Source organism: Nicotiana tabacum, chromosome 1 (genome assembly GCF_000715075.1).
Source record: "Nicotiana tabacum cultivar K326 chromosome 1, ASM71507v2, whole genome shotgun sequence".
Lineage (NCBI taxonomy): Eukaryota > Viridiplantae > Streptophyta > Magnoliopsida > Solanales > Solanaceae > Nicotiana > Nicotiana tabacum.
In genome coordinates, this window is record NC_134080.1 from 43,505,335 (window position 1) to 43,577,423 (window position 72,089).

Sequence of the window (72,089 nt, forward strand, 5' to 3'; positions counted from 1 at the left end):
AACCTTGTAAGAGGGAATTAACCCCATAGGTGAACTAAATCACTATGTGCTTCAAATTGTGGGGGCTATGTGCGCACGAGGTGACGAGAGTCCGTACGCAGCTACTAGTTATGCCTATGTCCGGGTAGTTTTAGGTCTACATCATGCCTTGTTGATATTGTTATTTGATTTATGGTTATTGTTTGCCTTGAGAAGAAGCATAATTGAGGTTGCGTAATTAAAATTGAGAAATTTAAGATTTTAAAAGCTTTCATTTGAACTTCGTATTTTTAAAAAGAAATTGAGGAATATTATAATAACTTAAGAAATCTATATGTAACCGCGTCGCAATTATATTCTGCGAGCAGGGCAAATTTCCACCATTCTCATGAGAGTGGGCCGTTTGCCTTAGCAGGTTAAATAGATGCATCTATGGTTCGTGCCGTTCGACCCTCAGCAGTGCACAATTTATAATTATATGTTGGTTCGTGCCGTTCGAACCTTGGCAGTGCACAATTTATATTTATGTGTCGGATTGGGCCATACGACCTCGGCATGATTTGCACATGATTGTATTGGTTCCTTTGGAATTTATAATAATTGATACTGCTTCATTGGCCTGAGATATAAATTGATAAATGATGAAAAATAAATTTGGAAAAATTCTTATTAATAAAATAATTGTTTACTGACTTCATGATATTGAGCTTACAACCATTCTATGTAATCCATGCTTAATTATATCATTGGAATTTTATTTATAGCCCATAGTAAGTGTCGGATTCGACCCCTCGTCACTACTTCTTCGAGGTTAGACTGGATACTTATCGGGTACGTGTTTTTATTATAATGACCCGACCGGTCATTTTTCTTTTCTAGAACCCCGTTCCCCTAAATAAGACTTTTTGTACTTGCTTTTACTAATTTATGACTTGCAGGGATGGTTAGTTCAGGATTTGGAAGAGTTTGGGTTGAAATCGGAACACTTGGTTCTGTAAGGTTGGCTTAAAAGGTCAAGTTTGACTTCGGTCAATATTTTGCGTAAACGACCTCGGAATCGGGATTTGACTGTTTCAATAGGTTTGTATGATAATTTCGGACTTGGGCGTATGTTCGGATCGGGTTTTGAATGACTCGAGAGCGCTTCGACGCCTAATAGTAAAATTGGTTCTTGAAGGTTTTAAAAGCTCTTTAATGTTGGTTTCGAGCGGGTTTTGGTGATATCGAGGTCCAAACGGAATCCGTAATGTCATTTAAGAGTTGCACACAAAATTTGGCATCATTCTGAATAGTTTAAGTACGTTTCGGCACATTGGAAATGAATTGAAGAACTTGAAGTTCAAAGTTTGATTCAATTTGGTTTTGGGATGCGATTCTTGGTTTCATTGTTGATTTTCGCATTTCGAGAGTTTGATCATGTCCGTATCAGGTTTACAGACTTGTTGGTGCCTTTGGACAGAGTCTCGAGTGGATCGTATGAGTTTCGGACTCCTCGGAGCAAAGTATAAGAAACCAGACAATCCCAGTTCTGCAGTCTAATTTCTATAACACATGGAGAGCATATAACTAGCAATAAGTTGTTCACCTTCACAGTTCCACGGAATGGACCAAGTCACAATTCCTACAGTGCATGCCCACATGCCAATCACCTAGCATGTGCATCACCTCTAACCATTCACAATACACATAACACGGGGTTTCATGCCCTCAAAATCATATTTAGAACTATTACTTACCTCAATCGGTGCCAATCTCTACTCCAACACACTTTTGCCTTGCGAACAGGCCTCCAAATGCCTTGAATATAACCACAAATAATATGTTACTATCAACACAAGCTAAAAGAATCAATGCCACAAGAAAATGCGAGATTATAAATAAAAAATTTGAAATCAGCTCTAAGCCGGCCCTCGGGCCCACGTCTCGAAATCCAACAAAAGTCATAAAACTTGAGAGCCCATTCAACTACGAGTCTAACTATACCAAATTCATCAAAATATGACACTAAATCGCTATTCAAAGCCCCAAAATCAACTCTCCAAATCTCTAGCCTCAAACCCCCAAATTACACCTTAAAAACACACAAACTAGGGGGAAAATAAATGGAAAAACAATATTATTGATAAAAAACGAGCACAAGGGACTTACCTCAAGAATATCCTCAAAAACCCTCTCAAAAATCGCCATAGGCCGAGCTTGGAATGTACAAAATCAAGAAAAATTGTGAACCCTTGCTTTTATACATTCTAGCCAGTCATTCCGCTTTTACGGATACTTAGTCGCTTCTGTGGCACCATTTTTGCAGTCTACCATCCGTTTCTGCAGAGTTTACACTTTCCGAACAACCGCTTTTACGTTCTCAACCCCACTTCTGCAGGTGCGCATCTGCGTATAAGCGTCCGCTTCTGGGAATCAGCCTCCCCACTCATTCCCGCTTCTGCAGCAAATACACCGCATATGCGGACACGCAAGTGTTAAAAAAAACCTTCGCACCTATGGCTAATGCTCTCACCTCTCCAAACTCCGCATCTATTGCCTTCCCCGCACCTGCGATCAAAGCTCCGCAGGTGCGGTTACACCAGTAGAACTCAAACTTCAGTAGTCTTCAACTTCAAACCTTGGTCCGAAAACCATCCGAAATCAACCCGAGACCCCCGGGACCTCAACAAAAATACCAACAACTCTTATAACCCAATACAAACTTAGTAGAGCCCTCAAATCAACTCAAACAACATCAAAAATACGAATCGCACATAGATTCAAGCCTAATGAACTAAGGAAAATCCAACTTCTTCAAATAAAACTGAAATCTATTAAATCACGTCCGAATGACCTCAAATTTTGCACACAAGTCATAAATGACATCACAAACTTACTCCAACTTCCAGAATCTCGATCTGACCCTGATATCAAAAAGTCCACACTAGGTCAAACTTTTCAAATTTCCAACTTTTCGCCATTTCAAGCCTAATTCAACTACGGACCTCTAAATCACAATCCGGACACACTCTTAAGTCCACAATCACCCAACGGAGCTAACAGAACCATCAAAACTCCATTCCAGATTCGTTTACAAATATGTCAACATCCGATCAACCTTTTCAACTTAAGCTTTCCATTATGAGACTAAGCATCTCAAATTCATTCTGAAATCCTTCCGAACCCGAACCGACTAACCTGGTAAGTCATAATACAGCTATAAAGTACAAAATGAGCAGTAAATGGAGGAACGGGTATACAACTCTCGAAATGACCGGCTGGGTTGTTACATCCTCCCCCTCTTAAACAAACGTTCATCCTCGAATGAGTCTAGAAACATACGTGGAGTATTAAATAGTTATGGATATCTGCTCCGCATCTCCCGCTCGATCTCCTAAGTAGCCTCCTCAACTGGCTGACCTCTACACTGCACCTTCACTGAAGCTATGTTCTTTGACCTCAATTCCGAACCTGTCGATCTAAAATGGCCACCGACTCCACATCATAAGTCAAATCACCATCCAACTGAATCGTGCTGAAATCCAAAACATGGGACGGATCGTCGACATACTTCCGGAGCATAGAAATAAGAAATACTGGATGCACAATTCGACAAACTAGGTGGCAAGGCAAGCTTTTAAGCAACCTCTCCAATCCTCTGAAGTACCTCAAATGGCCCAATGTACTGAGGGCTCAACTTGCCCTTCTTTCCGAAACTTATAACATATTTCATTCGTGAAACCTTGAGCAAAACCTTCTCCCCAACCATGTAAGCAACATCACAAACCTTCCTATCGGCATAACTCTTCTATCTAGACTGCGCCGTGCGAAGCCGCTCCTGAATCAATTTAACCTTGTCCAATGCATCCTGAACCAAGTTAGTACCCAATAGCCTAGCCTCACCCGACTCAAACCAACCCACCAGAGATCTAAACCGTCTCTCATACAAAGCCTCATACGGATCAATCTGAATGCTCGACTGGTAGCTATTATTATAGGCAAACTTGCGAGCAATAGCAATTGGTCCCATGAACTTCCGAAATCAATGACACAAGCGTGTAGCATATCCTCCAATATATGAATAGTGCACTCGGACTGTCCCTCCATCTGAGGGTGAAATGCGTTACTAAGCTCAACCTGGGTGCCCAACTCTTGCTGTACAACTCTCTAAAACTGCAATGTAAACTGTGTGCCCTGATATGAAATGATGGACATTGGCACACCATGAAGGCACATAATCTCTCGGATGTAAATCTCATCCAAACGCTCTAAAGAATAAGTAGTACCAATAGGAATGAAGTGCGCGGACTTGGTCAGCCGATCCACAATCACCCAAATAACATCGAACTTCCTCGAAGTCCGTGGGAGCCCAACTACAAATCCATGGTGATCCACTCTGGAATCTCTATCCTCTGAAGTAATCCACCCGGTCTCTGATGCTCATACTTCACCTGCTGATAGTTAAGGCACCAAGCTACAAACCCCACTATATCCTTCTTCATTCTCTGCCACAAATAATATTGCCTCAAGTCATGGTATATCTTCGTGGCACCTGGATGAATGAAATACCGCGAACTGTGGCCTCCTCAAGAATCAACTCACATAGCCCATCCATATGAGGCACACAAATTTGACCTTGCATCCTCAATACTCCATCACCGCTGATAGTCATATCTCTGGCATCACCCTGTTGAACACTATCCTTGAGGACAATCAAATGAGGATCATCATATTGGCGCTCTCTGATGCAATCAAATAAATAAGACTGAGAAACCATACAAGTTAAAACACGACTAGGCTCCGAAATATCCAATCTCAAGAACTGGTTGGCCAAGACCTGAACATCAATTGAAGCGGTCTTTCACCAATAGGAATGAATGTAGGGCTACCCATACTCACTACCTTCCTACTCAAGGCATCAACCACAATATTGGCCTTCCCGGTATGATACAGAATAGTAATATCATAGTCCTTTAGCAGCTCCAACCATCTCCACTACCTCAATTTAGATCCTTCTATTTGAACAAGTGTTGAAGGCTCCGATGATCCATAAACACCTCACAAGACACACAATAGAGATAATGCCTCCAAATCTTCAATGTATGAACAATGACAGCCAACTCCAAATCATGAATAAGGTAGTTTTTCTCATGAGGCCTCAACTGACGCGAAGCATAAGCAATCACTCTACCCTCCTGTATCAAGACACATCCAATATCGATCCGAGAAGCATCACAATATAATGTATAAGAGCTTGAAGTTGAAGGCAAAACTAGAACTGGAGCTATGGTCAAGGCAGTCTTGAGCTCCAGAAAGCTCTCATCATACTCATCCGACCACCTAAAAAGAGCACTCTTTTAGGTCAATTTGGTCAAGGGCGATGCAATAGACGAGAAACCCTGCACGAAATGATAGTAATAACCAGCCAAGTTGAGAAAGCTCCAAATCTTCGTAGCTGAGGACGGTCTAGGACAACTTTGAACCATATCTATCTTCTTCGAATCCACCTGAATACCCTCACTGGACACCACGTGCCCCAAGAATGACATTGAACTGAGCCAAAACTCACACTTGGAGAACTTGGATTAAAGTTTCTTCTCCCTCAATCGCTGCAACACAGTCCTCAAATGTTGGGCATGATCCTCCTGGCTACGAGAGTACACCAGGATATCATCAATGAACACTATGAAAAACGAGTCGAAATAAGGCTGAAATACACTGTTCATGTGATGCATGAATATTGTTGGGGCGTTGGTCAGCCCAAAAGATATTACAAGGAACTCATAATGACCATAACGGGTCCTGAATATTGTCTTTAAAATATTTGAGTCCTGAATCTTCAACTGGTGATACCCAGACCTCAAATCAATCTTGGAGAATACCCTTACTTCCTGAAGCTGGTCAAACAGATCATCAATACACTGTAAAGGATACTTGTTCTTGATTGCGACTTTGTTCAAATGCCTATAATCAATGCATATCCTCATAGTGCCATCCTTCTTCTTTACAAATAGAACTAGTGCACACCAAGGTGACATACTAGGCCTAATAAACCCCTTATCAAGGTGTTCCTGAAGTTGCTCCTTCAATTCCTTCAACTTAGCTGGTGCCATATGATACGGAGGAATAAAAATAGGCTGAGTGACCGACACCAAGTCAATACCAAAGTCAATATCCCTGTCGGGCGACATGCCCGGCAAGCCTACAGGAAACACATTCGGAAATTCTCACACCATCGGGATAGAATCAATAGTAGGAGATTAGCACTAACATCCGTCACAAAGGCCAAATAAGACAAACAACCCTTCCCAACCATCCGCTGGGCCTTCAATAATGAAATCACTCTGCTGGGAATATTGTCTAGAGAACCTCTCCACTCAATCCTTGGCAACCTCGGTATCGCCAACATCACGGTCTTAGAATTACAAACCAGAACAACATGACATAGAGACAACCAATCCATACCCAAAATCATGTCAAAGTCCACCATACTAAGCAACAAAAGATCAACTCTAGTCTTCAATCCCCCAATAGTCACCACACACAATCGATGTACACGGTCCACAACAATAGTATCGCCCACGGGCATAGAGACATGAACAGATAAAACTAAGGACTCACGGGGCATATCCAGATAATGAGCAAAAATATGATGATACATACGAATAAGTGGAACCAGGGTAAAATAATATAGAGGCATCCCTATGGCAAACTGAGACAATACTTGTGATCACTGCATTTGAAGCAACAATATCTGGTCTGGCAGGAATAGCATAGAATCAAGACGGACTGTCACCTGATCGGCCTCCCCCTCTAGGGTAACCTCTTGCTGATGGAGCCCCACCCCGAGCTGGCTTAGCGGGTGGTGAAGTAATTGGTGCTGAAACTGCAGCCTGATTCCTCTTTTGCACTGGACCTCCCTGGCGATGAGGACACTACCTCCATAAGTGCCCAAACTCCCCGCACTCGAAGCAACTCCCCGGGGCTGGTGGTGGGGACTAAAGGGAGCCTCGAGCACCGGTATAACTGCTAGAAAGACCCAGCAAAGATAAACCCTGAACCGATGGAGCACGGGATGAACTTTGAGTTGTAGGGGCATTGAGTGATAACTGATCCTGATGAGAACTGTACGAACCATGGCCGGATGATGCATCATAGTGAACTGGACGGTTGTCTAAGCATGCCTATAGGGACAACCCCTGCCGTGATGGAACTGACCCCCAAAAGGAACACTGCCAAAATCACCCGCTCCACGAGGCCTCTCTCTCACCCCGCTCCTGACTGCGGACCATCTTTATCTGCTGAGCAATGTTGACCACCTAATCAAAAGTAGCACCAAATACCTTATCCAGGGTCATAAGCAACCATAGCTGATATGTGAGGCAATCAATGAACCTCCTAATCCTCTCCCTATCAGTGGGAACCAACCAAACTGCGTGGCTTATAAAACCTCATCTCGTATTGCATCACAGACATGCCATCCTAACATAATTGCTCAAATTGTCTACACAGCTCCTCTTTACGGGACTGTGGCACGAATTTCTCCAAGAAGAGAACTGATAACTCCAGCCATGTAAGTGGTGCTACACCGACCGGCCTGCGCCTCTCATAAGCCTCCTACCAAGTGAAGAAAGCCCCCGTGAACTGAAAATTAGTGAACGAGACCCCAATGCTCTCCAAAATATCGGTCGTGCGAAGAACTGCTCACACATGTTCAAGAAGCCCTGGTCATCCTCCTACTCTTCCCCACTAAAAGATGGAGGCCGGAGCCTCCAAACCTCTCTAGTCTCTTCTGCTCATCATTAGTCATAATAGGAACCACATGGGCCTGAGCAGCTACAACCGACTGGACTAGTAGTGCCTCCGGTGTCTAGAGTCCCTGCATCACCTACTATGGTGTACGGGCAATAGGAGTCTGAGTACCTCCCCTGGCCTGAGAAGTGGCTGCTGCAGTAGGAACAGAGACCTCCTAAGCAAGACTAGTACACATGGTCAAAATCTGAGCAAAGACCTCCTGAGCGCCTAGAATCACAATAGGCACCGCTGGTGCCTGAGCTGTTCCCACTGGCTCATCCACAACTGGACCTTGCACCTGAATTGGGGCGACTGGCGGATCTGCATGTGCTGCCTTAGCTGTTGTACGAGTTGCACCTCTGCCCCTATCGCAACCCTTACAGTGACATCAGCCTCTCGTGGCCCTAACTGGTGGTACTGGTGGCTATCCATCCTACCCAGTAGCATGTGTCCTTCACCATCTGTGACAGAATAAATTACAGAAGTTTAGCTACCTGAATCAACAAATCCGCACGACAAAAATACAAGAATGGGAAGTTTCCTAAGGGTTTGGCAGCCTCTCAAAGATAAGTACAGACGTCTTCGTACTGATCCACAAGACTTTACTAAACCTATTCATAACTCGGGAGACCTATGTAACCTAGGCTCTAATACCAACTTGTCACGACCTAAATCATAACCTACCGTGATGGCGCCTATCGTGGTACTAGACAAGCCGACATTTACGAATAACTCTAACATTTTTAACAATAATAGATTTAAAGCAATTTAAATAGCAACCTCTTATAAACGGGATATTAAGATCTAAAACACAACACGAAAAAAAACTCCCAAATCGGGATGTCACGGAATACATGAGCATCTAATGTCACAAGTCTAGAATATACTGTCTATGATAGTCCAAAAATTAAATACAATAAAAGGAAAGATAGGGATGAAGAAATAAGGTCTATGAACGCCGGACAGCTACCTTAGAATCTCCCAGAAGGTCAACTATGCGAAGAAATCAACTCGCACTGTGTCCGAAAATACCTGGATCTGCACACGAAGTGCAGGGTGTAGCGTGAGTACAACCAACTTAGTAAGTAACAATACTAAATAAAGAGTTAAAGATAGTGACGAGCCACACAGTTTTAGTTCAATTTCAGTAATCTCAACATAGGAAAGTAGGCATGCTTTCAAGTCCAACAATTTATATCAAATCAGTCAAGCTCGAGCAAAATCGGATGCAATATCTCATGGAAATTTCAAAAACATTGATATATGGCAGCTGAGTACAAAAAATAATGAAATCAAATGCATCCTCTCAAAGTAACAACCACTCAGTCCTCCCATTTACTCCAACCTCACAATCACTCATTCCTCTCAGTCGCTCGGCACTCACACTCAGTAGGTACCTGCGTCACTGGAGGTGTGTATAGACTCTGGAGGGGCTCCTTCATCCCAAACGCTATATAAAGCCAATCATGACATAAATCAATAAAACATGTTGCGGCGTGCAACCCGATCCCATAAATATTCTCACAATCAGGCCTTCGGCCTCACTCAGTCATCAATCTTCCCAGTCTTTCAGGCTCTCATAAATCATAAAAATCAGCCCAAACAGTAATGATATGATGTATCAACAAGGAACAATAGAGACCGAGATATGGTATGCAAGCAAAACTGAGACCGAGTACAAAAAGCAATTAACAGGTAATTCAACATATAACACGGCCTCTCTGGGTCCCAGTAGTACCAACACATAGCCTACACATAATTTCTAACATGATTTGCAGTCAAATTTCAATAACACATGGAGAGCATATAACTAGCAACAAGTTGTTTAACTTTATAGTTTCACGGAATGGAACAAGTCACAATTTCTATGGTACACGTCCACATGCTCGTCACCTAGCATGTGCGTTACCTCCAAACCATTCACAATACACATAACATGGGGTTTCATATCCTCAGAACCAGAATTAGAATGTTACTTACCTCAATCCGTACCAATATCTATTCCAGCATACCTTTGCCTCGCAAATCGGCCTTCCAATGCCTCGAATCTAACCACAAACAATATAATATAATTAACACGGGCTAAAGGAATAAATTCTACAAGAAAATGCAAGATTATAAATCAAAAATCTGAAATCGGCTCCAAGCCGGCCCCTGGATCCACGTCTCGAAATCCAACAAAAGTCACAAAACTCGAAAGCCCATTCAACCACAAGTCTAATCATACCAAATTCATCAAAATCCGACACCAAATCGCCACTCAAATGCCTAAAATCAAATCTCCAAATCCCTAACCTCAAACCCCTAAATTACATCTCAAAAGCACACAAACTAGGGGGAAAATCAATGGGAAAACAAGATTATTGATAAAAAACGAGCACAAAGAACTTACCTAAAGAATCTCCTCAAAACCCTCTCAAAAATCGCCGTACACCGAGCTTGGAATGTCCAAAATGAAGAAAAATCACGAACCCATGCTTTTATATGTTCTGCCTAGTCATTCTGCTTCTGCGGATACTTACCCGCTTCTGCGGCACCATTTATGTTGAGTTCAATCTTGCCGAGCAACCGCTTTTGCGGTTTCAACCCCACTTCGGCGGGTGCGCATCTGCGCATAAGTGTCCGCTTCTGCGAACCAGCCTCCCCACTCATTCCCGCTTCTGTGCCAAATACACCACATCTACAGACACGCAGGTGCGGAAAAACCTTCGCACCTGCGGCCAATGTTCTCACCTCTCCAAACTTTGCAGCTGCACTTCCCTCTCCGCACCTGCGATCAAAGCTCCGCAGGTGCGGTTACATCAGCAGAACCCAAACTTCAGCAGTCTTCAACTTCAAACCTTGGTCCGAAAACCATCTGAAATCAACTCTAGGCCCCCAAAACCTCAACCAAACATACCAATAAGTCCTATAACCCAATACAAACTTAGTCGAGCCCTCAAATCACCTCAAACAAGATCAAAAATACGAATCACACATATATTCAAGCCTAATGAACTAAAAAAATCCCAACTTCTTCAAACAACGCCGAAACCTATCAAATCACGTCCGAATGACTTCAAATTTGACACACAAGTCACAAAAGACATCACAGACCTAATGCAACTTCAAGAATCCCAATCCGACCCCAATATAAAAAAGTCCACACCTGGTCAAACTTTCCAAATTTTCAACTTTTCACCATTTCAAGCCTAATTCAACTATGGATCTCCAAATTACAATCCGGACATGCTCCTAAGTCCAAAATCACCCAACGGAGCTAATGAAATCATTAAAACTCTATTTCGGATTCGTCTACTCATAAGTCAACATCCAGTCAACCTTTCTAATTTAAGCTTTCCATTACGAGACTAAGTGTCAATAATTCCTTCAATCTCCTACAAGAAGGAATAGAGAATGGTCTACTGGATACCACAATCTGCAAGAATGTGAATATGGAAGAACAAGACTCTACACAAGATCGCCAGGATACACAACAACAAGTAAGAACTAAAAGGTGGGACAAAGCTCAGAAAGACAAAGAAAAAGAAAAAAAGAAAAAACAACAAACAAGGCTCAACCTAAGAAGTACTAGAACAATGAATACTACCAACAACAACAAAATCGATGCTTAACTACAAGGAGAGATGATCAACTTAGTTATCAAAGACCCAAAGGAGTGCAATGTTATGCACAACAATAGAAAGAAATTTTCAAAGACAATAAGCATTCTAGAGGGCCTTACACTACAAGGAGAAACACGAGATATCAGTGGAACAGTCAAGAGAAAAGGTACTGAAGAGAATGGCACATGGACCCCTATTAGCATCCTCAAGATAGGGCAGAAGATGACTGGATCTAATAGAGTGGAAGATATAGGTGTTGGGGAGCAAAACAAGAACAAAGAACAAGAAAGTAGATACAACATTAGTCATGAACCACCTGATCTTGATCCTTCAATAGAGGAAGAAAGATATAAATATGAAGAAGTCTTTCATGAACTAGATGTTATGGACACATACTCATAATAATCAACAATGAAGAAGAAAGAAAAACTCCGTCTGATGATGAACTCACTAGAGTAAATATCAGCTCAGTCAACCAGGAATTTGGAGTATCCGAATAGTACACCAGTCCAATAAAACATCATTTTTATGACAATCTTTCACCCAAAAACTACAAAAACCAGGGTGTGGATTTCATTCAAGATTGCCAGACCACACAGAAAAAATCAAGGAACAACAAAAAGAACCTACCCCTAGAAGTTCCAAATGATAGACACACTATCATGGAATATAAGGGGAATAGGATCTGCAGGATCTCTGGAGAGACTCCAAACCAAACAACAATTTCAAATCCCTTTGATTTGCTTACAGGAACCTCTTGTAGGCCGTGGTAAAATTGATAGATATAGAAGAAAACTACATATGAACCATGGTTTCTTCAACTTGTTCAAACAAAATATGGATATTCTGGACTGCTGAAGTGGATGTTACTATAATTCAAGATAAGGAGCAACATGTCCTGATTAGTGCAAAACATCTCAACCATTCCGCTATCTTCCTAATAGTTGTCTATGCTAAATACAATGAGGAAAGTAGAAGAGAGCTATGGCAGGACCTAAAAAATACATCCAACAACATTCAAGGAGCTTGGGGTGTCATTGGAGATTTCAATGTTATCACCTTCAGTGAAGAAAAAAGGGTGGTAGAAGCTACAAAATGGAGGAAATCCTAGACTTCATAGAGTGCCTTAATGAGTGTAGTCTTCAAGATGCAGGTTTCACGAGGTCAATATATACATGGTGTGATAACAGAGATCCTCACACTACTATTTAGAAGAGACTGGATAGACTTGTCTACAATAGTGTATGGTTTGATACTATATCAAGTACTTCAGTTACTCACATGTCAAGAGCCTACTCTTATCATGCCCCACTGCTTGTCAAAATGAGTAATGAGGTTACTAACCATATCAAATACTTCAAATTCCTTAATTTTTGGACTGAACACCAAGACTGCCTCAAGACAGTGAAGGATGCCTAGGAAGAAGAAGTTTATGGGAACCCTTTGTATACACTCCATCAGAAAATCAAACAGGTGTATAAAGCCCTTAGTGTGTGGTCCAGACAGGCTTTTGGAGATATTTATGAGGTTCCCAAAAGCTTGGAAATAGAAATAAGAATTCTGGAGGATAACTGTGTTAGTGATAATTCCCCTGAAAATAGAAGTGCTCTCTCTAGATGTAGAGCTGAATCCACAAGATACTTCAAGATTCAAGAAAGTATTCTGAGACAAAAAGCTAGAGACAAGTGGTTTAAAGAAGGTGATGCCAACACAACCTATTTTCGTAGTGTTACAAAGGAAAGTAGAAGAAGATTGACCTTTACTAAGATAATGGATGACCAAAATCAATGGCTGGAAGGAAATGATGTTATTGCAGAAGAAATTGTGAGGCACTTTCAAGGGATGTTCACTCAGGAATCTCACACCACTAATTTCAATGCTATTAACTATATATAGAGGTGTATCACTGATGATGACAAAAATATGCTTAAATCTATCCCTACTATTCATGAAATTAAAGAAGTTGTGTTTAATATGGACAAGGATAGTGCCCCAGGGCCTGATGGCCTGAGTGGCTATTTTTATCAATCTGCCTGGGATATTATATGCAGTGATCTTCATAAGGCAGTGGAATCTTTCTTTCAAGGTGCTAAACTTCCTAAGCTTTTCACACATACTTCCTTGGTAATGATTCCCAAAATAGATCACCCTAAAAAATTCTCAGATCTCAGACATATAAGCCTTTGCAACACCTCTAGTAAAATCATCTCAAAAATCCTCAATAGCAGAATCTCAAGCATCCTTCCAAAGCTTATATCTAGAAATCAATAAAGTTTTATAAAAGGGAGAGCTATTACTGAAAATATTCTATTGGCCCAGAAAATTATCAATGATATTAAGAAGCCTTCTAGAGGTGGAAATGTGGTTATTGAGCTTGATATGGCTAAGGCTTACGACAGGGTCTCTTGGGAATTCTTATGCATGGCTTTTAAATAATTTGGCTTCTGTGAGTGGTGGATACATCTTATTCACAACTACATATCCAATAATTGGTACTCTGTTATTGTAAATGGAGGAAGGCATGACTTCTTTAAATCTAACAGGGGTCTAAGACAAGGCGATCATATCTCTTCATCTCTTTTTATCATCAGTGTTGAACTCCTCTCCAAGATGCTGAATAATCTTCATGTTAGACAAGGTTACAAAGGCTTTTATACGAGTGTCAATGGTCCCAAAATAAATCACCTTTCTTTTGCTGATGATACTATCCTCTTTTGCAATGGTAGTAAAAAGCCTCTTGAAATGATCTTAAAAATACTTGAAGCCTATGAGAAAATCTCGGGTCAGCTCATAAATAAGGAAAAAAGTTGCTTTGTTATAGTTGATAATAATAATGTTTCTACCATCAATAGACTAAGGACCATCACAGGTATGAACCATCAACACTTTTCCATTAAATACCTTGGGTGCCCTCTTGTAACTGGAAGGAAGAAAATATGCTACTACTCTAATATAGTTAACAAGATTATTAATAAGATTAGATGTTGGCAAACAAAGTTCCTATCTACAGAAGGAAGAGCCATTTTGATAAGATATGTTCTACTGGCCTTACCAGTGCATCTTCTTGTTGCTACAAATCCCCCCAAAGGTACCATTGATATCATAGAAAAATATATTGCAAGGTTCTTTTAGTCAGGGAATGATACAGGTGGTAAATACCATTGGACCTCTTGGAACAAATTGTGTTACCCTTATAATGAAGGAGGTGTCAACTTCATGTGTTTATCTTACATTTGCCATGCTTTCCAAAGCAAACAATGGTAGACACTGAGAACTATAAACTCTCTCTGGAAAGAATTCATGCAAGGAATTTTTTTACAACAGCCATCCTTCTAATGCTCTATGGACTTCTGGGCAATCTCAGAGCTGGAAAACTCTGTGCAGTATTAAAGAGGATGTGGATAACAACATCATATGGAGCATTGGTGTAGGAGAGGTGTCTTTCTTGTACGACAATTGGTCAAACTTAGGTCCTCTCCACCTGTTCCTTCAAGACTCGAATACTCAGAACCAGATCAGAGGTAAGGAGGTCCTCATTGATGGGAATTAGATCTGGGGCAGACTTGAAGTGCAGCCAGATGAAGAAACTAAGAGGAAGATCAAGGATCTAAACATCAAGCTATGTAGAAATAGGTTGGACAAAGCCATATGGATGCCAAGCAATACAGGGCAATTTACTGTGAGCTCTGCCTGGGAGAATTTTAGACAAAGGTTGGAATTAAATAGATTTATTAGTGGGGTTTGGCAAAAAGAAGTTCCATTCAAGATCTCCTTCCTCACATGGAGAGCTATCTAAGATAAACTGTCTACAGAGGATAAAATTGTTAGATTTGGGATTGAAATTGATCCTATATGCCACTGTTGCAACAATAATAATCAAAATGCTACTAATGAGAATATTGATCATCTCTTCTGCTTGGGAGAACATGCAAAGAAGATTTGGTGATTCTTTGCTGGACCTTTGGGCATATATTATAACAACATGAACCTCAAAATGCTCCTCCTCAAATGGTGGAATTTCAAGGCGCGCAATTGCATTGCAAAACTCATTACTAGAATACTTCCTCTTATCATTTGTTGGGAGTTAAGGAAGTTAAGATGTAGCAAAAAAATTGAAAACATTAGGCCATCCTTTTACAAAACCAAAACTAACATTTTGTTTACTCTTGTGCAGATACTAAACAACAAATTTGGTAGAGCAAGAATAGGAGAAGATTGGCAAACAATATGTATGGCTTGTAAAGTAGTGATAGAACAGAGGATATCAAAAATTATCAAATGAAACAAACCTCCACTCCAAACTGTTAAACTTAATAGTGATGGGAGTTGTATTCAAGGAATGTGTGGTGGAGAAGGCCTGGTCAGGAAAATTAGGGAATAGTTATTTTTGTCATACCTATACGTCGTACTCAACAATTAACACATAGCAAATAAGACACAACTCCTAATTCCTCAAGCTAAGGTTAGACCAAACACTTACCTCAATGTCGCGAACACAATTCAAGCCTCAACTACCACTTTACCTCTTGTTTTCACTACTAATTCGCTTGTATCTAGACCACAATTTACTTAACAATATCAATAAATGCTAAAATCAATTCTAATGCATGGAAATAGATTTTCTAAAGATTTTCCCAAAAAGTCAAAAATCGACCCCAGGCCCACATGGTCAAAACCCGAGGTTCGAACCAAAACCCGATTACCCATTCACCCACGAACCCAAATATATAATTTATTTTGAAATCGGACCTCAAATCGAGGTCCAAATCCCCAAAATTTGAAAAACCTAAGTTCTACCCAAAACACCCAATTTCCCCCGTGAAAACCCTTGATTTTGAGTTGAAATCATGTGAAAAGATGTTATAGATTAAAGAAAATGAGTTAGAAATGACTTACAATTGATTTGGAGAAGAACTTTCTTTAGAAAATCGCCCAAGAGAGCTTAGGGTTTGAGGGAGTTTGAAAAATGAAGAAAATTTCGTCTAAGTTTGATTTTGCACAGGCGTAGATATCGCATTTGCGATGTCATGTTCGCAAATGCGAACTCGCAATTGCAGCCAAAGCTTTGCAATTGCGAAGGAAGGCATGCCTCTGCTTTCTTCGCAAATGCGAACAACTGTTCGCAATTGCGGTGCCTGCTAAAGTCGCATTTGCGACATAAGCCTCGCAAATGCAAAGGTTCCCTGCCCCAGCCCATCATCGCAATTGCGATGTTTCTTCGCAAATGTGAGCTTGCATTTGCGAGCCAGGCTTCGCAACAACACTACAACAGTTTTCCTAAGTCCAATTTCACTCTGTGGCCTATCCAAAACTCACCCGAGCCCTCGGGGCTCCAAACCAAACATGCACGCAAATCTAAAAATATCATACGGACTTGCTCGTGCGATCAAATCACCGAAATAACATCAACAACTATGGATTAAACTTCAAATTCATGAAATCACTCAAGAACATCAAAATTTTCAATTTCTCAAATAAATGTCCGATTTATACTAAACGAACTCTGATTCTTACCAAACTTCACAGATTCAACTTAATTATTATATAAGACTTGTACCGGGCTCCGGAACCAAAATACGAGCCAGATACCATTAATTTCAAACCTTTTTTTATTTCCAAAAACTCTTATAATTTCACTTAAACAATTTCTTTCAAAGATTTATTTCTCGGGTTTGGGACCTCGGAATTCGATTCCGGGCATATGCCTAAGTCCCAAATTTTACTACGGACCGTGCGAGACCGTCAGATCACGGGTCCGGGTCCGTTTACCAAGAATGTTAACCAAAGTCTACTTTATTCAATTTTAAAAGCCAATTTCCTTATTTTACTTAGTTTTCACATAAAAGCTTTCCGGAAACGCGCCCGAACTGCGTACGTAAATCGAGGTGAGACAGAAAGAGATTTTTAAGGCCCCGGAACACAGAATTTTCTTTCAAAACGATAGCTACCCACTTTTACTTTTTAATCATGATTAATTAACATTTAATTTGCACGAAACATGAAATAAAGTATAGGAATAGAAAATTTAATGCATTTTCAAAGTTAGATTAAAACACTTTAAATTTCATATTAAGGATTCAAATCAATTTTATAAAAAACGTGATAACTTATTAGTTTTTCTCTAAATTTCAATCGTTTAATAAAAATAAGATCTTGACATTAGATTGTGTCTCATGTTCTTTTTGTATTTATATTTACTAAACTGATAAATGCATGGGCGCAAATTTATTTTTCATTATGTGAACAATCGGTATTGTTAACCTACATGACGCTGAAAGTGAAACTAGTGCAGTATGCTTAAAATTTTGAATTATTTGTGATTAGTGACTTTCAACTTCACCAACTAACCAATTACTTTTTACTCTCTGATATGGCTTCACTAACTAATTAGTAATTTTTGACTCTCTGATCTGGCTTCAATCACTTTTATTTTTCCTTTAGCTAGACATAAGGGCACAATGAAAATCTCTAGATGTAGTGTATATACGTGATTACTCGATCGTGATATTGTTTTCATACACTACATATGTAGTTACATGCTCCGAAAATTAGTATACTAGTCTAATTTTTTTCCCCTCAAATTGCTCTAATTCCCTTACTTTTATAGGACTACTAACATTCTTAATCAACTGTTATGAAAATAATATTGCGTGAGATTAACACGTAATTTGCACGTGATGATAAATAAAAGTATACAAAAATGAAAAAGCTAATGCATTCAAATTTGTACTTAAATACTTTAAATCATACTATAATAAGTATTTAAATTAATAAAAATTATATTTATCTGCCAGTATTTTCTAAACTTAATTTATTTAATACATATAAAATCCTCATATTAGATTGTGCTTAATATTCCTTCTACAGTCAAATTTACTAAACTGATAAATGTGGTATGCGTAGATATTTTTTTCCTGATATTATCTTCAAGCGCAATACATATTACAGTTACACATAACACAAAAAGTGAATCTAGTGTAATATACTTATAGATTTAAAATATTTATAATTTTGAATTTTTTGATCTGGTTGCACCAACTAATTCGTTATTCTTGACTCTCTTATCTTGCGTTGGCCACTTTCAATTTTGTTCTTTAATTAGATATACAGTAAAATGAGAATCACTAGACGCAGTATGTATACGTGGTTACATACTCCAAATATTATCTCCATACACTATAAATATATAGTTACATACTCCAAAAATTAGTGTTCACAAGTATGGTTCTTTTTTCCTCAAATTACTATAGTCACTTTTATATTGGATTAATAAAATCTCAATCAATCTTTCTCGAAAATAATTTCAAATTTGAACACGTTTCATATCAATTAATCCCCGGGGGGAAAAAATTAATTAATCCACTGCTAATAGTACGGAGTAATTTGCGTATTTTTGTAAAAAAAAAAAAAAAAATAGTACAAGCGTACAACAAAAACGTATATATAGTAAAGGCGGAAAGAGCTTTATCAACGCGCCCTGGTCTAACAATGGAAGACGACTTTTTTTCCTTTGTGAGGAAAATGCTTTGTAAATTTCTTGGTTTTATCGATATGTATAAAACTTTCAATAATTATCTGCAACTCAATACAGTAATCTTCCTCAAATGACAATTGTTAATAGGATTCTACAGAATATATTACTTAAGTGCGTTTGCTATTGTTCACACTTCAACTACTTACTTCTCACCATTATATTAATATAAATACCCCCATTTCTCCATAATAAACACAATAATCATCCTTTTTGTATGATTTTCTTGATTCTCTCTTGTTTCTTGATTCTTTTTGTGTGAGTTTGAATTGGCAATTTTATAGTTGAATTTTTGTTGATAATTTGTTCTCTGTACTTTTATCTGATCAAAACCCTTGAATTTCTGGGGTTTTGGGTTTGATTGAACTTTTGGGTTTTGGGGTTTTTGGATTTTTGATTTTCTGTGTTGGTTTGTGATGGAGGCATTGGGTGGGAATCAAAGAAATGGGGGAGAGGGTATGAATTTGAGTTATGGGGTTGGGATGGAGCCATTGAGTGGGAATCAAAGAAATGGGGAGGGCTTGAATTTGAGTGATGGGATAGGGATGAAGAGGGTTAGTGGTGGTGTGGAAGGGAGCCCAGTGGTTAAAAAAGTTAGGCGTGTTGAAGAAGTTGATGAAATTTTTGGTTCTCTCAAAGACATTGATGAGAATTTTACTTTAGAGCCTCTAGAGGGTAAAACCGAAAGCGCGGTTTGCGGGAAATTTGATGGAAGTATTGGGCATATAGGTAAGAATGGGGCAGTGGATGCTGGAGAATTCACTGTTGGGTGCCAAGAAAGTGGACTTTTCGGTTTAGTTGAAGAGTCTCACAATGGTATTCAAGCGTTAAATGGGAACCTAGGGAATGGTATTGGGGGAAATGAATTGGGATTTGATCTTAATATTCCAGTTTGGGAAGCGGGTGATGGGAGTACTTTAGTTGGTCTGCAAGAGTATACTCAGAGCACTGTTGAATTAAATGAGATCAGGTCTGATGAGAGTGATCATGCGGAGGAAATAGTTAATAAGGGAGACAAGGGAAATGCGAAGCAAATTGAGGAAATAACGCCTAATGATGCTGCTGGAAATTTCAAAATTGAGTTTGGAGTGATGGACAAGGACCAGGATATTGGTGGAAGTAGTTCATTGGGTGGTGAGAGGAGATACACCAGAGAAGAAAAGGGGAAGGCTAAGGCTGAAAAGCCTTGGTTGTCACTTGCAACCTCGCCAATGGAGTTGGACTTGCAACACAGGAAGCTGGAGGAGGAGCAGGCTGCTCCAGCAGTGCTACAGTTAGGATCCGTCCAGCCTAGACAAAATGTTGACGTGTTACCTCTTGAAAATTTTGACATTAGAAGAAGGTTGATGGCTGAACGTGCAGAAAGAGATGCAATTGCATTAAGGAAAAAAGCTCATCGCTTTGCACGCTATGATGCTCCGCGTGAAGGGTCTTCTAGTCAGGAAAAGAAATTACCAATTTTGGGAACTGTTAAAGATCTGGGGAACACCCCCAATCCCTTTTCTACTGCACTGAAGAATATTATGGGGCGTATACCTCGACGAAAGGATGAGAAATTGGTTAGATGGGAAGCATCTCGACATCCTGAGAATAAAAGTTATCCTCGTGTGATTCCTTCACTGATAGATCTTTCCTTGAAAGCCCTTGCAGAAAATTCTGAAGCAATAGTTTCGCTCAAAGGTGTCCCTGATATCTTGAGACGAAGATTGACTGAATTGCTCTGCCATTCCAGGAAAATGAATTCTCATATGTTGGACCTTCTTGTTCAAGGATCACCAACGCAAATTTGTATAGAGGACTCTTCGTGGTTAACAGAAGAGGATTTTTGTAAATCATTTGGAGACTTTGATAGAAGAAACTTGATGGTAATCTATACTTGTTCATTTTAAGAATTAGTTTATTTGTTCTCTGTCAATATGGCATATGTCATTCTCTGAAATATTTCTGCCAAATTATGATTAGGGTACTAGAAGGTAGAGTTAGAGTGTGATTTGTAGTATTATACAGTTGGATAATTGGAGTAATCCTATTGTTACATGCATTTACAACCTTTGTGAGGCTTCTTATAGCCACCAACAAGGCTAGGACAAACCTAAAGCAACAGTCAAGGATGCAAGGATATTTAGCAACACATTCATTCTTTCTACTCCCTGAATGGCATAAGTTTCCAACCACAGGGGACAGGATATAGTAGATAATTCTTAGTGTTAAGAGTTGCTTTTCAGTTGACATACAAACTTTTCTTCCACTATTAGACTCAGAGGTCGGTAAAGGTCTAACAGAGCATGCAAGTAGAACAACAGAATAGTGCCATCTGATGATAAATATCTGCCGAGCTCTTGCTTTGCTTTTTATTGTGTTTTCGGGTTGGTATGTACTTTTGTTTTTAATGTTTCCTACGCTTGTAAATCTCAAAAACTTTATAATTTTATAGATTCACAAAAAAATTTCTATTTGAATTGAGAGAGTTGGCTGACAATTCATCATGGGTGTATGAACTCATTTAGAGGAGGATGCATTTGGTGTCATTTGCATGATTAATAGCTGCTGAGCTTTTACTTCTGCTTTAAACTGAGTTTCCTGGTTGGGATATACTTTTGTTTTAGATGGTTCGTAAACCTGTTTTCTGAAATACTTTGTTATTGTATGAATTTGTAAAAACCCTTCTGTTTGTGCTGACGTGTGGGGATGGCAGAGGGGAGAGGGCTTCAGATCTTTAGCAAACGTGTTTACAATAGGTTATTTTTGTCTTATCTGTATAGGGTGCCCGTTTGGTGCATAAGTAATAATACCTTTGTTCATTGGGTAGTCCTGCATGTTTTCCTCATCCTCTTCATTAGCAACTGTATTGAGGTCCAGAGGGGCTGGCCCTAGTCCTTTATGTTTGATTAATAATTGAAGCAACTCTTTTGTGCCTTCCTCCTGTGATTGTTAAAGAGTTGACTAGGGCTACTGCCTCAGTCAAGTTTTATACTATCTTCGCCCAGTAATGCCTACTTCTTATTGCAACATGGAGGGCTGCAGTAAATTTCAATGAAGAAGTTAGCTTAGTTGGTGAAGTGGTTAGTTGAACCTTTATGAAGACTCTTTTCCAGTGGAGTGTGGACACTAAAAGAGTTGGCCGAGCAGTTTTTCCATATAATGACCTTGTTAAGCTCCATTATTTTTTCTTTTTGATGTAGAGAGAGTACATTATTTCTCATTATTCTTAAAAGGAGATAAATCGAGAAAAGCATGTGTGATGTAGCTCACTGTAACCCAAAAGCAATGATGTATATATATAAACACATGTAGCCCAGGATTTAGGTTTTTTTTTTCTCACTGCTGATATATATGATTTTGGTAGAAGTTTACTTTTCAAGTTGACATCCTCATGCTTACTGAAAATTTTTGAAGTGTGAACTCATGCATTTCCAAGCGAGCCTTTATTTTCACTTATGTTGTTTTATCAGTCTGCATATTTCTTTTTTCTACTTTCTTCTTTCTACCTAGTCTCTGGGAGATGATATTATATACAAAATTGTTGCTTTTATCGTCATTACTACTACTGCTATTACTAACTTTGATGATTCTGGAAGCTGATATAATTTATACCTATATGGCCTGGAAGCAGGTGCTTCAACTAGATCTATGTGGACAACCTACACTTGATCTTGTGTTGGGTAAAACCATAGCTCCGGCTTCGAATAGTTTGCCTAATTTAGCCATCTTGTCGCTGAGGGGTGCCTGTCGGATGTCTGATAAAGCGATGGAAATACTTGTCACATCAGCACCTTCTCTACAATCCATTGATTTGGGTCAGTGCTCTCTTTTGACCCACACTAGTATTGATATTGCAGCCAACTCGTTGGGATCAATGCTCAAGGAGCTCTATATAGATGACTGTGAGAGCATAGATACGATGCTTATATTACGTGCACTGGAGAAGTTGGAGCACTTGGAAGTGTTGTCAGTAGCTGGAAATCATAGCGTATGTGATCAGTTTGTAAGTGAGTTACTTACAGCACGTGCTCAAAATTTCAAAGAGCTTGATTTTGCTGACTGCCAGTAAGTACATATTACTTCCACATCTTGAATTACAATGGCACAGTTGGTTAATATTTAAATGTTTAAAGGCTCATAGGATTTGGATTTTAATTTAGTCTTTTGCCTCATTTATTCTGGATGCAGGAATCTGACAGATCAATCTCTGAAGTTCATTGGAGATACATGTGCTAATTTGCATTCATTAAACATTTCAAACTTGAAGAAATTGACAGATGTGGGACTACAATTTCTTGCAAATGGTTGTCGATCAATTCGAAGACTCAAACTTTGCCGTAATAGTTTCAGGTTTGGTCCTGATATCTAGTTTGCTTCTTGAAAGTTCAGTTATGCTGCTATATTTGATGAAATAGTGATGGCTCTTTCACTAAGCTTTTGTCAGCAGCATTTTACTCAGTCACCACAAATCAAGTTCTCTCTGTCCCCACACTCCTAAAAGTAATAAAAATAAATATGAGTAGCAACTTTTAGATGTTACTTCTATATCAGATAAGCTTAGAACAAAACAAGAAATAGTACTTTGGTATTGTGGCCATCAATTTACTTCTTTAATACATATTTGTGGATCATGTTGTTTTTTCTTTCTTTTTTCGATATCAGAAGCATCTTTAAAAGCTCTTCAGAGAAATTGGAATTTACCTTAAAGGAAGGAAACCAGGAAGAAATCAGTGTCCTGAAATTTACCATACTTTGACTTGCTGCAGTCATGTGTTGTGTGGGACATACGTAGATTGTCCTGCAGACAAGTAGTCGACATGATATATTGAACATGTCTACCCAGCGCGTTTGACTTGCATCATGATTGTCAGAAACCTCTTAAGCCTTTAAAGTAGTGAAACTCAGATAGAGAGCTGACTGCTGAGAAGAAAGAGATTGGTTTCAGCACAGAGGTAGTGCTATCTTGGGGGGTATTTTACACATGCTCCTTCGGACATCTGGAATCCTTGCCAGTGTTACATGCTGTCATTGCTATTGAAATTAACCTAGTTAGTTCTTTGTTCTGACACTCCTTTGGGAAGTTGGGGTTGCTGTTAAGCAATTAAGGTTGAGCACAACTCATTATTATCCTATGTTTAACTTTGATGAATTCCTTTTGGACTTTCTTGTGATCAATGTAATGGTGAAAAGTGAGAGACACATAGCTTTTTTCAGTGGCCAAGAGAATGATTGTATGACAGAGGTCCAAGTGAAAGGTCCCTGGACTTAGTTATTAAGTTGACCATATTATGTGTCCTTATTAATTACCACTTAATAGATAAGTGTGAAGAGCTTACTTCAAGCGGCAAAAGTTGAGTGATTGTAAGTGGAGAAGGGTAGATGGGCGGCCCATTATCTGCGAGTTTTGGGGGCTGCGGTTGGTCCTAAATATTTGCCCCAGGCGGATTCCTCAGTCATCAATATAAGATAAAAGGTTTATCTGTTCCCATTTTGATTCTATATGGAACTTTGTGGTTTATTTGCTCCCCCTTTTGCAGTAACATCAACTATGAGTGAACTAGTAATTCACTCCGTTATCATGGTTATACCCGGTGAATTGACTCCATGACACATGACTGTATATCTTAAAAAGTTAGTATTATGATGACTATTCTAAGTGATATATTGTGTCATCATGATAATGTTATATCTGATATTTGATCCAATGGATTACTTGAAGAGTTGCTGGCTATATTTTCTTGAAGTACCAGCAGAAGCTGTACTGTTTGTTTCCGACATATGAGAGCATTTAATGTAATTTTGGTGCATTGTGGCAGTTCTTGTACGCATTGTTGTCAAAGGCGCGCTTAAAGCGCGTTTAAGCACGGAAGCGAGGCTCAAAACACGTTGAACCCTTCGCGTCGCTTTGTGGGCGCTTTAGTGTCACATCAAAACTTTAAGGCATACTTTTCCTTGCCAATGAGTGTAATCTTGAAAAAGGCGACCTTAAACAATTGATATTTCATTTTATCGTGAATTTTTTTTTTTCAATTTCTTTGTCCATATATTTGTTGTTCATGATCATAATTATTAGTGTTGGACTACATGCATATTTTTACTTTTTCTGCCGTTGCACCTTTTTTCATTGAAGCCCACGCTTTATTTGCGCTTTGCGCTTAAAGCCCCAACGGACCTTAGAGCTTTTTTGCGCTTTTCGTCTTTAATAACACCGCTTGTACGGATGATCTAAATTCTGTTGGCAGCTTCATTTTGTGATTTTCTTTGTTATGCAAGTTTCAGTCTAATATACACTTTGCATGTTAGTGATGAAGGTATTGCTGCATTTCTGGAAGCTTCTGGAGTGTGTTTGGAAGATCTTTCGCTGAATAATTGCTCTAAGGTATACATAATCATGCAGGAGTATCTATTCTGCTCTCAAATATGCTTATTAAGCGCAGTGTTATTCCTAGTTTCTTATCAGTTGTTGAGCTACGGAGTAGATTCTAGTAATTCCTGACTTTGTACCTAAAATTTAGCCATTGGCCTGAATTTAAGAGTCCGATGATAATCTCGCTCGTAATTTGCGGTCAAATTTTTGGGACAATTGAAAGGAAGCATTTACAAGGAAATTCTAGATGAATAAACAAGTGTCATTCACAAGCTAAGTTGCTCGGACTCGGGTGCGGGTATCCGATACGGGGACGGATCCGAGTATCGGATTCGGCAAATCTAAATTTTAAGATTCGGGGGTGCGGATCCGGATATGGATATGGGTGCGGAGATTCGGCTAATAAAAAATAGAGCTATAAAAATATTGTAAATTTTGAGAGATATTCTATGAAAAACTTACATGAATATTATAGAATTCACTCTTTCATTCTTCAAGATGGATATTATTCTTTCATTCTCTTAAATGTGTTTTCTTTTATTTGAGAAATCAAAATCTCAATTTATCTCCCAAATTTGTCGATGGACTCCGGTCAAAGCGTCTGAAGTCAGTTGATCTAATCCGGAACGTATCCCGCTCCCGTCCCCGTCTCGTATCGGGACGGGGACGGCACCAAAATCGAAGAGTCCGCGCAACTTAGAGGTCAAGCATTTTGCCCATCTGTGGTCTTCTCTTACAATATGGTTGTGTTAGGTTAGCCTGGACTCTTAATCAAATAATAAATGAATAAGATAATCATAGCATCATTATCTCTGTAGAGAGGTAGAGAGAGAGAGCAGTTCCTTTTAGGAATTGGTGTTTGAGCAGGAAAAGACATATTGATTGCCTTTTGGCCTAAAAAAAAAGTGCTGGTTTCTTTTTGGTACTATTTGCTTTGTTAGTGACTGGTGGAGATCTTTGACAGGTTAGCACCAACACTGCATTCTCACTAGCCAAAATTTCAAGAAAGCTACTGCATTTGGACCTATCATGGTGTCGTAGAATAACTGACGAAGAGCTAGGACTGATTGTAGACAGCTGCTTGTCGCTCAAGCTGCTCAAACTCTTTGGCTGCACACAGGTATACCTGTGCAACTCAATATTTGTGGTATTTTTAAGTGTTTACCTATTTCATACACATTATCATTTTGTTGGCTCATATCCATGCAATATACACTACTGTACTGCTATAACAATATAACAAGAAATGGTTCAGGGATTCAATTGGTGGCACAACCTTCTCTGAGTTCATAAATTGATTTGCTCTTTCTGCCTGGGTTTCTGTTCCAACTAGTTGATTCGTAAAATCTCAGTCTTTATGCGATTTTGTTAGGATTCCTTTGTAGAGTTTTAACTCCAGCTTATGCTGCATGAGATTAGGAGCCATGAGTAGCTACATCTCAAAATAATTACTCGGGTTCATATAATGCCTCATTTTTCCTTTCTACTTTTTTGTGACCTTATAAACTGTAACAGCGAACACTTGTAAATAATGTGGTTGACAAAGTGACACGGAGATACGTTTGATCCTTGTGTCATTATTACTCAAACAACTAGGCGCAGTATCAGTTTCATGTATCAGCTTCTCGCTCATTTATCATGGTGGCAATTGTTTCACTAGTATGATATTGGGATTTAGACTAATTTTAATAACATTGGGATTTTATCTAGTTCTTTGGAGTTGCTACCTTCATGAGGTCTTATTGTTTTTTGCCGCTTAAGTGCCAAATGTTTTTTGAGCTAATCTTTTTAGAGAGAAGTAGTTGGATACTCGGTGATCTAGACTTCCATGACCACAATCGAAATGTCTTAATCAACATTTTTGTAGAAGCCAGTTAGCATCTTATCAATTTTGGCCAGTTGCCCCTTTTTGCAATCATGATACATCTGATATACCTTACACAAGTGAAAGGGATAAAGAACAGATTAAAAAAGAGGTGGTAGTTCTATGAACAAAACTTGTCATGCATTGTTTCTTACCTCATCCAGTTCCCTCGTGTGTTCTTCATTTTTATTGTCATCTCATCTTTTCTGATTTAATGTGATTGTCATATTTGACTCTTTTTTCTGAAGTTTTGCTGAGTGTAAAACTGGAATGAGATATTAAGAATCAGAGTGTTCAGTACTTTGCAAAATTTTGCTTTTTCTTGCAGATAACAGATGTGTTCATCAATGGCCACTCAAACACAGTAGTGCAGATCATTGGATTGAGTGTGAATCCGATATTAGATAAGATTAGTAAGTTTGATGGCGTGGAAGTTCTGTTGAAGTATTCACCACCACTGACGTCTAGAGATTCCTCATTCACAGAATAGCACCCGTTGGAACAAAAAGAAATTGCCTTTTTTAATCTTTTCTTTGGAACAGCCTCTTCTTCCTTATTTTTGAGATAGATTTTACTTTACAGGTCATACATGATAACTACAAATGTAAATGGTTGCCAAAATATGCTTTTATAGCAGCATCTCTCTTGTTCTCAACATTTTAGCTTCTTTCTGAACATAGAATACACCGAGTTGATTACTGTAACAACAATCTCCTTATTGATAATTAATGGATGGTCATTCTTTCATGTCATCATGATCTACTTGGTGCTCACTTTTGAATGTATTATGTGCTTGAAAAACTATCGAATCAGGTTATGAAATCTTGAATGATCTAATGGATGTTGCAACCATCAAATTCAGGATTGTTCATCTCCTTGCAGTAAAGAACTGCAATGGTGAAATCAAGTCTTTGAGTTGGTATTCACTTCAATGTTCTAATGCTTGAATCCAAACTCTCCTTTTCTTTTTCCTCCCTTTTCAAACCACACATGAACAACACTTGAACATAAGGATATAAGGTACATATCTTTAGACCCTCTGTTATTCATGCTACAGAGCTTTAAACTTCAAAACAAATGCAAGAACAAGTAGAAGAATGAGAATCCCAGTGGAAGAACCACCAACCCTATGAATCCAGTAAGGATCGAACCTGGTAAAGCTCCCGTCCAAGTAGCATGACATAGCAATGGCAATGATGAGAAACAACATTAGCAATGGCAAGCAAGAAGAGATGCTAAGTGATTGCTCTTCAAGCTCTGGATCGACTACCTTTCTCCTGTCGACGTACAAAGGTGAGACTATGGCAACAAGTGTAAGACCTATGGCCAGAAGCCTGTGATCATACGATGAGAACCGAGCCAATTGGTGAGAAATACTTATGCTCATGATAACAGTGATCAAGAAAAGAAGTGGAAGATAGGGAAGGAAGTTGATGGTTTGTTCTTCAAGGTGGGGTTCAGTAGTGTTTTTTCTACTGTCAATGTATAGAGGAGAGATGATAGCCAGAAGTCCAATGCCTACGGCCAAGAACCTCCTTTCATATGTAGGAAATCTGGCTCTCCTGCTTAAAGATTCCTGCTCCATTAAAAAATAGTTTTTCTAGTCACCAATGCTTCCTCAACCTAGGCTTTTGATAGGGGTATTGGTTATTAAATTGTCTTAATTTCCAGAATCTTCAAAGTCTCTTTTCTTCCGTTTGGTAAGAATCTTCTTTTTCTAGTGATCTAGCCAAAGGATTGGGGGACTTTATAGATTTGAATTCGCATCCCTCACTATCTTTGCATTAAACCTTTAATATGTTTAAGAAAAAAACATGGGGGGGGGGGGGGAGGAAGAGTAACCCTTTATTGAGGATATTTCCAGAAAGTGAAAAAGTTCATATTCTTTTGGAAGATAAGGTAATAAAGGCAGCTCCTTTCGGGTTCTGTTGATCAATGTTGTGTGGTGTATGGATATGAACAAAGGCATTGGAAAGGGGGAAAACGAATTAGATATGTATGCAAGTGGTGTTTGTGAATTTGGCATCTGATTCTGCCGCATAAACCTGGAATCTATCAGACTCTCGCAGTGCTCTCTATTTCTACAAAATATTAGTGAAAATTTTCTTTTATAATGGTCAGTGCAAAGGCCCACTTGCGAGCACCTTAACTATTCCACACATCCTATGTCCTACCTCCATGGGAACCGGATAACTCTGCATGCCGACCAAGACTTAGGCAGATGAGAAGAAATTGCCTAGCATTTTTTATTTTTGTTGAGATTTGAATCCCGACCTCGCAGAGTTTTCAGGCACTTCATAAGTTGTTAGGCCACACCCTTAGGTGCGCATTAGTGGAAAGTTATTGTAGTTGCACTTTATGAAACTATTTTGGTTAGCTTATGTAGGCTGCACCCAGATTCCCAGTGCATTCAGTAGACAAGTTATAACCAAAAGGAGCTGGGATGATGCTGGAACCTACAGTATTTGCCTAATAATATGGTGTTGTAGCCTTCAGAATATTAGCTACCTTCTATGGAAGCTATATTGCACCTCCGTCTACTAGGTTGACCGGAGCAAGCAAACGTTCGTATATTGCACCTCCGTCTAACATATTTTCACGTGATAATGACATAATATAATCTAGTTTCAAAAGGAAGAGAAAATAGAATGTCTATCATTGAGTATTCAGTAATATGTTGTGGACTTGTATCAAGAACAAAGATCTTTTGTGTCTCCTCTTTTTTAGATGTTGAAGCTACTGAACAGACATTTTTACCATAGAGTGATGAAAAGCTATATGATTCAAAGGAAAAAATAAATTGAATTTTATAGTACAACAGTGGATTTACATATTTAATGTCAAAGTGTAGTGTCTACAGGGAATGCTTATTACTCAAGTATTTGCTGAATACATTAATGATGAGCAGAAACCAACTTTAACTTTCACCATCAGCAGTCTTTGACTTGTTTCCAACAAGTCTCCTCATCCATTTCTTTTGTGATGTTGTAAGATTAAAAACTGGTGCATGAGGTGGAGTATCTGATGATGCTCTCCTAGTTGTCGATGGAAGTTCAGCAGGAAGTGCAGATGCAGTGCTGGTGAAGGCATTCAAAACGAGAAATGCCAATATTGGCGAAAGATCCAGGGTCCCTCCAAGTGGTGGAATAATCCCGCGGAATATATTCAAGTATGGGTCACATAGAGTGCTGAAAAGGAATACGGCATTTTTAGCGATGTATGCACTTCACACGCAATTAGGCCACAAATATATTTAAGTAATATGACTCTGGAATACTTAGCTGACAGACATCAGGTTCTCTAAGTGGTTTTAATTCAAATAATATATGAATAAAAAAAAGTAATCAAATCCTGGATCATTGGATTTTCAAACAAAATATTTTCCTTCAGAAAACTACAATAACCACAGTTTAGCACCTATATGAATGCTCAAATTTTAAAAAGAACACTTGAAAAGAATAACAGCTGAGCTTTTCTGACTACTTTCAATGATGGTGACCCATAATGTTATAACAAAAGAAGAAGCAGGACAATGAAGCTCAGCTGATGCAGTTGATTTGCTTGTATAAGTTCACATTCTTGCCAATTTTTCTGGGCAAGAAGTACACATTATCTACCCAGGTATTCCAGTGGATTACTGTTACTACTAGAATAAAGTCCTAGTGGATTATATATATAGCACTGTCAGTCTTAATCACACAATCTGATTCATTAATTCAACGCAAAGCCACAAGAAGACCAAACACACTGATACTGTCTTAAAAGTAAAATAAGATAACAGAAAAAACATTTGTGAAATGAAAATGAGGATAAACGCATTCGAGCTACTGGCAACTAATAGAAATTTATTTATTAGTGTTTTTTCTTTTCCCCTTTCCATATCTGTTTTTGAATTAAGATAAGGATGATGCGTTTTGGACACTTGAGCCTTGAGGACTAAGTTTTGAATCACTGTTTAAAAATTTATCAATTCTTTCGTTTGCATATATGGCAGTATGCGATATTGCCAATTCTTTCATTTGAATATATAGCAGGTCATTTGAAGCATAAACATTTTGAGCTTTAAAGCATACCTGAGGGGACTGACAATGGCAGGAGGAGCATTTGGGAACCAGGTTAAAACAAGCCTGGCAACCAGCAACGAGTTGTAGATGTTCAAGAAATTTATAATTCCATTTGCAACGACAATTCCTGCAACTGAGTCACCAGGCAAGACAGCCGCGAAACTGTGATGGGACAGATTACCCAAGTTCTGGTAACTCCTGCTGTGTACCTGCAAGTAAATTCAATTGAGGATACTCTGACTTCTATAGAGATAAAAGGCAACGAAACAACCCAAGAAACTTATCATTTGTCAAATAAATCAAAAGAACAAATTGTTAATTATTATGTTAAGGGACAGTAAAAATACAGTGTTGGTTACGTGATAAGTCATAAATGAAACTAGCTAGCCTAGGGTTGATCACCTGTTGCTTGGGAATCTTCATTGCTAACACCAAAACAACTAATTATGTTGGTACTTGGTACAAGGGCAAAACGCTGACATTTGAAGCAATACTCAAAGCTAACCACCTTTGGTCCACATTATAATTAGGAGGTTGAAACGCAACAAAATTTTAAGGGGTGTTTCTTTATGGGATCTAAGTTAAAGAACGTAGACTGATGCTGAGGGTGAAGGTTTACATGAGAATGCTTATACTTGAAAAAGGACACTAACATATTGAGATAATAAGAGGCCTGTGCTAAACCAACATCAGTTAGCTCTGCAGCAAGTCTACAAGCAAGGTAAGTAGGTATATTACCAGCTGGTTCCGAACCGAACAGACCTAACCAACTAATCCCTTATCTTGGGCAGCCCTCTACCATCTATCACATTCCATTCCATCTTCTCGTATTGCATTGTGCCGTATCAGACAAGATAGATGAACTTTGTGAAAGCGCGAAAGCTAAATGGTTGAGAAAGGATATTTAAAGGTGGAGGCATTGGCTCAGGACCACAGAGACAGAGAAAGGTGGAATCAAATGAGAGGTTCCAACAGAGAGACATAAGGGAGAACATAAGATCTGAACTTGACACAAGGCTTCTTATAAACAAGAACATAGAACCATACAAAGAAGAAACATATCTTATTATAAACGTTTACTAGATCATAATGAAAAAAATATGATAGCTGACACTAAGGTAACCAAACAGAAGCTTGATTCGAGTATGAGAATAGAATATATCTGCAGGGCACATGTTGAAACTGGATCAGATTCCAAAGGTGCACCTTTTCTTATAATATACATTCTCTAGAGCTTTTAATGGCAGCATAGAAGTTTGTAAACTAAAAAATTTCAATTTTTTTACCTAGTTAACAATTAATATATCAACCCAATAGCCTGTCCACTCATTACAGGGCCAGTCAAAAGCATATCTTGAAGTCATTTCGAAATCAAAGCACAACATATTGCCAGTCAACCAAAACGACACATAGCAACATAATCAATCTGATAACCTTCATTGTTTTCTTTTCAAGTCTCAAATTTAGTTCTCCGAGAAGTTCTCTCCAACTGCTAACCAATTCTCATAGAAGCAATCAACTTACACTATAAACAGGTGGTTGCATATAGCCAGTGGCCCAATAGTCTGAAGCTTTTTTAGTTCTTACAGTTGGAAACATACAGAGTCTGCTCTAGTCATTATTACCTTTTTTCACTTTGAGAAGAATTCAATAGAGAAATGCAGGAAGATGTCCAACAAAACCACTGCGAGAATCCACATTTCACAAAATTTCCTTCTCAGTTCCTATAGCCAAACTGAAGTTTTTGTGAAGAAATGTACTAACATTCACAATTAGAGAGAATATTAACCGTTCTATACAAGTAATTCCTTACAATCCCTTGAGGAACAGCACCTCTATACATCTTAACAGATATCATCTTTTGCGACAAGCACTTGGATTTGCTTTATAGTAAGTATCACAATTTCAAGTATCTAACTACCTTTAATAAAGATATCAGCAACTTAATTCAGAATCAAGCCGTCCGATATACATCCATCTTGACTTTGAGAGGAAACTGTTAACTATTTTACAAAGCTAACTCAAGGCCTCAGGTGTAAAGTCTAGATTTATGGCGTCTTACTAACAAATTTAACTTTCTTGGTCACAGCAGATAAGTTGCTCTATAAGTGTTCAAGTACACTTATGGTAAACTGATGTTGGTATTCTACTAAACAAAACCTAGTGAAACAAACTTACCAATTTCTACATTTGTCCAGCTTCAGATTTAGAGCATAAAGTATGAAGCTTTAACAAAATTCATCATTGCTTAAATTGATTCTACCCTAATTCAACAAATATCTAAGTTTAATAGCACACTTATTTCTACTGTAGCCACATTGCAACATAAAATACGAAGCAAAATCTCAAATATCATCTTTCTACACACACACACACACACCCATATATGCCCCTTCTATTCCATCTTATATAACGTTCGACATATGGAGATCAAATGTTAATTGTTTGTATTACATTAGTCGTATTGAAAAACATTAAAGTATTTGATTAAAAGTTACTTAATTGGAAGAGAAATCATCACAACAAAGTTAAAATTTTGAATTTTCTTTTAACAAGATAAATGAATTTCAATTCTTGAAAATATTGAACATTTTAGTGTCATATAAACTGAAATTGAAACGAGAGAGAGAGAGAGAGAGAGTGTGTGTACCTGGCAGAAATCTTGGAAATGGGAAGAGAAAGATAGGAATTTGCTGAAAAGGGGATGATGAGGGGAAACAACAGAATGCAGTAATTTAAGACATTTCGCAGCGGTGGAGACTATGGAGTTGTGAAAATGAAGAAAGGCATTTGATGAAGCTTCTTGTGCCATGTTTAACAGCTGAAGATTTGATTTGGGGAGTTGTTTGAGGAATGGAGGTTGAACAAATGGTGGAGTTGAGAAGGGTAGTGAAATTATACAGTTTGATACCACGCAATTTGGCTTTACGTCAGCCATTTTTGAAGAAGATTGAGCAACCATTTTTTGGAAGTCCCTCCCTTCAGTTCAGTGGTAGCCTATAGTAATGAAGATAAGAAACAGGGACAGGCTGTTTTAAATTTTTTTTTTATCTGGTCTATTATTCTTTTTTAGATTTTCGTCGGTTTCTAGTCTGTTTTTCAAAAATTCATATGTTTAATATAACGTTGTCAATTATAATATCGAAGAACCAATATATTTAAGTTAGGCTCATTCAGTTTAAGGCATAAGAAAATCAGTAGTAACAATCATTATGAAAACAATTACTAGTAAGTAAAATCATGGCTCAAAAGGAACAACCAGCCGCGAAGGAGATGTTCGCGGTTGAGGAAGTGATCCCACTGTCCACAATCACAACATTAAAAAGTGGGGGACTGATCGAAGAAAAAGGCACCAAATAACAATTACCAATCCCGATCGGCCCAGAGAACAGGAGGAACACTCAACGAACAAGGAAGATGATTTCGGAGTCCCGAAGTCCTTCGTAGTACCTGATGATACTGATGCCTCCAAGTCAACGATCGAGGAATTGGAACAGGTCATACTGATTGAGTATCTACCAGACAGAAAGGTATACTTGGGCATGGGGTTAACCCCCGAGCTCAGAAAAAAAACTTATTGATTTTCTTAAAGCTAATTATGATTGTTTTGCCTGGTCCCACTTAGATATGAGACTAATCCCGCTGGAGGTGATAACTCACAAATTAAGCTCGGATCCAAAATTCCACCTGGTCAAACATAAGAGGAGACCGCAGTCCGAAATCAAACACGCATTCATCAAAGACGAGGTATCTAAACTCTTGAAAATAGGTTCCATTCGGGAAGTTAAATACCCGGATTGGCTAGCTAACGTAGTTGTCGTGCCTAAAAAGGAAATAAGCTCAGAATGTGTGTAAATTATAAGGACTTGAACAAGACATGCCCGAAGGACTTGTTTCCTTTGCCTAACATCGATCAAATGATTTATGCAATGGCCGGGCACGAGACACTAAGTTTTCTCGATGCCTATTCCGGGTACAACCAAATACGGATGGACCCGGATGACCAAGAGAAGATTTCCTTTATAACTAAGTTCGACCCTTATTGCTATAACGTGATGTCTTTCGGATTAAAAAATGTTGGTGCCACATATCAATGCCTAGTTAACCGCATGTTCGAGGAGAAAATAGGAAAATCAATAGAGGTTTATATTGGCGATATGTTAGTTAAGTCCATGCGAGCAGAGGACCATTTAAAATATTTGCAGGAAAACCTTCAACATACTGAGGAAATACAACATAAAGTTGAACCCGGAGAAGTATGCCTTCGGAGTCGGCTCAGGCAAGTTCCTTGGTTTCATGGTGTCTATCAAGGGAATAGAGATCAACCCGGATAAGATAAAAGCCATAGAAGATATCACCGTAGTTGACAACGTCAAAGCGGTACTGAGACTGACCGGGCAGATAGCCGCATTGGGCCGATTTATTTCGAGGTCATCGGACAAAAGCCACCAATTTTTCTCATTACTAAAGAAGAAGAACGACTTCTTTTGGACCCTGGAATGTCAACAGGCTTTAGAAGAACTTGAATGATACTATCAAGCCCTCATTTGTTGCACACCCCGAAGGCGAACGAGTAGTTATACCTCAACTTGACAGTTTTCGAGGTCGCGGTAAGTGGTGTCTTGGTCCGAAAAGAAAAATGTATGCAGTTTCCTATCTATTATGTTGGTAGAACCTTAGGTGATGCTGAAATAAAGTATTCGCACTTAGAGAAATTAGCGCTCGCCTTACTAAGTTAATATAGGAAACTAAAATCGTACTTTCAATGTCAACCCATATGTGTCGTGACCTCGTTAAGGAATGTTATATATAAACCCGAGCTCTCGGGTCGACTTGCAAAATGAGCTGTAGAAATTAGGGGGTACGATATTGAGTACAAACCCTGAACTGCTATAAAGTCTTAGATTTTGACAAACTTCGTGGCCGACTTTACGTCAGCCTTGATCCCTGAGGTTGAGAAAGAATTATTACTTACCTCGGGGACTAGTTCGAGGGTTGACCCTATTCACGAACGGTGCGTCTAACGTGAAAGGGTCCGTGTTAGGAATCATATTAAAACCACACACGGGTAATGTAATAAGGCAGACTATTAGAACTATGAAATTGACTAACAACGAAGCCAAATATGAGGCTATGATTGCAGGTCTAAAACTAGCTAAGAGCTTGGGGGCTGAGGTGATCGAAGCCAAGTGCGACTCCCCACTCGTTGTTAACCTAGTCAACGGGACATTTAAAGTAAAAGAAGATCGGATGCGAAGATACTTGGATAAGTTGTTGCAAGTGACATTACATCAGTTCAAGGAATGGACACTACAATATGTACCCCGAGATCAGAATAACAAGGCATACGTTGGCTAATCTAGGATCGTCAGTCGACTTCGATGAATTCAATTCTGGAGTGGTAGTGCAATTAATGAACTCAGTGATAGAGGAAGGTTACGCTGAGGTAAACTCAACAAGCTTGACTTGGGATTGGAGAAACAAATACATAGACCTTCTTCAAAAAGGGAAATTGCCATCGGATCTCCAAAGAATCGAGGGTCGTACGAACTAAGACTGACAGGTTTAGCTTGGTTGGAGGAAAACTATATCGAAGATTGTTCTTCATACAGTTAGCGAGGTGCTTGGGTCCCAGGGAGATCGACTACGTGATGAGGTAAGTCCACGAGGGTACTTGCGAAAATCATTCAGGAGCAGAATCATTGGCTCAAAAATTTAATTAGGGTCAGTTATTATTGGAATGAGATGGAAAAGGATGCAAAATACTTTGTTCAAAAGTGTAACGAATGACATAGGCACGCCCCAATGATCTACCAACCGGGGGAGATGCTTCACCCGGTCCTTTCTCCTTGGCCATTCACGAAATGGGGAATGAACATCATGGGTCCCTACCGTGGGCACCTGGCAAAGCCTAGTACATCTTACTTATGACCGACTACTTCTCCAAGTGGGTCGAAACACATGCGTTCGAGAAAGTTAAGGAAAAAGAGGTCATCAACTTCATCTGGGATCATATTATATGCCGGTTTGGGGTACCAGTTGAGATCGTATGTGACAACGAGAGGCAGTTCATCGGACGGCAAGATTAATAAGTTTTTTGAAGATCACAAAATCAAAAAGATTTTATCAATACCTTACCACCAAAGTGCGAACGGTCAAGCGGATTTAACAAATAAAATTATACTGTAGAATCTAAAAATAGATTGACCGACTCAAAATGAAAATGGAAAGAAATTTTGCTTGAGGTCCTATGGGCATATCGAATAACTTCGAAGTCGGGTACCGGTGAAACACTATTCTCTCTGGTCTATGGCGTAGAAGCTTTGATTCAGGTAGAGGTAGGAGAAATGAGCCTAAGATTCCAATATGCTACGGAGATGTCAAACAATGAGGCCATAGCCACGAGGTTAAATTTAGTAGATGAAATGCGAGAAGCCTCCCTCGTCTGGTTAGCGACCCAAAAGCAATGAATAGGGAGAAACTACAATCGAAGGGAAAACCTTCAACACTTCCAAATCTGGGACTTGGTTCTGAGGAAAGTTACACTGCATACTAGAAACCCGAATGACGGTAAATTAGGCCCGAACTGGGAAGGACCATATAGAGTCATCGGTATAACCGAGAAAGGATCATACCAGCTCGAGTTCGAAAATAGGGTACCACTACCCAAAAATTGGAATGTGGCACACTTAAAGCGATACTACTGTTAAGGTATGAACACAATCTTCTTTATGGTTTAATACGCTTTGAACTAACCCGTGCAGGTACTCAGTCGAAGTCAAATCAAAGGATTAGTTCTAAAAGCACGTGTTTCACTCTTTTTTCCTTGGACCGATTTTTTCCGAAGTGGGTTTTATGGCAAGGTTTTAACGAGGCAACAGTAAGAGTGCTAAGACCGAGGTCTATGGATTGTTTGTATCATATCAATAGTATTCAAGCCCTAAAAATTCAGTCTCGAATACTAGGGGCCATCACACCCTAAGTCAAGAACCGAAATCCTAAGTTCGAAAATTTAGAAGGCATTCCTATTCGATATTGAAAGCCAAGGCTTGAATATTAGGGTTAATATTAAGGATCAAATGGTCAAAAGAACCGTGACTGTATAGCTCATTCTCCCCAATGCAAATAGCTTTTGTACCGTCGATTATTTACACGCCATTTAAAGTAATAAAAGAAATTTTCCTTCTATGTTTCATCGGTTCACATTTGCACAAGCAATATTATCGTTATGTTACTTATAATGAACATTATGTTCAAAACCCTTAAGCCTACGGGCCTCCCTGAATCGGGAACTGTTATCCGACAATAAGATCGAGACGTTCGGGCTACTAAATCCCGGAGGCACCGAGCCTACTAGGCAGGGCCCAAACACGAAAGGCTACGACCAAGTTAAACGTCTCAGAGGCGTCCGAGTTCATATATAAAAAGTAAGGTCCTTAGATATTTTTAATCCACAAAAAGATTACTTCAGGCCTGGTTAGGTTACTCGGCCTCGAATTACGCCATGAAAAAGCCACCTTCTGCTAAGTATAATTGTGTCTGATTAAAACGTTCAAATATTTTAACAAAGACTTCATTTTTCATGGGGTACTCCAAAGTCAAAGCAACTCGGAGATATTACTTAATCAAGGCTTCATCCGAGCTTTAGGGAAAGAACAACCTAAGCGATGTCAAATTCTATGCTAAGGCATCGATGGCATATTTTGAAGACCAAAACACAAGTTAAAAGTTTTGAACATAAGAAAATACTGAAAAGTAAAGGATATAATGTATAGTCAAAGAGAAAATTCTTATATATATATGTATACCAAAATGAATTTACAGATGTGCTATGAAATGGCCCCAAAATACAAAATATGTAGCTAATAGGTACTGACATTACAAGTGACAATAACATGGCAATAAATGCATGCTACACTAATAGTATTAGTCCTACGCTTAACAACAAAAAAATCATAAACAATTTTTAACTACCAACCAGACACACCAAGATTATCTCAATTACCCTATCAACAATGATAACACTATTACCATGGGCTTAGCCAATAACAATCAACATGCAAAACACTCTTCCCCCAACCAACCAACAATCGAACACATGTATCACGACCCAAAATCCGACTAGTCTTGATGGCACCTAACCCAACCCTCTAGGTAAGCCAGTTTGACAAAATCCAATTCAAAAGAGATTTACTAAGAGAAGCAATGATAGTACAACTGAACTTTTATACAAAAACCACAAGGACTGGTAGTACATATCAGAGCTTCTAAGATTTAGAGTTTACAAAGCTGGTATGAAATAAATACATCATCTGTTTGAAATATACATAAACAGATTAATAATTCTAAAGCTGCCAAGAACAAGAGGTAGCTATGACCGGAACACAGGTACATTTTCAACGCTAGTTCCCACCATATACAACAACATCAACATCCACAATCTGCACGCAAGGTTCATAAGTGTATCATGCGTACTACCGACCCCATGTACTCAATAAATAACAAACCTAACCTTAGGTTGAAAGCAGTGACGAGCTTGGACAACGGTCAGAGTCCAACACCAATAGCCAATAATAACTCATAACAACATAATAAAAGTAGTACAAGAAATAACTCAAGGATATGATGCTCAACTCGTTCACAATTACGGAAAATAGGTATTCTTTTCATGTATAACAGTAAAAATGCAAATCTTTCACCAAAATCACCAAAATGTGAGTATATTAGAAAATTGTGATTTTTCCCAAAAATTTTCAACAATGGATAGGATGTTTCATTATCAAATGGCATGAGGAAAGTACATCTCTATGCCTACACGTCAATGTGCATGTGAAGTCATGAATATCATAATATTGTATAGCATGAGGAAATGCATCTCTATGCCTATGTGTCAAGTATGCATGTCAAGTGCAAAGCACGATAGTGATAAACTCATGTTCTCATACTCTCGGAGCAGTAACCTCACTCAGCACGCTCAATCACTCAGTCCTCCATGTCACCTAGTCCTCCCAATCACTCGGCACTTACGCTCGCACTCAGTAGGTACATGCGCTCACTAATGGTATGTCAGACTCCGGAGGGGCGGATCCTACCCAAGCGCTAATATAAGCCAATCATGGAATGAATCAATAAAGCATGTTGCGGCGTGCAGCCCGATCCCAAAAATATCACTCACAAGCAGGCCCTCAGCATCACTCAGTCATCATCCTCTTCAATCTCTCGGCCTTATAAATCGCATGCCAATCATCCCAAACAATGATAATATGATGTGAGACAAATGATAATAGAGACTGAGATATGATATGTAGTGAATGAGTATGACTGAGTATGTAATTGCAATTTAAGCAAATAACTCAACAGTAAAAATGACCTCTGTAGGTCCCAACAAAATAAGTACATAGCCTAAACATGGTTTTTAACATGAATCACAACTCAATTACTCTTGAATGTAGAAATTTCATGGATAGAAATAAGATTTGGTAACTACATAGTACCACAGAATCAACCGAGTCATAATTCATATGGTGCACGCCCACATGTTCATCACCTAGCATGTGAGCCACCTCAACACCAAACAAATAACACGTATGTTCGGGGATTCATACCCTCAGCACCAAGTTTAGAAGCGTTACTTACCTCGAATAAGACGAATCCAATACCGAGCAAGCCAACAATACTCTGGAATTGCCACCTCGCGCATACCGACCTCCAAACGGCTCAACACTAGACAAAAGTAAATCAAGAAAATCAAATAATTCCAGAGGAATAAAACCTAATCGATAAAAGTAGAATCTTTAATCAAAAGCCCAAAGTCAACCAAAAAGCCAAACCCGGGCCCGCACCTCGAAACCCAACAAAACTCACAAAATCTGACAACCCATTTAATTATGAGTCCAACCATACTCGTTTCACTCAAATCCGATTATGAATCGATGTTCAAAACTCAAAAATTCACTTTATAAAGTTTTAGACAAAAACCCTCCAAATTTCACTTTGAAATCATCAATCAAATGCCAAAAATGAAGATGGATTCATGAAATATAACCAAAATCGAGTATAGAACACCTGCCATAATCCATGTGGTCACCTCTAAAAATGCCCAAATCCGAGCTCCCCAACTCAAAATATGACCAAATGAACAAACCCTATATATTAAATGTTTTGCCAATTGTTCTGCCTCATTTCTTATGCCAGATGATTCTGAAGTTTGCTTTTGATGTCTCCAATGGATTCCTTGTGAAATTTCAGTCAATTTAGGCTTTTGAATCACTCCATTTGACCTTATAATGAAGGAGATATTTTGATTCAATATTTAGAAATATTGTAGATTTTTAAATACGAATTCAGTGACAATTTCGTAATTAATCTGAAAAAATATATGGTAATCCAATTCTTAGTAAAATGACCATAAATTCCTCATACGATGTCGAAACTTGATGATTCAAGTTTCTATGATTCCAAAATTATGATACGGATCTAATGCTTCAATTAAAACAGAAATTGGAGCTCATTTGCTTAATGTGGTATCATTTATGCTTGAAGAAACGACGTCGAAACATTAAAAAAAATGAGCGCAACATAACCCAAACATATCTGAAACTCATCCGACCCCTCGGGACCCCGTCCAAACATACCAACAAGTATCACAACATAATATGGACTTACTAGAGGCCTCAAATCATGCATAACAACATCAAAACCACAAATCGCCCCTTAAATCGAACTTAATTAACTTTGAATCTTTCAACTTCCAATACTCGTACCGAACCTTATCAAATCAACTCGGAATGAACTCAAATTTTACACATAAGTCTCAAATGATATAATGAAGCTATTCCAATTCCCGGAACTACAATCCGAACCGGATATCATCAAAGTCAACTTCCGGTCAAACTTTTGAATATTCCAAACCTTTAAAGTTCTCACGTTTGCCAAATAATGACAATACCTTCTAGAAATATCTAAATGCAAATTCAGGCATACGCCCAAGTCCAAAATCACCATCCGGAGCTAACAGAACTATCAAAACTCTGATTCGAGGTCAAGTACTAAAAAGTCAAACTTGGTCAACTTTTCCAACTTAAAGCTTCCTAATTGAGAATCATTATTCCAAATCAATTCCGAATAATTTGAAAACCAAAACCGACGATTCACATAAGTCATAATACATAATACGTTGTTGCTCAAGACTTGAAATAGATGAACGGAGTGTTAATGCTCAAAACAACTGGTCGGGTCATTATAACATGGAAGATAATAGAAGACAAGTGGCGGAGGCAATATCTACGCAAGATTTGGATAAAAACCTTATGCCAACCCTCTTAAATCCCATGCAAATAGTGTCACGACCCAAAACCCAGCCCGTTGTGATGGTGCCTATAGTAAAACTAGGCCAACCTTAACTCAATAATCAACACGATAATAATAGGTTTGAAAATATTTACGGAAGCTTTTAACAGTTAAAGAACTATTTGAAACATAAGAAATTCCAAGAGTAGATACAATCCAGCCCAAAATTGGGGTGTTACTGAGTGCATGAGCGTCTAAGAAAAATACACAGTCTAATATAATGTTTAAGGGAACAACTGAAATACAACTGAAAAGTAAAGTAGAGAGCCAAGGCATGCGAACATCGTGCAGATACCTCAATAATCTCCCAAGTCAGAAGCCTCGATCAACCACCGCCACTGGATCTAAAGTGCTTGAATCTGCACACGAGGTGTAGGGGGTAACGTGAGTACACCAACTCAGTAAGTAACAAGTCCAACCTTTGGACTGATAGGTAGTGACGAACTCAACCTCCTTAAGGATAACAGAAATAATGTACAGAAACATATGCATGCTTTCAGTTAAATAAACAGCTCGAACAGTAAAGTAGAGCAAGTATAAACAAGGGAAAGAAGTGTAACTCTGCTACATCTACATGTCAATGCACATGCTGTATGAAATGCACCACGCTAAGTGCCTCATGTGCCCACAATCTCAAATGCTCGTCCACTCAGTACTGTATATGGCTCATACGGCCCAGGGAATATTCATCCCGGAATATATACATCTCTGACAGCAGTCACTTAGTACTGAGGAAGGCCATTCCAGCCGATGGAGAAGATCCATCTCCAGATAATAACAATAACAATCTCATAACTACTTGGTACTGTATATGGCTCACAACGCGCAGGAAAGATCCATCCCGGAATATATACACATCACTGACCGTACCGAGGAAGGACATTCCAGCCCTATGGAGAAGATCCATCTCCAGGTATCAATACTTCGAACAAGATCAATGTCCAGGGAAGATCCATCCCTCAATATCATCAACTGCGCTCACTAGGGGTGTAAAGACTCCGGAGGGGCTTCTCTTAGCCCAAACGCTATAACAAGCCAACGAACGCATGTTCAATATCTCGTTGCGGCGTGTAGCCCGATCCCATATTGTTACTCAATATCAGGCTCTCGGCCTCACTCAGTCATCACTCTCCAGTCTCACACACACGGGCTCAAAATGTCATGATACTAGCCCGGACAATGATATGGTATGTCAAATAACAATAATCGAGACTGAGGCATGATATAATATGTACGAACAGGACTGAGTACAAAATATCAATGAAGCTAATGATATAACAGCAAGAAACGACCTCTCGGGTCTCAACAGTGAAGGCGTGAAGCCTTAACATGATAATTAGCATGATTTGCAGCTCATTAACTTATTCACATAATTACAACACAGATATCAGCATGAAAGAGTCACTAAGTGGTGCCATGGAATGACCCAGGCCGCAATTCTCACGGTGCACGCCCATACGCCCGTCATTTGGCATTTGCATCACCTCAATAGTAATCATAGAACACATAGTTCGGGGTTTCGAACCCTCAGAACCAAGTTTGAAAGCGTTATTTACCTCAAGCCAAGCCAAACTCTAGCCCGCGACGCCCTTGCCTCTCGATTCGGCCTCCAAATGCCCCGAATCTAACCAAAATTAGAACCATAACATCAATATATGCTAAGGGAACAAACCCCACGCAAAAATAATTCAAATTACATCAAAAATCTCGAAATTGGTCAAACCCGACCCCCGAACCCACATCTCAGAACTCGATAAAAATCACATCTCAAGAATCCTCATCCACCCACGAGTCTATTCATACCAAAAGCATTGAAATTGGACCTCAAATAGCCCCTCAAATCCCCACTCAAAGTTCTCCAATTACAAGCCCTAATCTCAAATTTTAACTCTTAATTTCCATTAATACCATGATTAAACAATGGAAAAATGGTCATAAACATAAGAAATAAAACTTAAGTGGCTTACCTAACTGAAAACCTTCAATTCCTTTTGAAAAATCACTGCCCTAGCTCACTTCCCGTCTTCAAAAATGGAGAAACTTGGCAAAATTCGCGAAGAGGACCTTTTTATACTTTCTGCCCAGCGATATCGCACTTGCGGTCCATTTCCCGCCTCTGCAGACCGCTTCTGCGACAAAATAGCCGCACCTGCGATTTTTCACTTAAGGGCCAAACATCTGCACCTGCGCCCCAGGCTTCGCACCTGCGGGCCCGCAGGTGCGGTAAATCTTCCGCTCTTATGGCTGCCTCCATGCACCTGCGATCATCGCACCTGCAGTCCCCACTCCGTAGGTGCAGAAACAACAGAAACAGTAAATTTTCTGCAGCATAACTCAAGGTCCAACTTTCCGACAACCATCCAAATCCATCCCGAGGCCCTCGGGACCTCAACCAAACATGCCAACAAGTCATTTATCACTATTCAAACTCATACCAACCCTCGGAACACTCAAAACAACGCTGAAACACCAAATCACCCTCGGATTCAAGCCTAAGGATTCCAAAACGTTCGAATTCCAAATTCGATCAAAAAGTCTATCAAACCTCGTCTGAATGCCCTGAAATTTTGCACACACGTCCCAAATGACACAATAGACCTACTCCAATTTTGGGAATTCTATTATGACCCCGATATCAAAATTTCCATTGCCGACCGGAAAATGCCAAATTTTCCAATTTCACCAATTCAAGCCTAAATCTTTCACGGAACTCCAAAACACAGTCTGATCACGCTCCTAAGTCCCAAATCACCTAACGAAGCTATCCAAACCATCATAATTCACATTCGAGACCTTCTACCTATAAGTCAACATCTGGTTGGCTTTTCCAACTTAAGCTTACTCAAAAGAGACTAAGTGTCTCATTCCTCTACCAAACCACTACGAACCTGTACCAACTAACCCGATACTACATAATATAGCTGAACAAGACATAAAAAAGCAGAAATGGGGGAAACAGGGCTGAAATTCATAAAATGACCGGCCGGGTTGTTACAAATAGAGACCATCATTACCACCTCTCCCAATCTCATAGATAATAACTCCAATATAAAGAAGGGAAAACACCAATATTCCAAGAATGCCACTAATATTAAGACGAAGATACAGGATCATCCAACTCTTCTGCTTCCCTTATCAACGGAACATGAACAATCTTCTACTTCTACCTCCTCACTTTCCATCAAAACCAGTGATATATGCTTAGCCAACAAATCCACCGAACTACCAACCTCAATCTTGGGTGGAGCTAGGTCTCTTGGGCTATGCAATCTCATTCAATATGCGGATCAATGGCCAAGAATCCCTTCTGATAATCCAAAACACACACTATCTTACACAACTAATCTCAGAGAGAATGAACCTGGCAATGAACAACGTCCTACAACCCCTTGCACCTTCAATGAACCAAAACCTAGTTCGCACCATGCAAGACATGTGGAATATACTAAGCAGCTCCAATCAACAGATTCTACAGAACGCACCACTAAACCTCTCATTATTTGCATCAGAGGAACTAACACTAGTGAACCCAATGGACTACACAACACAGGGAAAACCAACTGATGGCACCACTACCCGCTCCAATGGAAGATCAGGCACCACCACCAAACATGCAAAACCAGGAAGGAATGCATAAGGAATATGAGGAGGAGGACATCATGCCACACTTGGGGGAGCCATCAATGACCTTTTCAAGCCTAAGCGAGGTAAAAATACTAATATTCAAGGAGAGGCTAGACAGAAAATCTATCTTTATCTCTCCAGTGACACGCTTCAAGTGCTCGCTGGACATAAGACCTCCACAAGACCCTACAGTGGGGAAGAATGTGGTGATATTGGTACCATATCTAAGGAGAAATCTCAACAACAACCTAAACAACAATCCCATGATGAACCAACCAAATAACTTTATAATCTGGAATGTAAGAGGTGCTAATAATAACAATTTTAGGAGGAATTTTAAAAAGCCCATGGACACTCATAGGCCATGTCTAGTTGCTCTTTTGGAGACCAAAATGTCAAACCACACACATATTCTGGAGTCTTTCAACTTCACTGAGATGATTAAAGTCCCTTCTATTGGCCAAGCTGGTGGTTTAGTTATCTTGTGGAACCATGATATGGTAACCGTCAACAACTTCACTAGAAGGGGACAGGAAATTCATGCAATGATCGAGGTAAACCCACAAATCTTACTTTGATTTTTAGTACTATATATGCTAGTAATGACATACTAGATAGAAATATTTTATGGGATAACCTAAAAAATATTACTAACTATTATAAAGGTCCTTGGATGGTTGGTGGTAATTTTAACGAAATAATTGACTCTAGGGATAAATTTGGTGGTAGACATAAAAATCAAAGACGGGCTAATTCTCTAATTAATTGCTTGAATTATTGTAATCTAGTAGACATAGAGCTCAAGGGCTGTAAATATACTTGGTCTAACCACTGTTAGAAAAAAAATGGTTTAATCATGGAAAGCTTGGATATGGTATATTCGAATGTGGAATGGCTTGATGTTTTTCCAAACGTTATTATAACTCATCTTCTAAAAACGCATTTGGATCATAACCCCATTCTAATCAACCTTAACAAAAAAACTTATATTAATCAAGACAGACCCTTTAGACTAGAAACATTTTGGTGCTCCTATCCTAACTTTGCTAATCTTGTCACAAATAGTTGGGAAAATAGGAATTTATTAAGTGGAACCAACATCTTCAAAAATAATATTTTAGAATGGAATAAAAAGACTTTTGGAAATATTTTGTCAATAAGAAAAAAACTTTAGCTAGACTCAATGGAATCCAAAATTCACCAAATTATGCCACCAGTAACTACCTTAGTAATCTTGAACAAACTGTAACGACCCGACCGGTCGTTTTAAACTTTTGCACTTTGATCGCCAGTTCCCGAGCATGATTTGCCCCGTGTAATGTATTATGACTGATGTAGATCGTTGGTTTTAATTTTCAGGAAAAATCGGAATGAATTTGAAGGAACAGTCTCAATTGAAAGCTTTGAATTTGAAAGGTTTGACTAAGAGTTGACTTATTTGTATATGAGCTCGGATCGGAAATTTTATGATTTGGATAGCTTCGTTGGGTGATTTATGACTTAGGAGCGCGATCGGAATGCATTTTGGAAGTCCGTGGAAGGATTTGGTTTGAATTGACAAAGTTAATATTTTGGCGAATTCCGGATAGCTTCGTTGGGTGATTTATGACTTAGGAGCGCGATCGGAATGCATTTTGGAAGTCCGTGGAAGGATTTGGTTTGAATTGACAAAGTTAATATTTTGGCGAATTCCGGTTGATAGGTGAGATTTTGATCCGAGGGTCGGAATGGAATTCCGAGAGTTGCTATAGCTTCATTATGTCATTTGTGATGTGTGTACAAAATTTCAGGTCATTTGGACGTCGTTTGGTCGACTTTTTGATCGAATTCAGATTTCGAAAGTTTTGGAATTCTTATGCTTGAATCTGATGGTGATTTGATGTTTTGATGTTGTTTTGAGCATTCTGAAGGTTGGAACAAGTTTGAATTATTTTATGGGGTATGTTGGCATGTTTGGTCGGGGTCCCATGAGTCTCGGAAAAGTTTTGGAAGAGTTTTTGGAAGATTTTGTCATTTTGAGCATAAGCATGTAATGATCCAAAGATCCATTTTTAGTTCTAGAGATCGAAATTTGATTTCGAGACTTCCGGAATTTTGATAATGAATTATAGGACTGATCTGGAAAGTTTGGTCTAATTTCATCAAGTCGCAATTGGGTTTTTGACACGAAACATGAGTTAATTATTTAACGAGCGAAATGGGTATTGAACTAAGCAAATGAGCTCCGAATTGAGTTTCGACCGAAGGGCTATGTTTGTATTATTATTTGTGACTCATAAAAACAAGAATCATCGAATTCCGAGTTCGTATGATGGAGTTAGAGCTTTTTTAGTGAAAAGAAAAGCTGCTGCAATTTTTTGGGCAGTTTCTGCATTTTTCGCACGTGTGAACAGTAACCGCACCTGCGTAAACAGTACCATGTATAGTACCCCGTGAACAGTACAGTGCAAATAGTACCGAACAGAATGTTAAGTTCTGGAAAATGGGACGAATCCCATTTTCCATTTTTACCAAATTGGAGCTCGGGAAGAGGCGATTTTCGGGAGATTTTCAGAGAAAACAACGGGTTAAGTATTCTTAACTTAATTTTGGTTAGATTACCCGAATCTATTACTAAGCTGGTTGACTGTTGAAATTGTTGCTTTATTGCTGATATTACCGCTGAGCCCCTTTGGATTGATTTTCGATCTTCATTTGGGCTCACTTTAGTGCCATTGCTTTGTTCGATTTAGTGGTAGCGGTGATAGCTCCTTCTGGTTTTTGGGTCGTGGTATTTTTTGTGTTTTCAGGAATTCTCGAAGTATTGGAGACAAGTTGGGCGCACGAGCACTAACAAAGGAAAGCAACCTGGGCGAGTGTCAGCAAAGGACGGTAGGAAGTGGTGCGTGAGCGTACAACTACATCGAGTACAGCAAATCAGCCACAGGTTTTGTTATCGGGAGTTGGTACCTCCTGTTTTACTGTTTCCCTTTTGGTGTTAGCTAAATTACTGTTAGTTTACTTCGCAATAGTTAAACCTTTCAACTAGGATACTAGTTACCACTTGTTTCCTTCTAGTTTGATTTGTTGTCCGTTGTGCACTAGTGAGTCTTCTCTAGATTGTTGTAGGTGTAGTGGCTGCAGTCTGGGATGATAGAATAAGGGCATGTCCTCGGGTGGGGCAGAGTGTGGGGCTGGGGTTAGGGGGTGGGTCGGGTAGCAGGGGAGGTAGAGGGGGCAAGGGAGCCTATAGGTTGAGAATCGGGTCATGGAACATAGGTTCACTAACGAGTAAATCCATAGAGTTGGCGAAAATCCTGCAGAAGAGGAAGATTAATATAGCGTGTGTCCAGGAGACTAGGTGGGTCGGATCGAGGGCGAAAAACATGGATGGGTATAAGTTGTGGTACTCTGGTGTCCTGAGGGGGAAGAATGGAGTGGGTATCCTGGTAGATAGCCATCTTAGAGAGTCCGTGGTAGAGGTCAGGCGGGTGAATGATAGACTAATGACTATTAAGTTGGTGGTGGGTGAGGGTACTTTAAATGTCGTTAGTGCATACGCACCGCAAGCACGCTTGGATGAGGATATTAAGAAGCGTTTTTGGGAGGGGTTGGATGAGATTGTTCGTAGTATACCGCCTTCTGAGAGGTTATTCATAGGAGGAGATTTCAATGGTCATATTGGGTCATCTGCAGGTGGGTACACTGAGGTGCATGGCGGCTTTGGTTTCGGGGAGCGGAACGGAGGGGGCATTTCGCTGTTGGACTTTGCCAAGGCTTTCGATCTAGTCATTGCGAACTTGAGTTTTACGAAGCGGAATGAACATTTGGTTACTTACCAAAGTTCGGTGGCGAAGACTCAAATTGATTATATCCTCCTCAGGAGATGCGACAGAAGGTTGTGCGAGGACTGCAAGGTTATCCCAGGTGAGACCCTCTCAACGCAGCATAGGCTTTTGGTGATGGACATTTGTATTAGGATAATGAGGAAGAAGATGTCAGTACAAGGACGCCCCAGGATTAGGTGGGGCACCTTAACTAAGGATAAAGCTATGGAGTTGGAAGGAAGGTTATCGGCAATGGGAGTTTGGAGAAGTAGTGGGGACGCAAACACAATGTGGTCGACAACGGCGGACTGTATAAGAAAGACGGCGAGAGAGGTGTTAGGGATATCTACGGGCCACAATGGTGGCCACAAAGGAGATTGGTGGTGGAATGCAGTTGTCCAAGGTAAAGTGGAAGCAAAGAAGGCGGCTTACCTGCGGTTAGTAGGGAGCACTGACGAGGAGGAGAAGAGAGAGAACAGTCAAAGGTATAAGGTAGCTAGGAAGGAGGCGAAGATGGCAGTGACGGAGGCTAAGACGACAGCTTTTGCTCGTCTGTATGAGGAACTAAGGAACAAAGGAGGGGAGAAGAAGTTATTCCGACTCGCTAAGGCGAGAGAGAGGACAACTCGGGATCTGGACCAAGTGAGGTGCATAAAAGATGATGACAGCAAAGTTTTGATGGGAGATGACCAGATTAAGAGGAGGTGGCAGACCTACTTTCATAAACTTCTAAGTGAAGAAAGGGATCAGGATATTATACTTGGGGAATTGAGGAATGCCGACAGTAACCATGAATTAAGTAATTATAGGGACATTGAGATCGATGAAGTCATGGAGGCAATGCGTAAGATGAGAAGGGGCAGAGCTACCGGGCCAGATGAAATTCCGGTTGAACTGTGGAGGTGTGTGGGTAGAGCAGGTGTGGAATGGCTTACTGCATTGTTTAGTATTATATTCAAGACTAATAGGATGTCTGAAGAGTGGAGGTGGAGTACAATGGCCCCATTGTATAAGAACAAAGGTGATGTCCATAGCTGTAATAACTATAGGGGCATCAAATTACTAAGTCATACCATGAAAGTTTGGGAGAGAGTGGTAGAGATGAGAGTGCGAAGGACGGTGTCTATTTCAGACAACCAGTTCGGGTTCATACCGGGACGATCTACCACAGAAGCTATCCACCTTATTAGGAGGATGGTGGAACAGTACAAGGATAGGAAGAAGGATCTCCACATGGTGTTTATTGATCTGGAGAAAGCGTACGATAGGGTTCCTAGGGAGGTCTTATGGAGCTGCTTAGAGGATAAAGGGGTCACCGTTGACTATATTAGGGTGATTAAAGACATGTATGCTGGAGCTAAGACTCGGGTTAGGACAGTAAGAGGTGACTCTGAACACTTTCCAGTTATTACGGGGTTGCACCAAGGGTCTGCACTCAGTCCATTCCTATTTTCCCTGGTGATGGATGCACTGACTCATCATATTCAAGGGGAGGTGCCATGGTGCATGCTATTTGCTGATGACATTATTCTAATTGACGAGACACGAGGCGGAGTCAACGAGAGGCTAGAGATTTGGAGACATGCTCTTGAGTCTAAAGGTTTCAAGTTGAGCAGGACGAAGACGAAATACCTCGAGTGCAAATTTGGAGTTGAGCCGACGGAAGCGGGAGTTGAAGTGAGGCTTGACTCTCAAGTCATTCCCAAGAGGGGTAGTTTCAAGTACCTTGGATCGGTTATTCAGAGGATCGGGGAGATTGACGAGGATGTCACACACCATATAGGGGTGGGGTGGATGAAGTGGAGGTTAGCGTCGGGAGTCTTGTGTGACAAGAAAGTGCCACCGTTACTAAAAGGTAAGTTTTATAGAGCAGTGGTTAGGCCTGCCATGTTATATGGAACTGAATGTTGGCCGATAAAGAACTCACACATCCAGAAGATGAAAGTAGCAGAGATGAGGATGTTGAGGTGGATGTGCTGGCATACAAGGATGGATAAGATTAGGAATGAAGATATTCGAGAGAAGGTAGGTGTGGCCCCCATGGAGGACAAGATGCGGGAAGTAAGACTCAGATGATTCGGGCATATTCAGAGGAGGAGCACTGATGCACCGGTGAGGAGGTGTGAGCGACTGGATGTAGTGGGAACGCGGAGAGGTAGAGGGCGACCTAAGAAGTATTGGGGAGAGGTGATCAGACAGGACATGGCGCGACTTAGGATTACTGAGGACATGGCCCTTGACAGGGAATTATGGAGGTCGAGCATTAAGGTTGTAGGTTAGGAAAAGTTGTGAATATTTCTACAGCACAATAGAGTGAGACTAGCCAGTTAGGAGTTAGACTAAGAATGTCATTGGTCGTCTATTGATACAGGGCTTTACCTGCTAGTTTTACTATACCAACCATCTCTTTCGTATTTCGTATTCTGTATTTCATATCTCTTATATTGCTGTTATTTTATTATGCATTTTTATGGTACTAATATATCGGCTCCTGTTGCTTTTTTGAGCCGAGGGTCTCCTGGAAACAGCCTCTCTACCCTTCGGGGTAGGGGTAAGGTCTGTGTACATATTACCCTCCTCGGACCCCACCTATGGGATTATACCGGGTCGTTGTTGTTGTTGTTGTTGTTGTTGTACCCGAATCTATTACTAGTTTTGGCATTTAATTGGTGATTTTAGTTGGGAAAATCTTGAAAATCCTCTTGGTTTAATTTGAAGATTTGAGGGTCGAGTTGATGTCGGATTTTAGTAAAATTGGTATGGTTGGACTCGTGGTTGGATGAGGTTTCATATTTCGTAATTTTTGTCGGGTTCTGAGATGTGGGCCCCACGGGCAAATTTTGAGTACAATTTCGGATTTTTAATGGAAAATATAGAATTTCATATGGAATTAATTCCTATAATTTTTATTAACTAAATCGAATTATTGTGGCTAGATTCGAGGCATTCGGAGGTCGATTTGAGAGACAAAGGCATCACGAGCTAGAGGATTAGCCGATTCGAGGTAAGTAATGATTGTAAATACTGTCCTGAGGGTTTGAAACCCCGGATTATACGTCGTTGTGTTACTTTGAGGTGACTTGTACGCTGGATGACGAGCGTGGGGTAAAGCACCGCTGGGGATTATGACCTAGTCCGTCCTGAACGAATATTTTAATGCGTATTTGATAGTTAATTGTTTGACATTATTATATTTTTGGGTTGTATGTCATGTTTGGGGCCTTGTGCCGACTTGTTGAGACCCTTAGGGGCATTTTTACTATCTTTCCTCACTCTATTTGTTTGAAAGCATATTCTTAGTCATGTTTTACCTGTTTATTGCTCAAATCTGGCTTTATCACTATATTCTTAACATGTGGAAATTGTTTTGGGCTGAGTTCCCTGTTTTACTGAGATAGATCGAGGGTCTGATTGTGAGATTGATGACTGAGATAGACTGAGAGTCTGATGGTGAGGTTAATGACTGAGAAAGGCCGAGGGCCTAGTTGCGAGGATTATATATCTATGGATCGGGCTGCACGCCGCAGCAATGTGTGTGTGTGTGTGTGTATATATATATATATATATATATATATATAGATATATATATATGTAGGAGCCCCTCCGGAGTCTGCACACCCCTAGTGAGCGCAGTCGACTATTTATATGGATCGGGCTGTGCGCCACAGCGATGCATGGATCGGGTTGCACATCGCAGTGGTTACTTTGATTTCAGTTATTGTGAGAGATATACGGATCGGGCTGCGCACCGCAGCGGTTACTATATGGTACCAACTGAGCGTGAATGCTGAGTGCGAGTATTGATTGGTAAGAGTTGAGTCACGAGTGACAGAGAGGCTATCCCGAGGGGAGATAGATATATACGTGCATAAGAGTGGTGTTTTGCCTGAGAGGCCTGTTTATGGACTTATTGATTTCACTCCTCTTAAAATGAGTTTTTATCGAATATGTTGATTTATTGACTGTTTTCACTCATCTTTATATTGAGCCTCTATCGGAAAGTTGCACAAATATTTTAAAACAACTTTTATTTAAACTGGGGTTTATGGGATGTTCAGAAATTAATCACTGATTTGACATTGGTTATTTCCACTGAGATTTTCAAGTTATGAAGTGTTTGTGATTATTGTTTTGCCCGATGGGCTATTTTACGAACTATGCCTTGCCCGAGGGGCCGATTATGACTTAATCTCTATTATTATTTTAAATGGTATTGAACCCCTACTGAAACTGTTGGAAGGTATTTCAAAGATGATTTTTACTAAAAGCTGGATTTTAAAAGGGAAGGTTGACTCGTATTATGATTTGAAAGCCTTTTGTGTTTATTGAACCCAGCGTAAATGTGGATTCATTGTTTCCTACTGCTCAGCCTTTATTTACTCTTATTACTTACTGGGTTGGATTACTCACATTACTCCCTGTACCTCGTGTGCAGATTCAGGTATATCAGAATCCGGTAGCGGGTGTTGATAGCTCAGCCGCAGAGTCATCAGAGTTAGCAAGGTGGATGCATGACGTTCACAGCACCGCTTCCTTCCCCTCATTGTTGTTACTGTATTTAGTACATTTTTAGACTTTTGTTGTATTCAGACCTTGATAGTTGCTCATGACTAGTGACACCCCGATGTCGGGCTGGTATTTTATTCCGCACTGTTATTCCAAGATTTTATTATGAAACATTGTTTGATTTAAAGACTTAAAAATGACTCTTAATGCTTAAAGGGTTAAGGTGAGTGTTATGTCGGTTGGCCTTGTCTTCAAGAGAGGCGCCATCATGACCGGGCCGGGTTGGGGTCGTGACAAGTTGGTATCAGAGACTAGGTTACATAGGTCTCACGAGTCATGAGCAGGTTTAGTAGAGTCTTGTGGATCGGTACGGAGACATCTGTATTTATCCTCGAGAGGCTGCAGAACCTTTAGGAAAACTTCAGATTCTTGAATTCTTATCGTGCGTCCTTTGATTCAGCTTGAAATGTAACTCTTTGAATTCCTTCCACGCATTCGTATGCACGCATGATCGCTCAGTATCAGATGTGCCTTGATGGTTTGTGATTTCCTGATCGAGGGGCGAGGTGTGATCTCTGTAAGTTGATGTTGGGCCAGTCTGAAGGACTTGAGGCCGGATCTTTGCCTATGGCTTGAGCACCGAGGTGCTGATTGTGTGAGCAAGTGTTTTGAACTTATATGTTCGGTATTGTCCCTATTAGTTGAAGTAACGGTTGAGTAACTATGTGATGAGTATATTAGTACTGCGAGATGTATTCATATGATTTGGAAATGACAAGAAGGGTCTGCTGGAGGATAGAAGAACTATTAGGTGCTTGAATTCCATCTTGATTTGAGGTATAGCCCTGAGTTATAGGCGTGTGAAGAATCTTTTCATGTTTCCCAGTTGTGAGTGAATTAAAAAAAATCATGTTGCGGTATAAGTTCAAACTCAAGAAGACTAAGTGAATGCGTACAGTTTATGATGGTGGAAGGTATACATAAATGTTAGTTAAGGCGGAGCAGGTGGGTTATCACCTGCAAAGTGTTTTGGAGTTGTGTGATCTTTATGTTGTCCGTTAGAAGATCCTATTTACAAGTGAAATATATATGTGAATTTTATTTGGGTCGCTTAAGAGAGTGTGTTTAATTGTTATGAGAGTAAATACGAGATTTGTAGAAGATATGAAGTACCAGATGGTCTGTGTTCCATGAGCTTATGAAGGATTGAGTTAATCTCACTATGGTATTATGGCAGCAATAAAGCGTATGTGTTATGAGTTATGGTGCGTGTTTGACCTATGGCTTTGAGCCAAGTGGGGGAGTCCGCTATTGAATAGTTGATTGCACGGTTATATGCTCTAATGGTCCCAGTTCGAGGCGATTTGTGAATTAGTTATGGCTCGAGTAAAGGAAATTTCAATAAAGGCTATGTTATGCTTTATGGGTGTACGAGAATTGGGGAATGACTTGAGTTGTGGTTGGTAAGGAATGATCGGTGCATAGGGCAAGAAGTTGCTTGGTTATATTGGAATGAGGTCACATTCTGCAGTGTCGGAGTGCTAATGAAGCACAGGTTGTTCGGTTCGTTTAATCAATCTAACTACGGTTTGAGTAGTGTGGATGACTCTAGAGAATGGTCCTATTGTGTTCAAAACTCTACATGCAATAATTGGAGGCTTCTAAGTTGTACTTATGGATAGAAACTGAGTTTTCAGTGGAAGATGACAAGACTTGTGGTATTTTCTATATTAATTATGGGATTCTATATATCAGTATCGGGAAGGTGAATGTAATGGCTTTGGGGAACACTTAAAGAGTATTCAGCAGCTTAGGAGCCTTAGACGGTGTAGCTTTATGCCTAGGTTGAGGAAATTGTGGTGCTACAACAAGAAGGAATATCAAGTTGAAGATGAAACAAAAGGAATTTAGATAGATGGGGTATTTTGATAGTAGAACAAATCGGTATGGTAAGGATATAATGAATTCCTTGTGTGTGTTCGAGGTAATGAGTTCCTACAGCTATTTTGCAACAATGCTCTTAAGTTTTGATGGCTTGCTTAGCTTGGTCTAGTTAGAAGGATTCAGTCCTGGCAGTTGAATTTATGCAAATGGAATTGGGAGAGTTCATATTGATTTCTACCGTGGTTGGAGAGGTGCAATTTCTCCGAGTGTGAAAAGCATAGGATATGTAATGATTTTTCTTCTAGATGGGATCAATGGAAGTTCTTGGCTAGATGAGTTACAGTTTAGTTTTGAAAGGAAGTTCATAAAACTCTTAGGCAGCGGGTAGCCTCAGATGATTAAGGAAATGGTACTGCTAATTGGAAATGATTTGACGAGAGTCTATGTTTTAGTAAAAGTGCAATGTTATTAAGTTGATAGCACTTCGATAGTATTGCGGCACCTTCTTTTTAGATCGATTGGTGATATTCCGGTTTCCTTGGTGGCACAGGGAAATTTTATAGTATCTATAATGGAATGATTGGGTATTAGAGGTTGTGAGAAGATACGACCTGTTGGTTATAGGCACCTATGGTGCAGTTCTATCAGAGTTTCATAATGGAAATCGAGCGGGAAGAGTAATTTGGTGTTGCTCGGTGAACGGCGTATCGGTCATGTCCTATCGGGTGTGCGTGGTGTATGTTATTTGCTTCACCGTGAGTATGATGAATTGCTTTGGTTCCAGATATCAAATTGTGCGTGGTTGTCGATTTCAAGCATAGTGACTTAAGGTTGTTCCATGTGGAGCAGTGTTTAAATAAGGTTGCGCGTTGTAGTGAAAATATGTGGAGGTATGACCTTGCAGGTTAGATTCGTGTGTTCTGTTCCTATGATGTGAGACAGGTTCTCAGTCTTGTGTTGTGGTGGTACTAGTGAACTTGAGGTTCAGCTCTTTCATTTGAGTCATTTTCATGATTTGAGTATGTTCGGATTGTTGCATATTGATGTGTGTATTGTGCAAGTTGTGGCTTAGGTTTGTATGGACATGCCATGTCACCAGAGTAATGTGTTGGATTAGAGGAGATCATTGGGGATCATTAATAAATACAAACGGATTCGATTTCAGCATGTTTGATGGGTAAATATCGAGGTCCGGTTCAGAAATTTGCTATGGTCCTTGCCAAAGGAGAAGTAACCTTATGGATGACTGATCTGAGAGATGGTTATGATTTATTGCGTGTTTCATTTATCATTGGCAGTATATGGAAGTTTTGGAATGAGACTTTAGTTGATAAGAGGTTTCTACCGGTATTCGGGTGTTGTGTACAGCTGCTGTGAATGGAAGCTATCGCTACATGTGTTTGAGTTACGTGGTATATCGGATAACTGCACTTGAGGTTGCAGGCATGGGTTACTACATCTAGTTCGGGTCTATTTAAAGTATAGGTGTGAGGTTCTGATCGTATTGAGGATTTTAGAAGCAGAATGTGGTTCTATGGTTTATGGATTAGGATGGATTGTGAAATTTCAGTTATATTATGTTATCAAACCTATATGAGGTAGGGTAACGTGGGATCACCCCCGGGTATATGCATGGTAAAGTTATTTAGAAATTGGTTGGCTTCTGAAATAACTCTGGGCACGTTCGAGGACGAACGTGTGTTTAAGTGGGGGGGATGTAACGACCCGACCGGTCGTTTTGAACTTTTGCACTTTGATCGCCAGTTACCGGGCATGACTTGCCCCGTGTAACGTATTATGACTGATGTAGATCGTTGGTTTTGGTTTTCAGGAAAAATCGGAATGAATTTGAAGGAACAGTCTCAGTTGAAAGCTTTGAATTTGAAAGGTTTGACTAAGAGTTGACTTATTTGTATATGAGCTCGGATCGGAAATTTTATGATTTGGATAGCTTCGTTGGGTGATTTATGACTTAGGAGCGCGATCGGAATGCATTTTGGAAGTCCGGACTAAGGATTTGGCTTGAATTGGCAAAGTTAATATTTTGGCGAATTCCGGTTGATAGGTGAGATTTTGATCTGAGGGTCAGAATGGAATTCCGAGAGTTGTTGTAGCTTCACTATGTCATTTGTGATGTGTGTGCAAAATTTCAGGTCATTTGGACGTCGTTTGGTCGACTTTTTGATCGATTTCGGATTTCGGAAGTTTTGGAATTCTTATGCTTGAATCCGAGGGTGATTTGATGTTTTGATGTTGGTTTGAGTGTTCCGAAGGTTGGAACAAGTTTGAATTATGTTATGGGGTGTGTTGGCATGTTTGGTCGGGGTCCCATGAGTCTCGGATAAGTTTTGGAAGAGTTTTTGGAAGATTTTGCCATTTTGAGTATAAGCATGTAATGATCCAAAGATCCATTTTTAGTTCTAGAGATCGAAATTAGATTTCGAGACTTCCGGAATTTTGATAATGAATTATAGGACTGATCTAGAAAGTTTGGTCTAATTTCATCAAGTCGCGATTGGGTTTTTGACACGAAACATGAGTTAATTGTTTAACGAGTGAAATAGGTATTGAACTGAGCAAATGAGCTCCGAATTGAGTTTCGACTGAAGGGTTGTGTTTGTATTATTATTTGTGACTCATAGAAACAAGAATCATCGAATTCCGAGTTCGTATAATGGAGTTAGAGCTTTTTTAGTGAAAAGAAAAACTGCTGCAATTTTCTGGGCAGTTTCTGCATTTTTCGCACGTGTGAACAGTAACCACACTTGCGTAAACAATACCATGTATAGTACCCCGTGAACAGTACAGTGTGAACAGTATCGGACAGAATGTTAAGTTCTGGAAAATGGGACGAATCCCATTTTCCATTTTTACCAAATTGGAGCTCGGGGAGAGGCGATTTTCGGGAGATTTTCAGAGAAAACAACGAGGTAAGTATTCTTAAATTAATTTTGGTTAGATTACCCGAATTTATTACTAGTTTTGGCATTTAATTGGTGATTTTAGTTGGGAAAATCTTGAAAATCCTCTTGGTTTAATTTGAAGATTTGAGGGTCGAGTTGATGTCGGATTTTAGTAAAATTGGTATGGTTGGACTCGTGGTTGGATGAGGTTTCATATTCTATAATTTTTGTCGGGTTCTGAGATGTGGGCCCCACGGGCAAATTTTGAGTGCAATTTCAGATTTTTAATGGAAAATGTAGAATTTATATGGAATTAATTCCTATAATTTTTATTAACTAAATCGAATTATTGTGGCTAGATTCGAGGCATTCAGAGGTCGATTTGAGAGACAAAGGCATCGTGAGCTAGAGGATTAGCCGGTTCGAGGTAAGTAATGATTGTAAATACTGTCCTGAGGGTTTGAAACCCCGTATTATACGTCATTGTGTTACTTTAAGGTGACTTGCACGTTGGATGACGAGCGTGGGGTAGAGCACCGCTGGGGATTGTGACCTAGTCCATCCCGAACAAATATTTTAATGCGTATTTGATAGTTAATTGTTTGACATTATTATATTTTTGGGTTATATGCCATGTTTGGGGCCTTGTGCCGACTTGTTGAGACCCTTAGGGGCATTTTTACTATCTTTCCTCACTCTATTTGTTTGAAAGCATATTCTCAGTCATGTTTTACCTGTTTATTACTCAAATCTGGCTTTATCACTATATTCTTAACATGTGGAAATTGTTTTGGGCTGAGTTCCCTGTTTTACTGAGATAGACCGAGGGCCTGATTGTGAGATTAATGACTGAGATAGACTGAGAGTCTGATGGTGAGGTTAATGACTGAGAGAGGCCGAGGGCCTAGTTGTGAGGATTATATATCTATGGATCGGGCTGCACGCCGCATCAATGTGTGTGTGTATATATATATATATATATATATATATATATATATATATATATATATATATATATATATATATATATATATTTATGTATATGGATCAAGCTGCACGCCGTAACGATACTTATATGGATCGGGCTGCGCGCCGCAACAATATAGCTCTTGGGCTGTAGGAGCCCCTCCGGAGTCTACACACCCCCAGTGAGCACAGTCGACTATTTATATGGATCGGGCTGTGCGCCACAGCGATGCATGGATCGGGATGCATGCCGCAACAGTTACTTTGATTTCAATTATTGCGAGAGATATACGGATCGGACTGCACGCCACAACTGTTACTATATGGTACCAATTGAGCGTGAATGCTGAGTGCGAGTATTGATTGGTAAGAGTTGAGTCACGAGTGACAGAGAGGCTATCCCGAGGGGCGATACATATATACATGCATATGAGTGGTGTTTTGCCTGAGAGGCTTGTTTATGGACTTATTGATTTCACTCCTCTTAAAATGAGTTTCTATCGAATATGTTGATTAATTGACTGTTTTCACTCATCTTTATATTGAGCCTCTGTTGGAAAGTTGCACAAATGTTTTAAAACAACTTTTATTTAAACTGGGGTTTATGAGATGTTCAAAAATTAATCACTGATTTGACATTGGTTATTTCCGCTGAGATTTTCAAGTTATGAAGTGTTTGTGATTACTGTTTTGCCCGAGGGGCTGTTTTACGAACTATGCTTTGCCCGAGGGGCCGATTATGACTTTAATCTCTGTTATTATTTTAAATGGTATTGAACCCCTACTGAAACTGTTGGAAGGTATTTCAAAGATGATTTTTACTAAAAGCTGGATTTTAAAAGGGAAGATTGACTCGTATTATGATTTTAAAGCCTGTTGGGTTTATTGAACCCAGCGTAAATGTGGATTCATTGTTTCCTACTGCTCAGCTTTTATTTACTCTTATTACTGACTGGGTTGGAATACTCACATTACTTCCTGCACCTCGTGTGCAGATTCAGGTATATCGGAACCCGGTAGCGGGTGCTGATAGCTTAGCCGCAGAGTCATCAGAGTTAGCAAGGTGGCTGCATGACGTTCGCAGCACCGCTTCCTTCCCCTTATTGTTGTTACTGTATTTAGTACATTTTTAGACTTTTGTTATATTCAGACCTTGATAGTTGCTCATGACTAGTGACACCCCGATGTCGGGCTAGTATTTTATTCCGCACTGTTATTCCAGGATTTTATTATGAAACATTGTTTGATTTAAAGACTTAAAAATGACTCTTAATGCTTAAAGGGTTAAGGTGAGTGTTGTGTCGGCTGGCCTTGTCTTCACGAGAGGCATCATCACGACCGGGCCGGTTTGGGGTCGTGACACAAACGCTTATTGATGAGTATAACAACATTCTAAAACATGAAGAAGACTATTGGAAACTAAGGTCTAGGGTAACTTGGCTAAATGATGGTGACGCAAATACAAAAAAATTTCATATTAAGGCAACTAACAGAAGAAGAAAGAACAATATTGTATTCTTCAAAGATGATAATGGGAATTGGATAGATGACCAGATTTCTCTAATGACACACACAAGAAATTATTTCTTAAACATTTTACAACCTCCCATGTTAAATCTAATTAGTCGATTATCAAAAAAGACAAGGAAAGTTTTCATAATATTGATCTCTCAAGCCTTGACAATCCTTTAAAAAATTATGAAATCAGGAATGCAGTCTTCTCCTTTAAACCATACAAAGTACCAGGTCTGGATGGGTTGCACCTTTTCTTCTTTCAAAAATACTAGCACATTTTGGGATGTAAGGTTATCAATTTGTGCCAGCAAATCTTTCAAACAAAAATAATTCCTCCTGACATCAACAACCCTTACTTGTTTTTTATCCCCAAATTTAATAACGTAAATAACCTTAAGAACTTTAGGCCTATAAGCCTAGGTAACACCATTTATAATGTGATAATGAAAATCATTGTCAATAGAATCAAGCTTTTCATAAATCAACTCATCAACCCACAATAATCTAGCTTCTTAAAAAAATAGGCGGGCTAGTGATAATGCAATCATTATACAAGAAGTTATAAAGAAGATCAATCCATCAAAGGGCAGGCCTAGCTTAATCCTAAAGATTGATCTGAAGAAAGCTTTTACAAATTAGAATGTTCTTACATTTATAGAACAATAAAGTTCTTTAAATTCCCACCAAATATTTCTTCTCTAATTACTAATTGTATCACAACTAGTAATATATCCATTATAGTCAACGGGAACAAAACAAAAGAATTCACCCCTACAAGGGGCATAAGGCAGGGGCAACCCCATGTCCCCATACCTGTTTATCTTATACATAGATATGCTCTAAAAAACATTGAAAATCAAGTAGATATCAAGAATTGGGACCCTATAAAATTAAATCCTAGAAGCCCTCATCTATCTCACTTATTCATTGCAGACGATTTAACAATAATGGGGCAGGCAAATGAAAAAATAATTCAAACAATTAGATATAGCGTGGAGAATTTTTGTAACTATTCTGGGTAGAATATAAATATAGAAAAATTAAAATTAATCATCTTCAAAAATTGTGAAGCTTTGACCAAAAATTTATTGACCAACTTCTTTGATATAAAAATTAGTAACAATTTTGGGATTTATCTAGGATTCTGTATAGTTAATAATAATTCAAAGCATAAGGATTATCAATTCTTGATTGATAAAATAAGGTCAAGGCTAAACAATTGGAGTGCAAAGTGGTTAAGCATGGCTGGTAGAAGTACCTTAGTGACCTCTACTTTTAACATCCTTCCAAATCACTTCAGGCAAATATCCCTAATACCAAATAAAATCCTGAAAGCAATCGACAAAATACAAAGAGACTTCTTAAGGGGTACTACTGCGGAGAGGAAAAAATTATACCTAATTAAGTGGGATGTAGTAACCAAAACAAAAGATCATGGGGTAATGACCCGACTCGTCATTTTGAGCATTTGCACTTTGCTCAGTTCTTTGAGGGCAGGAATAGCTCCGTAAGAAGTATTATTACTTATATAAATCATCGGTTTTGGTTTTCAGGTTATTCAGAATTGATTTGGAAGAATGATCCTCAGCTAGAAACTCTAAATTAGAAAAGTTTGACTTTTTAGTATTTGACATCGGATTGGATTTCTGATGGTTTCGTTAGATCCATTGGGTATTTTGAACTTTGTATCGCGTCCGGATTGTGATTTGGAGGCCCGTAGCAGAGTTTGGCTTGAAATTGCGAAAGTTGGGATTTTGAAAAGTTTGACCGGGAGTGGAATTTTTTATATCGGGATCGGATTCTGATTCCAAAAGTTTGGACGGGTCTGTAATGTCAAATGTGACTTGTGTGCAAAATTTTAGGCCAATCGGACAAAATTTGACATGTTCCGGCATCGGTTGTGGAGGTTTGATATTTTAGGTTCATTGATTTTAAGTTGAGGTGTGATTCATTGTTTCGATGTTGTTATGTATATTTTGAGGCATCGAGTAGGTCCGTATTATGGTATGAGACTTGTTGGTATGTTTGTATTGGGTCCCGAGGAGCTCAGACGTGTTTCAGATTGATTTCGGGCTATTTTTCCTTTATTTTGTATTGTAGTGTTTTTGCTGGTTTTCTGGTGTTTCAGTTGTGCTTCGCAATCGTGGATGGAGTACCACGTTCGCGAAGGGTAATTTGGCCAGTGCAAAGGCTTTTTCTTCACGTTTGCATTTCCTCGATCGCGTTCGCGATGGGTTGATGTTGTGTTCTTCGCATCCGCGTGCATGATTATGCGTTCGCGTAGTGTTGAGCGGAGGGGCTGGTAGTGTTTTTCATCGCGTTCGCGATGGTGTGACTACGAAAATGTAGTGTAAGGTGAGGAAGTGTGGAATTTTGCTTCGCAAACGCAAGGCTTCTACCGCGTTCACGAAAGAGGAGGTTTGGTCAGATTATAAATACTCTGTTTCGAGGGTTTCGACCATTTTTGCAATTTTGGAGCTATGGAGCTCGGATTGAGGCGATTCTTGGAGAAATTTTCACCATATGAATTTGGGTAATTCTTCTCTACTCGGTTTTGGTTATATTCCATGAATCTATCATCAATTTTAGCTTTTGGTTGATGAATTTTAAAGAGGAAATTGGGAGGTTTGGCCTAAAGTTTTATAATATGAATTTTTGAGTTTTCAACACCAATTTGGAGTCGTATTTGAGTGAAACTAGTATGGTTGGACTCATAATTGAATGGGTTATCGGATTTTGTGAGTTTTGTCAGATTCTGAGGTGCGGGTTCGAGTGTGATTTTTTGCCGGATTTGGGATTTGATTTAGGATTCGATCTTTATAACTTGGAATTGTTCCCTTGGGCTTTAATTGATATATTTGAGTTGCTTTTGGCTAGTTTTGAGTCGTTCGGAGGTCGCTATGTGCGTGATGGCACTCTAGGAACATCCCTGGGCTTGCTCGGTAGTAGAATTGGCTTGATCGAGGTAAGTAACTCTTCAAAACTTAGTGATGAGGGTATGAAACCCCGAATTACATGCTATGTGATTGATGATGAGGTGACGCACATGCTAGGTGACAGGCGTGTGGGTATGCACCCTATGAATTGTGACTCTGTTGTTTTCATGGCACTGTTTAGTAGCCCTATTTTGTTGATATCTATGTTTTCACCATGTGATTAAGAAACTGAGCTGTCAATCATGCTAGATATCATGTTTAGGCTTTATGTTGATATTGTTAGGACCCATAGTGGTAATTTCTTGTTGTCATCTCACTGGTTTTCATTGATATTTCGTACTCAGTCATATTCATGCATTTATATTATATCTCAGTCTCAGTTATTATTCATTGATACATCATATCCTTTTTCTGGGTTAGTCTTCATGACATTGTGAGCTCGTGGGTGAGACTGGAGAGATTGATGACTGAGTGAGGCCGAGAGCCTGATAATGAGTGACAGTTATGGGATCGGGCTGCACGTCGCAGCTATTATATTGATGATTATGATAGCTCTTGGAATGAAGGAGCCCCTCCGGAGTCTGTACACACCCCCAGTGAGCGCGGATGATATTATTAAGGGATGGATATCCCTGGACATAGATTTGTCCGAAGTACTTGATAACTGGAGATGGATTTCTCCACAAGGTTGGATTGCCCTTTTTCCTTGGTACAGGGTAACTGATAGTCAGTGTTGTATATGTTCTGAGATGGATTTTCCTGGGCAGTATGGGCCATATACAGTACCGAGTGGTTGAGCATGATGAGTGAAAAGTGTGAGACAGCGAGATGTACTCTGAGAGTGTGAGTACATGATTCATCTCTGAGATACATGGCATTGGCATGCACACATGACATACAGGCATAGAGATGCATTTTTCCTCATGTTGTACGGTATCACATTATTCATGACTTTTTACACACATTGATATGTGGGCGTAGAGGGGTATTCCACACTTGCTATCTGGAAAGAAAATAAAACATCTTATTTATTTTAGAGGGGTTTTTTGGAAAAAGTATAGTTTTCAAACTATCTCACATTTTTCGACGATTTCGGTAAATGATTTAAATTTTCACTGATATTCTTGAAAAGTGGAACTATTTTCGGATAAACTGTGAAAAAACTGAGCGTTTATATCTCTGATTTACTTTCTTATTTATATGCTCTATGTTGTTATGAACTGCTATTGGTGTTGGACCCGACCTATGTTCCAGTTCGTTGATCATAGGCTAAAAACTCGTATTTTAGTCGTTGTAACAACACTTTAATTATTGCATTTTACAAAAGTTTGAGCTTAAATGATAATGAATTGTACTATATTCATATTTTATGCCTTGCAGGAAGCTAATCCGACTTAAGAATTAACTTTGGAATGAATTTGATTAATTTGGTGCTTTGAAGTCTGAGTAAAAGCTAAATAAATCAAGTCGGGATCTGTTCGGGGGTCGCAAAGCAAGCCCGGATAGAAAAACAAGAGAAAAAATGAAGCAGCATAGACAAATACACTGTTGTGCTACGTGGGGCGCCGCGGCAGTGCAAAAATCTGTGTTGCATTATTTTGCTCCGTTAAAATGTATTCTGCCTCTGTCCAATCCATGTACGCGGCGCACGGGGCGTCGCGCGGGGCATCGCGGACGTGTAAAAATCGCAGAATTACTCTATTTCGATCTAAAAAGGGCATAATTATAAAAACCCTTTCCTACACGATTAAAAAGGGGAAAGCATCCATTATTGACGGAAGAGACTATTTTGAGAGAGAAAAAGAAGAGGAGATCCGTCTTGGAGGATCAAAATCAAGAGGAGACAACACTTTGGAGCAAGGATTGAAAGAGTTTTTCTAAAACTTCTTCTAGTATCTATTTATTTTATGTTTAAGACTTATATTGTTGATGTTTGTATAATTATGAGTGGCTAAAAACCCAAATATTCTGGAGTTATGGGTGTTAGATGATTATGTTGTTTGAAGCTTAAATTGATGATCTTGAAATTATCATTAAGGGTTGTTTATTTGATTCTGCTATTAATTATTTTACTGCATAGCTAATAGTGAAATACTATTTACGAATCTTGAGTTAAACTTGAAAAAGTAAATTCTTGATTGGATATAGAATCAAATAGAGCAAGATCTGGATCCTGGGCATCAGGTGAAAGATTCGCGATTAAGATAGAACTTTACTTAATTGCCTTGTTTGGTTGAGAAATAGGATTTGTAAATGCATTTGAGTTAATATTAATACCATAGAAATATAGGTATTAATTTAACTTGAATAGGCGCATAAGAAATCGACAGATTCTTATGGGTATTATTAACCTTATAATCAATAACCCAGATAATTCAATAAATCATTTTTAAGCTAAAAACATAGCATGATCTCTAGCAAGCCCATAACCCCGGGATATCTCTTTTATTAATTGTTAAAAGAAAAATACATAAGTGGCGTAGTAACTTTGCGTTGTATTATTGTTTGTCTACTAGTTAAATTGTAAATTGGTTATTTATGTATTTTGTGATGAATTAGCTTGAATCGATTATTGTTTGAGTTTGCATCAGTCGTTAAGTTAATCACAAGTCCTCGTGGGAACGATACTCTACTTATTACTATATTACTTGAAGATCGCGTACACTTGCGTGAGTGTTTTGGTTGCAACAAGTTTTTAGCGCCGTTGTCGGGACTTGGAAATTAGCTACTTGAATAAGTTAAGTTTTTATCAGCTATTGGTTTAAGTATTAATTTTCAGTTCACTTTGTTTGTGTCACGCAGGCTCTTCTCTTGAATGCGGAGGAGTAGAAGCACAAGCAATCTCTTCCTCTTGATCCTGAAATTGAAAGAACACTTCATAGTGCGAGGAAGGAGTTGGAATCTAGATACAAAACAGAAAGAGAGTTGGACATTTTAGTTCAACCACAGCCAACAGTGATGGCAGGTAATGGAGGGCGTCCGGTGATAGAAGTTGCATGGCCAAATCTTGCTAATATGACTCAGGCTATTGTGAAGCCTGATATCACTTGTCACTTTGAGCTTAAACAGTACATGGTACAACTGATTCAATCCATTGGGCAATATGTAGGTCTATCTCATGAAGACCCGCAGAGGCACATTCAGAATTTTTTGGAAATCACGGATACTTACAACTATCCAAATGTTTACAAGGACTATGTCAGGCTAACCTTGTTTCCTTTTTCATTATTGGGGGAAGCTAAAGAATGGTTACAGAAGGAGCTTGCTAATTCAATCCATACTTGGGATGATTTAGCAAAGAAATTTTTAATCAAGTTTTTCCCCACTGAAAAGACAAAGTCTTTGCGGAGCCAGATTCTTGGGTTTCAACAACGGGATGGTGAGACTCTTCGCCAAGTTCGGGAAAGATACAAGAAACTACTCCGAGACTGTCCACATCATTGTCAAACTGATGAGGTATTGGGCCATACTTTTGTTGATGGATTAGATGAGACTTCAAAGATGAATCTTGATTCAGCTTGTGGAGGTAGTTGCATGGCGAGACCATATAGTGAAATACAACTTCTGCTAAACAACTTCACTGCTAATGATCATAATTGGCAAGGTGAGGGAGAACCAAGGAGAGCAATGAAATAGAAAGCAGCAGGGGTACTTGAACTTGATGAATTTTCAGCCATGAGAGCAGATATAGCAAAATTGGCAAATCAAATGAATAGAATGACAATGAACCAGACACAACAATTGCAACATGTTCAACAAATGTCGATTTGTTGTGAAATGTGTGGTGACAATCACACAAGTGACATGTGCCCAACGAATTCTGAATCTATTTATTATATGGGACAACAAAGCAGAGGTCCGATGAACCAACAGGCACAATATGGGACACTTACAATGCAAATTGGAGAAATCATCCTAATTTCTCTTGGGGTGGAAATCAATCAAATCAGAATCAATATAGACCCCAAGGAAATTTTAATCAACCCTAAAGGCTACCCCAGCAGGAAGAAAGTACAAATGATTTGTTGAAGAAATTGTTGCATGACAATCAACAACTCAGAACTAATTTTAGAAATCTTGAAAGGCAAATGGGACAGCTAGCTGCAAATCAAAACACTAGACCTGTAGGTGCTCTTCCAAGTGATACAGAGAAAAATCCGCAAGTTAGTGCAATTACACTTAGAACTGGAAGGGAATTAGAAGAAGTTCCAAAGAAGAGAAAAGACAAGCCTATACCTGAGGGTGAATTGATTCCCAAAGCAACACAGGAAGCAAAGAAAGATGATACAGTTTCAGCGCCTGTGAATGTTCCAAGGCCACCACCACCTTTTCCACAAAGATTGCAGAAAAAGAATGATGATCTCATGTTCAACAAATTTCTCTCTATGTTGAGTCAGATTCAATTGAATATTCCGTTGGTAGATGTGATTCGTGATATTCCAAAGTATGCCAAGTACATAAAAGATATTGTGGCTAACAAGAGGAGATTGACTGAATTTGAAACAGTTGCACTTACTGAGGTGTGCACTTCAAGGGTCCAAAATAAGCTTCCTCAAAAGCTTAAAGATCCTGGCAGCTTTACTATCCCTGTGAGAATAGGCAATGTTGATGTAGGCCATGCACTTTGTGATTTGGGAGCAAGCATAAATTTTATGTCATTGTCCTTGTACAAAAAATTGGGTTTGGGAGCTCCAAAACCCACCACTGTGATGTTGCAACTAGAAGACAGGTCCATAGCTTACCCGGAAGGGGTGATTGAAGATGTGCTGCTGAAAATTGGGAAATTCATTTTCCCGGCTGATTTCATTATCTTAGATTTTGAAGCAGATGAAAAAGTTCCTATTATATTAGGAAGACCTCTCTTGGCTACAGGTGATGCTATAATTAAAGTAAGAGAGGGGAAAATGATCATGAGAGTTGACAACAAGGAAGCTGTTTTTAATGTATACAAAGCAATTCAACTTCCTCGCCATTATGAAGAATTGTCTATGATATCTGTCATGGAGATGGATGAGCAACTTATTGCCCCAAGTGTATATTTGAAGGATTCGTTAGATAAAGCAATTGTGTTGTTCGAGAGTTTGGAGATTAATGATGAGGTTGAAGAGATGAAGCATATTTTGAATGCATCATGTGAATATATGAAAGGTTTAAATCCCTTTGAACCTTTGAACAGACCAAATGGTCCTCCTTTGAAGCCATCAATTGAAGAAGCTCTAAAATTTGAACTATAGCCTTTACCTTCTCACCTTCATTATGCTTATTTGGGTAGTTCTGATACGTTACCTGTTATTATTTCTTCTGACTTATCTGAATTGCAGGAAGAAAAGTTGTTGAGAGTACTACGTGAGCATAAAAGAGCAATTGGGTGGACAATGTCTGACATAAGAGGTATTAGTCCATCTTTTTGCATGCATAAAATTCTCATGGAGGAAGGACACAAGCCGTGCATAGAACAACAACGCCGCCTAAAACCCAACATGAAAGAGGTGGTAAGAAAAGAAGTGATTAAATGGCTTGATGCAGGTATTGTATTTTCAATATCTGATAGCAAATGGGGTAAGTCCAATCCAATGTATTCCAAAGAAAGGAGGAATGATCGTAGTGACAAATAAAAACAATGATCTGATTCCCATTAGAACTGTTACTAGGTGAAGGATTTGCATAGATTATAGAAAATTGAATAATGCCACCCGAAAAGACCATTTTTCTTTCCCCTTTATTGACGAAATGCTTGATAGATTAGCTGGGCAAGAATACTACTATTTTTTGGATGGTTACTCGGGATATAATCAGATTGTTATAGCCCCAGAGGACCAAGAGAAGACCACATTTACATGTCCCTATGGGACATATGCATTTAAAAGAATGTCATTTGGTCTTTGCAATGCACCTGCGACTTTTCAAAGGTGTATGATGGCTATTTTTACTGATATGGTTGAAAGATTTGTTGAAGTATTTATGGATGATTTTTCTGTATTTGGATGTTCTTTTGATGAATGTTTAATGAATCTTGACAAGGTACTTGCTAGGTGCGAAGAAACAAACTTGGTACTAAATTGGGAAAAATGTCATTTCATGGTAAGAGAAGGCATAGTCCTAGGGCATAAAGTGTCCAAGAATGGATTGCAGGTAGATAAAGCAAAGGTGGAAGCAATTGAAAAATTACCTCCATCGACATCAGTTAGAGGCATGCGTAGTTTCTTGGGCCATGCAGGTTTTTATCATCATTTCATTAAAGATTTTTCAAAAATTTCATCTCCTTTGTGCAGGCTTCTTGAGAAAGATACATCCTTCAAGTTTGATGATGCTTGTCTGAAAGCATTTGATGAGCTGAAAAGAATATTAGTTACTGCACCAATTATCATTGCTCCAGATTGGAAACTTTCATTTGAGTTGATGTGTAATGTAAGTTATATAGCCATTGGAGCTGTTTTGGGGCAGCGGAAGGAGAAAATCTTTTACTCCATTCATTATGCGAGCAGAACTCTTAATCTAGCTCAAATAAATTACACTATTACTGAAAAAGAGTTGCTCGCAGTAGTATGGGTATTTGATAAGTTCAAGTCCTATCTAGTGGGAACCAAAGTCATAGTTTACACAGATCACTCAGCTATCAGGTATTTATTTGCAAAGAAAGATGCCAAGCAAAGGTTAATCCGATGGGTTCTTCTTTTGCAGGAATTTGATTTGGAGATTCGACTCGAAAAGGGACATAGAATCAGGTTGTAGATCACTTATCCAGGCTGGAAAATCGAGGCCATGTCACTGAAGGAGAATCAATCAAAGAAACATTTCCTGACGAACATTTGCTAGCCATCACTTCAGATGAAACCCCGTGGTATGCTGATTATGTGAATTTCATTGCAAGTGGGGTGACTCCACCAGAATTCACAGCTGATCATAGAAGAATATTTTTACATGACGTGATATTCTACATGTGGGACGAGCCTTTTTATACAAGCAATGCGCAGATCAATTGGTAAGAAGGTATGTCCCTCAGGAGGAGATGAATGCAATATTGCATGATTGTCATTTTTCTCTTTATGGAGGTCATCATGGTGGAGACAGAACTGTACAAAAGGTTCTTCAATCAGGTTTTTACTGGCAAAAATTGTTTAAAGATGCACATGCTTTTGTTAAAAATTGTGACAGGTGTCAAAGAACAGGTACAATCACGAAGAGGAACGAAATGCCTTTGCAAAATATTTTGGCAGTAGAGCTCTTTGATGTCTGGGGAATTGATTTCATGGGACCTATTTCCATATTCTAATGGGCACAGATACATTTTGGTTGCAGTCAATTATGTGTCTAAGTGGGTTGAGGCCATTGCTCTTCCTACTAATGATGCAAAGGTAGTGGTAAGTTTCGTAAAGAAGCACATTTTCACACGCTTTGGAACTCCAAGGGTGTTGATAAGTGATGGAGGAACACA

General features: G+C 39.2%; 2 protein-coding genes across 3 annotated transcripts; one reads left to right on the forward strand and one right to left on the reverse strand.

Annotated features, from left to right (window-relative positions):
- The first annotated feature begins 18,826 nt into the window (after positions 1-18,826).
- LOC107783261 (uncharacterized) lies at positions 18,827-27,853 on the forward strand. Its single transcript, XM_016604232.2, has 6 exons — positions 18,827-20,753; positions 22,502-22,935; positions 23,059-23,220; positions 25,174-25,249; positions 26,202-26,357; positions 27,430-27,853. Exons 1-6 carry the CDS (start codon positions 19,305-19,307, stop codon positions 27,589-27,591), a joined length of 2,439 nt encoding a protein of 812 aa, XP_016459718.1. The 5' UTR covers positions 18,827-19,304; the 3' UTR covers positions 27,592-27,853.
- Positions 27,854-29,880: 2,027 nt separating this feature from the next.
- On the reverse strand, positions 29,881-34,713 carry LOC107783263 (ylmG homolog protein 2, chloroplastic). Of its 2 annotated transcripts, none has more exons than XM_075250363.1 (3): positions 34,533-34,713; positions 31,175-31,374; positions 29,881-30,289 (listed from the first exon to the last, which is right to left on the reverse strand). In XM_075250363.1, exons 1-3 carry the CDS (start codon positions 34,707-34,709, stop codon positions 30,019-30,021), a joined length of 648 nt encoding a protein of 215 aa, XP_075106464.1. In that variant the 5' UTR covers positions 34,710-34,713; the 3' UTR covers positions 29,881-30,018. The 2 variants fall into 2 exon arrangements, with proteins under 2 accessions (XP_075106464.1, XP_016459721.1); XM_016604235.2 differs by lacking the exon at positions 34,533-34,713 and adding an exon at positions 33,816-34,191.
- Between the last annotated feature and the right edge of the window lie 37,376 nt (positions 34,714-72,089).

Bases quoted from the DNA above. Each gene is read 5' to 3' on its own strand.
- LOC107783263 (XM_016604235.2), bottom strand. From the start codon at position 34,127: ATGGTTGCTCAATCTTCTTCAAAAATGGCTGACGTAAAGCCAAATTGC. The intron at 31,375-33,815 runs GTACACACACTC...ATTTACTTGCAG, and splicing joins ATTTCCAAGATTTCTGCCAG to GTACACAGCAGGAGTTACCA. The intron at 30,290-31,174 runs GTATGCTTTAAA...ATTCCTTTTCAG, and splicing joins GCCATTGTCAGTCCCCTCAG to CACTCTATGTGACCCATACT.
- LOC107783261 (XM_016604232.2), top strand. From the start codon at position 19,305: ATGGAGGCATTGGGTGGGAATCAAAGAAATGGGGGAGAGGGTATGAAT. The intron at 20,754-22,501 runs GTAATCTATACT...GCCTGGAAGCAG, and splicing joins TTGATAGAAGAAACTTGATG to GTGCTTCAACTAGATCTATG. The intron at 22,936-23,058 runs GTAAGTACATAT...TTCTGGATGCAG, and splicing joins CTTGATTTTGCTGACTGCCA to GAATCTGACAGATCAATCTC.